Here is a 72,089-nt window from a genome sequence, read left to right as displayed (position 1 = left end):
ATGATACATGAAGGGTTGTTAGCAAGTTGTGCTGTAGGGAAAGACTATTCTGAGTCATGACAGTGCTGAACGTAGACTCATTAATTTGATTAAAAGTATGGCTTGTTATAGGCCAGATAGTTATGCAATTTTAAAGTAATACATAGTCTGAGATCTCATTAATTGAATTTTATTTATTTCCGTGACTTTTTGATGCAAACTTTCGCATTATTGCATCATTTGCATCATCACATGTGCCACTGGTAATGTATGTGTAATACCTGCATTTTGCAAAATAATCCTTCTAATGCCTATAAGGAATATAATATAGTTTTCAGCTCTTTGGCAGGGTTTGGAATAATGAATCATCCAATACACCTTTAGTGCTGGACCCTCTCTGCATCCAGTTTGAAAAATAATTATCTAACCCAAAAGTATTGCTAATAAAGAAGTTTATAACAGAATTTAAACAATAATTTGACACAAACTTCATTTCTCTTTGTCAGAAAGTAAATTCAAAGAGGATGCAGGCAAAAAAAAAGATCTACTGAAAAATTAGTGCCATAATTGCTTTCCTGAATGTCCCTGATGGACAAAGTTATTAAGGTCACAATGATAAGATTATTCTTTCTATGAATTACTCAGTATTTCAAACCACAAGGCAATCAGAAATAAATAAAATATAGTTCTGAATCACCTCAATAGATGCCAAGTCAGTAGGTAGCAAATAGGCCGTTACAGCTAAGAAATCCCAAAAACATTAGCACTGCAAAGCCAACTCAGTTAAAAGTTTCAATTTGTATTATTCTTATATGAACTATTAACACCATTTTTAGAAGAAATATGTAATGATTTGAGTCATATCCAATCTACTCTCTCTACTGACTGCAGAAAGTTAATCTGTGTCATAAAAGATGCAGAAAACACCCTGGAATGTGACTCTATGTGGAGAGACCTGTAATGAAAAATTTCCTTCAAGACCTAAGGTTTCTTATTTGTGGAGCCCTTGCTGACAGGCTTGTGTTTGACGTGTCTGGAAAGCTTGTAATTACCTGGCTCCGTACTCCAATTCTGCAGAGAACTGCTTGATAACCCAGATGGAGTTCCCTGGGAATATAATGCTTACTAATTAGGAGATGTGAATGACAGAAAAATTCTTAGCACTGGGGTGGGCTCTAGACCTTTTTATCTGAATTGCATGTAGCTCTCTCTCATAGACAAATGCACCTGTTTTAGACACAGCAAATACTCTTTCAAGGCTTGGCATTTTTTCCAGTCACTGCACAGTTGTATCCTGAAGGTAAAACAGAAAAAGAAATTTTCATTCACTGTATGTATCTTTTTAAAAAATCTGAACATTTAGGAATGTTTACAAACATTCCACTAGCGTTGAAAAGGAAAATATAAAGTTAAAAAAATCTCGTATTAACCAAGACCAAAGGAGCTTAAATAGAAAGCAACTATTGCTGGTAAGATTTTATTCTGAACATTGAGCTTAGTTCAGTGGACTCATCTAAAATATGCCACATGGGACTTATCCAAAGGGAAATCAGTTTTCTGGGAAATGGCTACTACACTAGCTAAGAAGTAATCAGAGCTGTAATCAGAACAATTTACTTGCAGGTTTTTTGTGAAATCTGATGAAGTCCTGTTTTAAAACCTGAGACATCCATCCCCCATCTAGGTAATCAGCTCCTTAGAAAGAACACCATGTGGAGGAGCCAGTGAATGCATCTTTCTGGAGCTGAGGCATTTTATGTTTTCTAGTACACACACCTATTCTATCTGAGCACTGCTCAACTTACATAAAGAACAAGAGAAAGATCTATCAAATAATGCATGAGAAATTTGGCGAATGCCACATTAAGGCAAAAATCTTAATGAGATGCATCTGTAAAAAGAAGTACAGTTATACAGCAACAGAAACATGTAAATCACAGAGCTGAAAATAATTTTGCACAAAAGATGACATAGAAATTAACTAGTGTAATTCAACAGAGTGATATTACTCCTCTGTCCTGTCTCAGAACAGGTTGTTGAACCTTCATCCAAATTAACCTGCCCCTTTCTCTGACACTGTGACAGACTTTTCATCTACAGTTTCTCCGCATTTCAACAAGATACAATCTTGTCTTTAAATGAGGATGAGTTAAGCAGAAAAGGTTTGAAAGATTCATCCTCATGTATTGTAGAGCTGAGAAGCATGCAAAGTCATGCACAAGACTGATCAAGCAATAAGTATTTGAAAATGTTAGTGGTTTAGAAGTATTTTATTAACTGTTTCAATATACAACTACAAAATATTGTAATTCACTGGATTTTTTTTTTTAAAAACCCGGGTTCATTAAGCACAGCATCTCCAGCTGGGCAAGGGAGAAGATTGTCCCCTTCTGTTCTGAGCAGGTGGGGCCTAACCGTGAGTCCTGGGTGCAGTTTTGGGCCCCTCAATATAAAAACTACATTAGGCTGTTAGAGAATATCCAAAGGAGGCCATGAGGAATGTGAAGGGCCTTAAGGGGAAGCAGTGTGAGGAGTGGCTGAGGACACTTTGTTTGTTCAGTCTGAAGAAAAGGGCACTGAGGCCAGACCTCATTGTGGTCTTCAAAATCCTCATGAGGGGAAGAGGAGGGGCAGGCACTGATCTCTGCTCTGTGGTGACAGTGACAGGACCCAAGGGAAAGGCCTGAAGCTGAGTCAGGGGAGGTTTAGATTGGATATTGGGAAAAGGCTCTTCACCCAGAGGGTGGCTGGGCACTGGAACAGGCTCCTCAGGGCAGTGGTGCCAACATCAGCCTGACAGAGCTCAAGGAGTGTTTGGAAAATGCTCTTGGCACATTATGGAATTCTTGGGATGTCCTGCACCAGACCAGGAGTTGGACCTGATGAGACTTTTCCAACTTAGCATATTCTGAAATTCTGTTAACACCAAAAATAAAAGACTGACTATGAAAGAATTTATTTTCCCTTGGTGTGCATGACAATATCTCTCTAATACACATGATTATTAAGTGGATAACCTTAACATTATATATTGCTTTTATATTAAACAGACTTTGTCCGTGGTATCATGAACTGTAAATGTATGGACTATGGCATGTAGTAGGAGGAGGACAGTGGGAGGCCCCTCACCTGTACAGCCATTGTGATATTGCACCTGTAAATCATCATGAGTTATGTAGCATACTTATTATTAACTGATGAGAGTTTACAAGTAGTTCTAGGTTACAAGTGGTTCTAAATTTGCTCTAGAGCTCAGCTGAGTTAGCTACCAAGCTATGTGACAGCAGCTGTATTTGTTTAAAGTCTGTCTTTCCATTAGCAGATTTTAATGATTCTTTTTTTCGCCTATTGCTGCTTATACTCTTAGGGAAGCATAGAGTTAACTTTTTAATCCAAAAAACCCCTAGAAATGTACCTGTTTACCACTACTTGCAACTGGACTACATGATTGTTAAAGGTCCCTTCCAACAGGAACTACTGAAGTCTATTCTATTCCATTCTTCCTTTAAACAACTTATGGAGTTGTAGGAAATAACTCACAGGTCCATATCTAAAAGATGACTGTTTTGGCCAGTTTCATTAATACTACAATTGTCATGTCTAAAAATGTTTTCCTTTCATAGAGTCTTACCTACCAGCAGTACATGAAGCTACCAGCTCCAAGTACATAATCTTTGCAATTGTCTCCACCACTAAGGACTTCCCATGCAGAAACATGTAAATTGCCTGGGTGATTACACTGGGTTTTCTTGAAGAACAATACCAAATGAATGAAAAGCCTGTTTAGTTTACGGGACACCTGATAGCATAACATTCCTGTGAAATCCAAGTTCTGTTACTGTAATTGTGAATTTTACCCATCACTCAAACTGACAAAGAATTTACCCCAGAAAAACAAATAAAAAACCCCCAAACAAATATAATTTCACAATAAATTCAAAATATTTCACAGGAAATAGCAGGAGGAGGGAGAGTTTATTGATTGATAAATGACTAGTCCTTTCAAAACCAATTTCTAGAAGGTAGCAATTTTGTCATCAAAAGCTGGTGTAGTGAGTAAATGAACCAAAGATAATCACTTTTCACTGTCTCTGGCTACTCTGTTTCTCAAAAGAAGTTTGGATGCCTTTTTTCTCCTGGAAAGCTGTGGAAATGTGAAGTAGAAATCAGAAAATAGAAGTTTCAATTTTTAATTATTTTTTTAAAAGTGAAACATCCAAGTACTTGTTTGGGGAAAGAAAAACTTTAATTGAACTTATTTTTTAACAAAATTAGCATGCCAAGGAAAAAAAAAAGTCATCCAAAAGTCATCCTCAGCTCCTTTTGCATCAAAACTGGATTGATGACTTAAGTTTTAGCTTCCATGTTTTTCAGATTCTGTGCTGCCTAGGAATGTAGTTCTAAACCTCATATTAAATGTCAGTGAGCTCTCTTCACAGAGTGGGAGACGAAACAAATCCTTTTCCTGCTCGAGACCAAGGACAATTGTTACAAGTTTTTGGGCCCAAAAACATAAACAGGGCCTGAAGAGAGAAAACAAGAAGGATGGGACTTCATAATCTGAAGCTGCAATTGGACAATGAAACCCCAATTTATTATATTTATTAAACCCCCAAATTTATTAAAGTGCGAGAGTTCGTGACCAGCTGACCATTTTGTGACCATTTTGGGTCCATCCTGGGTGTAGCCCTGATCACGCTCTTGTTCTGCCCGAGATCTGTATCCTAAAGGCCTTTTAATAAATAGCTATTTTGTTCTCTTAGCTCTGTCCAGTCTCTGTTTGAGGTCAGCCTTCCCAAGGCATCAGGCTCATCCAAGAAAAGATCCCCAAGATAAAAGTCTCACTAATAAAAAATACTGTAGGAAGAAATTTATCTACTTTTTAGACAAAATATTTTGTTAAGCTGGAGGTGGCTGGACTTACTTGGACTGAAAGACTTACAAGAGGAAAACTGTCTGGCATCAAAGAACCATGGCTCAGTATTTTAATCTACTTATATTTTATTACAATGAGCTTCTTTGGCAAGGTTTTGTTTAGCACAGGTACATCCTTCTGGGCAAATTGCTATACAAAACACATCTTGGAAGAGACAGAGAATTATTTTTTAAAGATACAGATGGCATGGACTCCCTGAATTCAAGAAGTGTTTGGACAGTGATCTCAGGCTCAGATTTTGTCTCATGGTGTCTAAGCATAATTCTACCAATAATGTTGACCTTTTAGAGAGGACATTAATCATTGAACATACAGAATTGTAAGACATAGTTATCTTTCCTGGAAAGAAATTATAAATTATTAATATTCACATATTATTTAATGAGGCATACAAACTTTTGGGAAGATTATATGCTTCAGATAGTTTACGTATATAAAACAGAAACTAAGATCACAAAATGATGTAAATCATAAAGATGTTTGTTATCACTATAACATTGTTCCTTCCAGAGTGTCTCTGATCTTCTCAATATTATATGACTTGACTTTTGGATGAAAGAAGAACCCTGTGCCCAAAGACACCAGAGAATTCTTGAATTCTTGAATTCATGTACTTTTTTGGTACATGCAGAGCCTCTATTTAAAGTCTCATACAAAAGGTTTCTATAGAAACCTGAAGGATTCAGCCACCGGGTGCTAAAAAGCTGGACCCTGAGGCCTATACAAAACCCACAATAACATTTATCTCTTCTAGTGGTTCCTGAAGTCACTGATCTCTATCATGCTTCAGCATACATCCTTTATGCACTCTACTATACCTTACACTAGCATACCCTATCTTTGAAAAGAAAACATTCTGGTCACTGTTAAAAACATGGCTTTAACTCCTTTCCTTAGCTGATCCCAAAGCTAGTGAATTGGAAGTTAACTCTGATCTTCTTTCTGGCATACCTATCTCCTAGGACAGGTAATATAAGTTTTACTTTTTTTAAGCAGCCTGTTGTCCCATATATAGTTATGCTTTAAATTGTTACTCACTAAAAGAGCAAGTATTTTTGGTTGCTTCTAAAGTCATATTTCCATAGTGATGCTGACAGAAATATGCAATACATCATGATAAGTGAAACTTAACTCACTATCACAGACACTGCTCCCAGCTACCCTTTTAAACCCAGTCTGGAATATTATATGTGAAAAACTCCTTTATTTCCTAACGCTATTTTAATATACGTTCATTATGAAGCATTCACTCTTCTTAATTCTCAGGTTGTTCCCCGTTTCTGTGTCGGTTTGTTTCAGTTAGCTACCTGAAGTTAAAGCAGTTAATTACTAATTTCATAGTTCAATCCTAAAGGGCAGCTTTGTGAGGCTGCTCTAGGATCATCTTCCTCTTTCCTGTGTGAGGAAATACTCTCCTAACACTGCCTCAGTCCTACAATTGTACTTTCAGAATGCTTCCAGTCCTGCCCTTGTCAGAATCTCTTTCCATCATGCTTGTTTTCATACTCCAGAACCACCAGGACCCTCATTCCTGAAAAGGTATTTCCCTGAGTTTCTCTCCCAGAATGCTTATAGATGTGTGTGATTTTTTTGGTTGTCAGGGCTATGTAGAAATCCAGAGATACACACCTATCAGGCTGCCAAACATGAAAACTTTCAGTGAACAGAAGATGTAGCAAAAGAAAGATGGAGGGCAACTCACCTCTGTCACTTGGGGCAGTGCTTTCAATGTGCTAGAAAGCACAAAACACACAAAACCCCGCACATTTCTTGTATCTATTTGGTGGGAGATAATTCTTGCACAGAATCTTTTTTCTTCCTGGCAATATTCTTAGAACTGCAGATTCCTTCATTTCCCTATTTCTAACATGTCATTGTGTCTCATTTTCTGTTAAAAAACATTTCAACAAGGTCTTCTTTCCACTACACCAAGAAAAACCTGCAAGAATGAGAGAACTTCAAAGCTCAAAAACAATGCCAATATTTAACAACGAAACATCTTTCCAAGAGACATGGACCATCCATTTCTCTCTGAGTTTGCAGAGCTACAATAATAGGACATACCAGAGATACCAACCCAAAAGATTATTCATACCATCGATGAACAACTCTCACAAATGTTATGGAGTTTGGGGCAACTTTAAAAAGAATTCATGACATCCCTCCTTTCAATCATCTCAGGTCCACCCACACTGACATTTCACAAACCAAACTTATCTGTAATACCTCTCAGTACAAGGCATTTTTTACACATTGTTCAGGTCAGCAGCAAATGTTATTTTCTAGCCTTAAAAAACGCCCCCCACAACCAACCCTCCAAAAAAGAAAAGAAAAGAATACACTCCCTCATCCTTATAATAAAGACTACTCAAGGTCAAGATCAAGAAAAAAGGGTTTTGTCCTCATCTTCTGGTCTCTGCTTAGCTTGTGCTAAGAGTATTGGAAATGTATTGTGGACTGTCTCACAGAGTGCACAATGCATTTCCAATTGGAACTTTGCAACTCTCGAAAGTTCTTTTTCCCACAGATAACCCAGATCATACAGAAATAAAATGATAGATCTTGAATATCTTTTTCTATTTCCCGTTGCAAAAATAAGGAGGTACCGTGACAGAATTTAACTCTAGATAATTAAGTTATAGACAACAAAACACAGTTTATTACTTAAATTCTCACTGTACCTTATTTACGCCAAGAACTACAACATGAGTTCTTCTGTGATTATTGCAGATAAGTATTGCATTGTACTTTCTTGCTATATATTAATCACCCACTATGTTGGCTAGACCAGATTATGGTTTTTTTCAACAATGTTAAAAACTGCCAAACAGTGCTTCCTCCTATTTCTGAGGCAACAGTTCTGCTTTTTGCATGGATGGACTTCAGTGACATACTTCACTTACCAAAAAATGACAGGAAAGGCAACTAGAGAGAGTTAGAGTTGCCAAGGAGATACATGTCTGAGCTGAAGACAAACTTCTATCTGTGATACTTACTATATTTGATGAGCTGCTGTAGGTGCTGGAAAACTACTCGTAGAAGTAGTGTGGTACTTATGCAAAATCATTAAACATACAAAAAGATTCATATCACTATTTCTCTCTCTCTCTCTCTCTCTCCCTCTCCTTAGCATGTTGAAATGCTAATTCACATTTACTGGTTCACCAAGAAAATGATCTTACAAGATTCTGTAAGTATTAAATGTTATCATTCTCCAATTTACAGATTTTTGGTTTGGAAGTAAAGTTGCTTGCAGCTTGCTCCTGTTTCATGACACCAACTATTAAAATTAATTTCTATTAAAATGAGCTATTACCTCCAAACAAAGTAAGAATACATTACTGCTGTTTCAGAGAAAATTTCTCATTAGCTTCTGAATTTTATTACTGTAGCACTTCTGTGCCGTGCAGATTTACTCATGAAAGTTGCTTTCAATAACCCATGTCAAAGAATGCTGAATAAGGATTTTAGAACCTTTTAATTAATTTTTAATCTTTGTTCCTGAGTGTGGAGCTGATGTCAATAAAATGTCCAGGAGGACTCTATTTTATTTTAAGAAAAAATAGTCAGGTTTATGCCAGTATTTGCTCCCAGGTATAGCTGAAATGTTTCATCTTAAATAGTCCAACAAAGTCAGCTTCAGGCAACTCATCTCAAGTTAAAAATATCAGCTTTAGGAATGAAGTACAAAACGCAAATGGAAAGGGTCTGGCATGGGAAGTGTCAGTAAAGCTTAACTACCTGTGCCACTGCCAGGTCCCACAATGCTTATGTGGGAAATGGGGCTTTGGTGGCCTGGATGCCCTTCCTTAAGATTTCCACCACTCCATAGATGTCAGACATGTGATGTGAATTTCTATTCATGTTTCTACTTCATTGTATAATTCTGAGTAATCACTATAATCTGGTTTAGCAGCTGTGGTCATGACATGGCATGTACATTGACCTCCTTAACTTTCTCATAAGAAATCCTTGCCAGCTCTAACAGTAAAGTTCAGGAGACAGGAAAACAAGACTGAAACAATAGAAAAACCTTTATTCAAGATTCTACCGTGCCAGTATGATTTGTACATATTCTTGCAAAGTCCTTGAACACATGTATAATTAAGAACTTAATTCCACTGAAGGTAGTAAAGCTTCTTTGTATTCATCTTTGTTTTGAAGGAGTATGACGTTGTCCCCAGAACAGTAAGATTTCATAGAATGCTGTTGAAGAGGGTCAATTATAATTTTCTGATACATGGAATAAGAGCCACCCCAACTCCCCCAAAAGTACCTTCTCACAAATTTAAACAAAGAGACTTAAAAAAAAAAGTAATTTTTTACAATTTAAAATATATTTAAGATGGAAATAAATTGAGCACATTTAGATCTCATTCAGATAAACTAGTTAAATTCACTTGGAGAATCTAGTCAGAGTTTGATGTATCAATTTATACTTTGAGGAAAAGCTCGTTTATGCATTGAGAGGAGGCATTGCTCATATTTCTTTGCTAAATATCAGCGCATGTACAACAGACTGCAGAATGACTGGTGCTGCTGAAAAAAGATCTCAAAAAGGGGTCATAAAGGGAACAGGCATCAGATTTGATTTAAGGATAAAATCACCTAAAAATAACATGCCTGTATACAATTTCACTGCAGCAAAGAAGAAATGGATAATTATAACAAATTAAAATTGAGGTCCCCAGAAAGGAATACTATAAGGACAAATTTGACATACTAGAAAAAATAAAGAAAAATAATGTCCAAACTAACACATACTAGCAATGTTTTAGACTTTTTTTTTAATATTCTGCTAGGAGTAGTAGTATTTTTTTACTTTGCCTTATGAAGGAATGAATGAGTGAATGGACTAATAATGTTTTTTAAAATAAATTTTAAATGTATTAAGTTTAGAAATTATTTGTTTGCTGAACAGAGGCTAAACAGAAATTAAAATCCTCTTAGTTTTTCAAGCCAGAAAATTTGAATTAAATTGAAAATGGATCAATTTATTTAATATAAATCTTATTCTGAGATCAAAATACTCTGTCATAAAACTAATATGATCTTCGAAGTTCAATAAAATTGGATACTCTGACAATGTTTTGATCTTTCTAATATTCAAAAGAAGGCTTCTACTGAAGACTGATCCAGACTAGAACTAGTATTTCCATCTTAACTGTCTTGGAGAAGGATCTTAGCAGAACAGGCTTCTCAAGAAGGAAGAACTCCAATAAAGCAGGATTTCCAGAATATCTTGCTGTATTAAAGTTATTATTCATGACAGAAGAGCAGCAGATTGAATGTTGTGATTAAGAACAAAAAAAATTGATTGTGAAAAATTAACCTTGTAATTTTCTAATAGTCCTCTAGCGAGAGATGAAATAAAATTTGAAAGCATTGCTAATAGGATGTTTTTAAGAAACACTTCAGAGAGATAGTATTGTAGAAGAGGTTTAATGAAGGTGTAAGATACAGAAAAAAAAAGGAAATGCAATATTCCACAGTGCATCTGGCTTTTGATACAAGAATGTAGGTGAAATTGAAAGATACTAATTTACATACAAATACATTACTTTAATGAAGAAAGAAAAAATAAACCATGAAAGAAAGAAGGAAGTGAAGCTTTCTTGTTCTAAGGTGACAAACATCGCACAAACTCCCAGAGTAAGGATGACTCTGGAGACTTTTAGTTTCTAGCCCTCAGCAGATTATAGATATCGAGAATCTTGTCTCATCTTAGGCAGTGCTCATGAAAAACCCTCACTTGTCGATAGGTACAGCTTCATCAGTAATAAAACTACTTTCTTCAGGTGGTTGGGTCCAGCCCAATAAGCTGCTCTATGTCTTGTTTCTATGAGCAGCAACCAATTCCTATTTTATGGGTAAGAGTCAGGATCATGAGCATACCCTGGACACCCTGACACAGCAACCTTGCCTAAGCTTTTTGATCAACATCCAATTTTATTGAAGTCAAACAAATTATTTACCCATTACACACCTTGCAAAGCATCTACATTTGCACAGAGCTAACTTCTGCAAAATGAACACTTTCCAAACAACGTAACATCTCATCCAGAATAACCATTTCCAAGCAATATTAACATTCTAGATGTGGGTTCCTGGATGTAAGAGAAAAGAGAAAGATTAGTCTTAAATAAATGAAATAAGCAAGATCTAGGTTATTTTTTTCTGTTCCCCAAGAAATCCATCTTATACTTTTCTGTCATAGAGCTTTTGTTTCGTTTTTTTTGAGGACCAAGGTGTCAGACTGTCTCCCAGGCAACCAACAACAGGACAAAACGACAGAGTCTCAAGATGTGCCAGTGGAGGCTGAGGTTGGACACACCAAGAATCTCTCACAGAAGGGGTGATTGGGCATTGGAATGGGCTGCCCAGGGAGGTGGTGGAGTCACTGTCCCTGCAGGTATTTAAGGAAAGACTGGATGTGGCACTCAGTGCCATGGTCTGGTTGACAAGGCGGTGTTTGGTCATAGATCTCAGAGGTCTGTTCCAGCCTAATTGGTTCTGTGATTCTGTGAATTGGGTAATAAGGCAGCCACAGGACACAAATCTCAGGTAGGTAGGACTCAAAGCTTTCGTGCTGAGTACAGGCCACAGGATGACTGCCTTTAGAGAGCTGTAATGGAAAAGCATTTGGCTTCAAACTCAGAAAGACAAAACTCACAGAGTTTCTTTCTCTTTCTTTTCTTTTCCTTTCTGGCCCACAGTTGTACAATCTCTGCTGCCAGCCAGCTGGTAGGTTTCAATCACACTGATATACCTGAACAATGAATCCTTTCATATCAAATATCCAAGGTAACTGACTAAATAAATTTACTACCTGTTTTGATGGAGTGAAGTGGCTGTATTACACCTTTTCTTTGGGTCCTGATAGAACTTTCAAAGGTCTAATTAATATATTTCTGTTCAGCAAAGGCTGACTAGGAGACCAAAATTACTTCAATATAGTTCTAAAAATATATAATGAACTGAAAGTCTTAATGGCAATCAGGAAAAGAGGAATACAGAACCAGAGCAAACAGACAGGAAATACAGTGCACCTACCCTGTGTTTTCATGTGACTTCAGCCTGTGACGCCTAACAGGGTAAAATTCATATTATAATTTTTTTTTAAAAATTGACTTTTGTGATGGGACATCTCATAGGAAGTCTGAAAGTGAAGTGGATGATACATTAGGCAACCAATATGAAATTTTGTGATGAAAATATATATGGTTTTGCACTTGGTTTCTAGGGAGAATCAGACCCATAACTTTGGACTAGAAATCATCAATATCCATTCATATACAGATATAATATATATTTATACAAAAGTTGCTGAAGATGGCCAAATACCAGGATCAAGACATTCTTCCCCAAACAAGGACTCTATATTTTGTTTTAGGGAGTAAAAATAATTTTGACTGACAACAGAAGATATAATTATGTATGCCACTTTAGGTGTCAGTGTTTGCAAAAGCAGACCTTTTATTTGCCAAATACCCACTGATGGTATCTTTACTCTCTCTGAAAACAAGAAGGAAATCATTATCAGACCAGCATAGGTTGAATTTTAAACAGGAGATTCTCAAAAGATAAAGTCTTACCTGGAATACTCCTGGCGTTTATCCATCATTATGAGAACAACTCTAACAGAGAAAGGAAACAGAAGAATTGATAGAATAATTAAAGGAAAAATTAGGCCAAAATGGGTTGGTTTTCCAAACAGAATAAAAACTTTGGGAAGAGGGAGAAGCCAAGGAAAGAAATAATTTTTTCCCTAGAAACATACCAGAAGAAGAAAGCAGTCAGGCAAAAGGTTATGTGAAAAGTCAGTGTGTCAACAGGACAAATATGCATGAGCTGTCCATAAATAAGTTTAAAAGAAGCCTTCTATGCATCAAAGGAGTAGGGATCTGGAAAAGATCCTCAATATCTAGGGAACAAAAATATTTATTTTAAGATGAGGTTTCATTAACTTAATGGAGGCAAAATATGCAAGAATTTACAGTAAGAAGGATTTTAATTTGGTCCAGCTCTTTCAATATGCTGTGCTCGAGTTCTGGCTGTGGCTCCATCTCATGCAGGTTACCTTTGTTTAGGTGAGAAGTTGGTGTCCACCACAAAATATTTCATTACACAGATATGCCATCAAAGCCTAGGTTTAAATAAACAAATGTCAAGCTATGACAGATGTGATTCAGGGAAGAATTAACTTCTCCAACTTCAAACTGACAAGAGGTCATAGACTTTCATCATTTCCATTCACTTAGGAGGTGAAGGTGGGAAGGATAAATAGACAGTGAAGTATCCTTTTATGTCTGATTCATTTTAGCTATATTTTCACCTTCCATCAGGAAAGAACAGAGTAGGGAAGATCCCCAGACATCAGTCATGGAACCCAACTTCAATTTCTTGTAGAATCCTCTATGTGCAAGGACAGGATGGAGATTACTTCTGTCTCTGGAAATGTCAAATGTGAAATAACAATATCAAAAATTTCTTATATAAGGCACACCATACTGCTGTCTGGACTGGATCATTTCAAGGAATTCATTATCTCCAGTTTCATCTAAATTTATTTTGAAAACATTAGGATGATTGGGAAATAAACAAACCAGGTGAAGCACATTCAAACCTCCCAAAATAAAATGTTTCTAAAAACAGCTAAAAAAAATCTTTTCGTATGTGATAGAAATAGAAGGCTAAGAAACAAATCCTTCTGATGCTCTATGCATAAATCAATGTTCTTTCCCAACACTTCCTCTTCAGTTCCATTCAGCTGTACCGTCTGATGAACAAATGATGAACAAATACAAATATGTCCAGAAGGAAATCTGTTAGGGCAAAAAACTGAAGCTGAGATAGGGCCAATGCACTTCATGCAGAAGATTGCTATCACAGAGCTACAGCCCTGCTTACCCAACACCAGAGATCATTTGTTTGTAAAGGCTCATGATTCAGATCCTGAAAAGAACACCAGCCTGTTTTCATACATCAAGATGAGAAACATTCTCAATGCAAGGAGCAGCCAGTGCAGTGAAGAGCACTGAATAAGAGGAAAATTAAGATGTGTGTTCTACAGCTCTGAGGATGCAAACTCGACTTCTTCAGTGGGTTTTGTTTTTGGTAATACAAGGACATTTTTAGGGGAAAACTGTGTCCTGTCTGTAAAGTCCGATTTACAGTGGAATTACTAAATTAGATAAAATTGGAGCAAACTTGAGTAAGATATCTTTAGTACTAGATGATAAATATAGTGGGACTTAAAAGACAGGAGTAACTGGGAGAAGGGAAAAACCCCAAACAACCAGAGACAAATAGTACATTTTTGAACTGACAAAATACTCCAAACACAAATAAAGAGTTCAAAATATTTGAATAGAATGTTTAACTTGCAGCTCTGCCCCAACGCACTGGGTCAGTATTTTGCTCTGTATCAAAGTTTGGGAAATTGCTATGAACTGAAAATGGAAAGAGACCTTGCTGCATTTTTTGTAGTCCTAACTTAAGATTCAGAGAATTTTAATAACTTGGCTAAATCTTATTTCTATTAATATAATTCTCCCATCTATCACCAAATGGAAAGGATATTTCCCAGAGGATATAGAGAGCCAAAAGATAAGAATCAAAACCACATTTCCATAACAAATACCTAGATAATAAAATTTTCTCTATTTTTAATGTTGTCTAGTGCAATACAAACACATACAGGTGTAGGTGGCTTACTTCAGTTTTGGGAAACAGAACTGAACTTTTCAATATGAAAAAAATTTAATGAGTTCAAATTCACCTTTAATTTGAGTGCTTTTATACTTGGACAGAAGAGATGGTTAACCATTTAATCATATTTTTTATACATTTATGTTCAAAATGCACTGGTTTATGCTTTTAAATTTTCTTTTATTACAATGAAAGTGACTTAATTTTAAGTGTGGGAGGCATAAAAAAATTCACCCTTCCCAATGTCAAGAAGAATATCAAATTATTGATCTGTAGACAGGAGGAAATTAAATATGGTATCCCCTTCTCATTTAAAAGAAAATAACTGCAACAACTCTGCAAAAGTTCACAGAAGAAATAGATTAAAAATGTTGGCATGAAATCAACTACTGTCTTGAATATGTCTGCAGGATTTTTATTTATAGAACACCACAAGTACAAGGATTTGTCAGAAGTGTATGGACTTAACTTTCTTTGCTCATCTTAACTTTTGTGCACAGTCACAGAGACATTTCATAGTTGTGACAGCCAAAATTGTTACTTTATCTGTGAAAACAGAATTGTTTTCAGTGATGTATCATCTTCATATATTTTGCTTCCGGAAGTTTCTTCTGGGATTTCTTGAAAACATCTCCAGATTTTATTAGGAGTCGGTTTAATAGGTGGACAAAATCAATCCATGCTTTTTCACAGAGTCTTAAAAAGATATTTTTTTCAACTCTGACACCTGAGCTCTATTAATCTGAAAAATTTTATCACCATTAAATATTCATGAAGGATCAATTCAAACTTGTCACTTCAGTGCAAATTATTTATATCTGTGAATACCTTCACATAGTGTCATTCCACAGAGAGCTTGATCTATAAGGAAAACAATGAATGGGATTAAAGAGGCAAGGGCCTTATAGGTGTTAGTAAGAAGAAATTCAGAGGTAGAGACTTGAGGCATAATCATAAAGACTAGTTTTAGCTTAGCACAGCTACCTTCAGTACTCTCCAGCCTCTGCCAGAAAGCAAGAGTATTTCTTCTCATTGACAACAGCAGGAACCAGAGATGAGCATCCTCCAGCTAAGCTTTTCCTTTATAGTATTTACTGTCCCTGCATGATTCAGGCAATGGTTCCATGCACATTGGCCACAACCAGGCTGCCAGAGTACAGCTTCAGAGATGCAGTCCTTTACTGAATCACATCAGAACCTGCACTCTAGGACCTATATTAAATGCTGGTTTTGCAGCCAGCAGTCATATCTACTCAATTTTCATTTCTTGGGTATACACACTCTAAGTTGTGTTGTGATAATTTGAGAGAAAAAAAATCTTTAAAGGATTGTGGATATTCAGACAATAAAAGCTTGAATGCACGATCTTTAAAACATGGAAAAACCCAGTTTGGAAGGGATTTTTGCAGCTCATCTAGGCCAAACTTCTGCCCAGAGCAGGGTCAGCCATATGATAAGACATGGCTGCTCCAGACTTGAAGCAGTCATGTCTTGAAAAATCTCTAAAGATGGAGAATATACAATTCTTTTGGGCAACCTGCTCTACTGTTCCAGTGCCCTAAGGTGAAAAGTGCTTTCCCAGAATCAAAGTTTTAATATCTCATGTTTTAATTTGTACCTGCTGTTTCTTGCCCTCCCAGGTCATAGATGTCTTATTTCATACTCAACTGTATAAATAGGTAAGTTGTATACTGTTCTCCAACACTGACACTACAGTTGTACTGAAGTTAAATACTTCCAGGGAAAGTAAAAAAAAAAAAAAAAAAAAAAAAAAAAAAAAAAAAAAAAAAAAAAAGCTCTTCAATGGCTTATTTTTGAAAATGGATATTTTTGCAAGTAGTTTCATCAGCAATGCGTTTAATAAAACCAGTAGAAAAATTAACTAACCCATTTTCCTCTGTTCACTGTTTCCATTTCCAGGTCTCCTAAAAGCTTTTCAGGCTTTACAACCCCATTACTGAAAGAGAAAAAAACAAATGGGGAGTGAAGAAAAATTTAAAATAAAAGTAAGTAAAAAATATCTCAAAAGTTTAGAATTTCCTTTTGAAATATTCGAACAACTTCAGAACATCTTTTATATCTTCATTGTTTTTCAATTCTGATATAGCTCAAACCCGTCATCACGATTAAACTTATAAAGGAGAAAATGTTTTAAGTTCTAGTCTACCATATTTAGCCTTCCTTAGTCAAGAAATTTATTGCATCTGCAGAATTGCTTGGAACTCTTAGGACTTTTACTTATTCTTTTGATGAAGTGTATTGAAAAAGAACTGTACCCACCTGGATTACTGGCAAAGAAAATCCAAATGCTAAGAAACTCACAAAATATTAGAAATAACTTGATTTTAAGACATAGCATCAATATTGGTTCTGTTAACTATGACAGATATTTGGACATAAAATTTCGTTAATTGAACAGATTTTTCATGGAATCATTTCTATGCAAAGGCCAATATTTTCAAATGTCAGTACCCAAAAATCCATCTCCAGACACACAATTAAACAAGATATAATTTTCAACTGTACATCTGTGTAATTTTAACTATTCTGTGAAAATCTCATGAGTTTCAAACAAGTTTATCTTCATACTGCATTTATATATAATGTCAAGATTTTGAGAGGCTTTAGGTTTTGAGGGGAAGGATTCCAAGAAAAGACTTCTTCAGATGAATTCTCTGCTTGACCATATGAGTAAATAAATCTCAGCTGTCTTCATACCAAATTACATCCTTCTGTTCTTCACAACAGAGGAGACAAATGGTTGAGAATTGCTGAGAAAAAAATGTATTAGACAGTCAGAAATATTGTTTTGTGGATGTTGATGAACATATAAAGGATAGCATGCTTAATATATACAAAAATGTTTGAAAACAGCTTTTCTTATACAATTGTACAGGGTTTTAAGAATTGTCTTCTTCCTTATTTCTATAGAACTTAGATATTCCCAATTTTCTATTTTGTTTCTGTCCATGTGGGTCCATGGATGAAATATCACCCAAACAACTGGAAGCAATGCTCTCAATTTTTATGTTAAACTCTTTTTCTTATATGCAGTGATGTTTTGGACAACGTTGGAGCACATTTTAGAAGACGTGTGCAAGTCTCCAGTTTTACAAAAGGGAAATTGAGATATTAAATGTACGTCACAAATTTAGAAGTAAGCAGCTGGCTGACAAATCTCTCCTCTGATGATTCCTGTCTTGTTAGCTTTTTTGTAAGTCTCCCAAGAGTTTCTTTAGCTGTATCATGTGATATTTCACTATTGCTGTTTTCTGCTCTTGCAGAAAAACCTACTATTTCATCATAAACAAATAGTGTTAACACTTGTGATGCTTAATGTTTTGTCAGTTTGCTCAGCAAGTGTGAAGAAAATGCAAACACTTTCAAGCCTTTTTTCATGCTGTCAGACTGCACTAAGTTGAGGAAATCTCCCAAATGGATGGTATTGCATGTTGCATTTAGATTGTTCTCTAAAAAATTAGGAGTTGATACTCATGAGATTCTTAAAACAGGCAGTACCTGGTTATTAACCCTTTTGTTTTTTTCTACCTCAGACAAACAAATACATTTCCTCACAAAAAGCTTGTTGGCTGTGGACATATTTTTTAGCTATGACAGTCTTGCTTCCCAGAATGGCTTGCCTTACTTTCATTTCTGTTAATGGCTTCCTAGCTATTTCATTTCTGTTAATGGCTTCCTAGCTATTCCTGTGCATAATTTCTACACACATGCTTTGTATCATATTTTGATGTGCAAATCTACCCAATTAGATATGCTTTTCAACATCTGATTTTTTATAAGTATTTATATCTTTCATCAATTCATGTAATTAGTCCTTTATCATAAGGGGAATCAAAAACTCTATGTGAATGACATGCTTTGCAAAATATGAGGTTTTATATTCTTCCATTGGTTTTACTCACACATCAATCTCAAAACAAGAAAAAATGGTTGTTATTAATTAACCATTAATAACAATTACAATATTTCAGTAACTTATACTACCTTTGACAAACGTGGGTAGCCTTGGGAAAAGTTGATATACACAATTCATACTATGCACAGTTACACAGTTTTAGGGTTCAAAGACGTAATCTTGAAGTTTACTGTCCCTTTGATTTCAAAAGATGTTTGAGGTGCATTAAAACATTGAAAACGTAAAGTCCAATTTATTTAACAGATATCTAGTGCTTTTTGACAAGGCCTATGATATTCAGGCTGGCCTCTAGCTGCTAATCTAGGTTACATTTTTCCATAGATCGTAATCTCCAAACCTCATGCAACTGTCTCAGATATATTCCATCGCATCTCAAATGACAAGAGATGCCTCTTTTTAAGCAACTGAATTAATTCAGTAATAATGACCTGGAGTAGCTATGATCTTCCAAGTAATTTAAAGCTGTAAATTAAATGCAAGGTACCATATTGCTCTATTTGGTATGAGAAAAAACAAATTCTCATTCTTGGGGCTGTCCACCTATGAATGGCTGATTATAGTATTTGGGCCTTGGGGGGATGTGTGTGGTGGTGTTTGTTCTTTTTTAAAAGTCTGTTTGCTTGGGTACTTTGCAGTTTAGAGGTTTTGAGACCCTTCCTCGTTTCCAATAGTTTTATACTGTTGGGCTAGTCTGTTAAGTGAAGGAGGTCACTAAAAAGGTTTTACAAGAGAAACAACCAAAAAAATGAATGCACTGGTAAACTTATTTTTTTGTCTCATACTGGACTTTTGGTTTGTTTGAGTTTTTTTCTGCTTTGAGATGATTTTTAAACAGACTTGAACAACCCTTTACATAACATTGTCAGTTTGAACCAGATTTATTTGTCCAATGAAGTGTGTTTTATCAGAACATTCATTACCCTTTTTGAACATAGTGGAGTCAAGGATCAGAAAGCAATTTTCCTTCTTTCCTGTTCTCAAAACCATGATTATTTTAGTGAGGTTAAGCAGTGCTTTTTCAAATTCCCTGTGCTTGATGTGTCATCTATCGATGAGTCAAGCCTGTTATGCTGGAACTCTGAATACAAGAATTGTCCCTCACTTTGAAAACTTTTAAAAGGAGTGCTTTATTTTTTCTATAGGTAAATTTGAAATAAATTTTCTTTTTATTCATGGATGTCATGGCCATATCCATTGATACAAGGTGTTTGTATACAGCCTCTTCAAATATTCATGTTTGCACCATGACTGCATTGCCTAACCATCTTTTTCTGAAATACTAAAGCTACTACATCAACATGAACAGACTGGAATTTCTTTACATTTTTAGAAACATCTGCTCTACATATCACTGTGTAATATATCTATGTATTTACTGTAAAAGAAATTAAGGTGTCACTTTGCTGCCAAAAATTTAAGCATGTGCAGGACAGCACTATTTTCGACACACTGCAGATGGAGTGCTTTAAAAAGGACAGTTTAGCCTTTACAGCCACATAAAATGGATGTATACCCATCCTCCAGATAAAAACAACTCTGTGGAGGGAATGTTTAGTCTACCTTTTTGCTTTACACTGAATTTTATTTATAACAGCTGCTTTCTAGTTCGCATGAAAGTACTGCTGATAAGTGAGGGAAGAGCTTTGCATCTAAAACATGAATCATGTTTTTCTTACTGACTAGTTTAGCCCCTTCTGTAAAATAAGGGAGTTTGAATTCCCAGGTCCAAATTCCCAGGCTAATTGTCTCATGAAACAATGATAGGCTGAATGAGGTATCCTTTAAGGCTCTTCTATGAGACTTTGCCAGTGTGTAGAGCAACATGTCATATTCACAGGGAGAGAAGCAACAAGCAGGAGTGAGACCCTACATAGTGGTTACAACACATAGCTACAGCATTTGTAATTTCAAAGAGCTCTTACATCCTCTACCTTGCTTGGAGCGTGAAAGTACAGTGAACATTGGAAAGCTTGTGGAAAATATTCAAGGATTGGCACGTACCAGTATGGAATAGAAGAGCAGGAGGGGAAGATTTGTCACTCTCCTAAGATACTCATTTCATCTCTACAGAAGAGACAGTGGTCAAAATGAGGTATTTTGGTTTTGCCTGATCCGTCTCTTAATTTCTCAAGCTCTCCCTCTTCTCAGTGAATATTCTTTGCTGGACACTTTTGGTTTTGGGATGGTCTAGTTGAGAAAAGAACTGAAGGTCCCATTTAAATTTATGTTTTTACTTTAAATTAGACTGTTAAATAAATTGTCACTTAAAAGAACACATCTAATTTGCATAATATGAAAAGTTTGATTTATTCAGAAGATGGTAAAAAATATCTAAATGAAAATAAAATCAAAGTTTCAGAATATGTACATAGCCATCACTGTAAAGTATATTACAGCAAGTAGCTAAATATCTCAATGACTGTTATTTGGAGAGGAATTTGTGAGAAGGAAAGGGTGATATCCCAGCATGGACATTCTTCTGTTCTCTTTCACTTTTAAAGCTGTATGTAAGAGCCAAGATCAATTTGGGTTTAAACATTCTTTTCCTAAAAGCTCTTTCTGGTCAGTCCAGGTCCACGTACTGTGTGCCATACAGGGAAAGTAAGAGTGAAGGTCTCTTAGTGTCTCAGGACAGGTTAGAAGAACCCTTCTGAGGCGAGTTTCTGCCCAATCCCTCCTTGTACTGTGCTTTGTTTCACACTGGGGGGATCTCACCCACCACCAGCTGGATTTTGTCTGGGGGAGACACTGCAGGAGCCCTCTGGGCACACTCTGCTGCAGAGGGGCAGACCAGAGCTGCTGTGACAAAAGCCATTCCGTGCCAATGCAATGGGGTGTCAGTCCTCAGCAGCAGGCTTTTTTCTCTTTTTTCTGCAGACACACCGGTGTTTCCACCCGCGGGCGGAGGCAGCGCCGTGCCTGCCAGCAGCGAGGCACCATGACAAGCCTTGCCTGCATATGCTCCCTCTCTGTGCCTCTCTCACAGTCAGGCACAGCGCTTGCTGCTAAACAGCACAAGACATTCTCTCTCTGGTGCTTGAGCAATCTGTCTCTGTGGTCTTCCCAGCCTTTATGAGCCCAGGGATTTGGAAAATAAAAATATCAGCTGAACCCGGCTAAATCATATTGTACAGGATAATGCAGAGACAGCTCTGGCTGGCTCTCACCATTCAGAGTACTGTGCTTAAACCACCGATAATGTAGAAAAATAAATGCTTCTCACAACTGACAATTTTTTACTTTCATTTTTCTTCCAATAAATAATATTGAGTTCGTGCAGATGCTTTTTAAGATGAAGAAGAATGAAACAAAATTAAGTGGTATTGAACATCAGAACATCACTTTAGCTAAGCAGCAGGATGTTTAGATCTTTGCTGAAAGCTTATCTGAACTACTGGAAGCTCCTTGACTCTGCAAAATCATGCAAAACATTCAAAAGCAGGTCAAATATCAGGCAATTCAGCTGCCAGGAATTTCCCATCAGCAAAAAGGGGAGGAAAGAAGCTCTTCCATCATTTCAGAAGGTAGGAAAGGCCAATGCTACAGTCAGGTGACAAGCTAGGGGTATTGGATATTGTTTTATTTAAATTACCCTTCTAAGAATTTAATTATATATCATTATTTTTAATATAAATAAATTTTGTTCTTTTTAAGCAAGACCTGTGCCTAGATTCGAAAGTATTTTGCAAATGTAGTACCATGCATGCTTCTGAAAATCCTTATGAACAATTGTGTGTATAGAATATTTAATTGCATATGCACATACGGATTATTTCTACCACTTGCATGGACACATCCCTAAGTGTTTGCACAAACAATCATAATATTTAGACATAATTTATTAGCCGGACAATTATACAAATTATATATTTGTATTTTAAATGAGTCCCATATTTTTATTACATTCTGTGTAATATTTGATCAACTCATTAAGAAACATGAGGATTAAAATTCAGGAGTGTCTGGATGCATGCCTGTTACACCTAATTAGTGATTGCTGGAAAAAGGATCTGAGAATTATCATACTGCATGATGACAAAGATCTACACAGCAATAAAAATATTCTGCACTGTATTTTAATAAGATTAACTGCCTTTGGTAAGCTTAAAAAGGTGAAATAAAATGCAGCATTTTGCATCATGTTAGGGTTTAATTTCAGAGTTGTATTTATAAAGGTTGCAAGTCATTTAAAGAAAGGAGTAATTGTCATAGGAAGGTGTAATGTAACAGATTTTTTACAGTCATTTTTTAATGGCTTCAGTGTATATTAAATATTTAAACACATACAACATATATTTAAAAATTGTCAGAGCAGCAGAAGATAAAGACACTGCACTTTTGGTATAAAGATTTCAGATATAATACAGAGCATGAAAGCAGAGTAACTGAGTAAGTGTGAATCATCCTGCTAAGATGCTGACCGTGTTCAAAGGGTTAAGGATGGCAAATCACATTTTGTTGCTATGTGCAGCAAGGATAAAGATCTACTGGAACCCCCTTTAATAGGTGAAAGGTGGTCTGAGCCAAAACGCACACACTGACGTCCAACCCTTCCCCAGAGAATCAATGATGTTTTTTTGTGTGTGATCAATGTAATATTCCACAGCTAAATTTAGGGACTCTGCATCCTATGAAAATTGCACCTCTCTATGTCTAATTAAGAATAAAAAATTGTGGTTATCTACAGGTTTAATTATTTAATCTACAAGGCTTTGATTAACTTAATCTTTTTAGCAAGAACAAAAGAGTAGATGGGGGGAAAAAACCCATTTCTAATGTTGTTTACTCAGAAAGAATTCTGTAATTTTCCCTAGTCAGCTTGTAAGGATACACCATCTTTGCTGTTAACTCCCCTAACCCAAGCAACATACAGTGTGAGACAGACTGCTGATAGTTTTCACTGTCTCCGTGTATTACTTGGTTAGATCATAAACTATGTCTACAAAGCTTCTCCTTTTTAGTCTGGAATTTTTACAGACTTTTAGCAATACATCATAAGATTCGGTGTTTGATTTTGATGTGTTAGAGAAAAGCTAAAAATTTAAAACCAGATGCCTTTGGCCACAGTAACTTGTTTGAGGCATATTTTACTAAGCAAATGAATCTTTACACCAATGTTAACTCTTTTTCAGCACTGGTACTGCATTCTGCATATTTACGAGTCATCAGGTGCTACACCTTGTTCCACCAAAGTCGGAGGGAGTTTTGTCTGATATCAGTGGGGCCAGATTTCACTTCTAATAATTAATTTGACACACATGCTGGAGTATCTGCAGTGATGCTGTGGGTGGGTATTGTGCAAAGGATGAAACAGGAAAGAGGCACTCTCATCATAGAAACTCTTTCAGGACCTCTCACCACTGCAAGCCCTCTCTCCTTGAAGCACTCTGAATGTTTGTTTATGTGCTATTGCCCTGCCTTAAAGTGTATAACAAAAACCATTTAAATGAAGATTTAAAAGAAGAAAGAGTCCTGAGCCTAAGGAAATAAGAGTTCAGTTCTGAGTTCTGATCTAGGGTGCTCTAAAATCATAAGCAAACCCATATGGCTTAATTTAGAAACATTAATAAAAGAAATTAGCACACAACGAGATTTGTGAGAATCTTGAAATTCATATCAAACTGAAAAAACCCCACAAAATTCTACTTTTGGAAATATACTCTGCACTCTTCCAGGTATTTTTCCCCTTAACCTTATTCCCTATGTTTGAAATGAAAAAATCAAGATATACTAGTATCTTAGTATCACAAATGTAATTGTGCAAATATTTTAAGGGTGTCTGTCAAAAGCATGGGGTCAGCCTTGGATGATCTCCACAAGCCCCTTCCAACCACAGCCATTCTGTGATTCTCTAATATTTAATCTATTGCTGTAGAAATTACCTTATCAAGCAGAAGTTCATTAGGGATCAATGTCATATAATGTAGGGATTATTTTGAAATAGTTTTTATGTTAAGCTTACATTCAAATGCAATTTTGTAGGAAGAAGCCTACGCTAGCAAATAGAACAAATTTTCAAGAACCAATTAAACCTATATGTAGGAAAAGAAAAATTAATTTGTCCAAAACCTGCAGAATGGTTCTGTTTGTATTATTCCAGGATGCCCTGGTGACTCAGGCAGAGAATTCAGGACTTCTCCTCCAAACAGAGAAGTTTGTAGCATTATCATTAAACCAACAAAAAAAATGTATTCATCAGTAAAAGTGATGGTTACATTTTTCACTTATTGGCAAGGAAGCAACACATGGGCAACTCAGATAAAAAGTAATTTCATCATTTAATTTACTTGTTCCAAATAAACACAGAATTTTGACCTATGATTAGAACAGCCTACACATAGATACACAGACACAGGAAGTATTGCAGCCCTTCATGGATACTTTTAGATTTCTAGTGTTAGAAATGCTTTCTGATTTATTTAAAATTATCAGCCATGTTGGGATACCATCATACATTGTACAATAGATACAATACAGACTTCTTCAGCTGTTCCATCTTCCCATGCTCTGCTTCACCTACTGTGTTTTGTATTAAAGACAGAGTTTTTGTAAATGTTTATATTACCACTATAATATGGTTCTTGTGATCTTATGAGGTAAGTGTAAAGAATAAAAAATTGAAAACATTTTCCCTGTTGCAGTGGACTCATAAACAAATCAAACATCTTCTTAAACCACTCATCTCTGCTTGTCTAAAGAAGACAAGAGGAGACAGAGGCTGATTGCAATCCTGTCTAATATCTGCTGATAAGTGTGAGGACTCATTGTCACTAGCATTCTCAACCATCTCCTCTCAAAGACAGGCTCCAGAACAAAAATTTCTTTATTTTCTATATTTATTATAAATAAATTTTCAGAGACATTTTAAAACCACATGGCCTTCTGATGATAAAAAAAAGAGAGTCATTCACATATCCCCTCTCATACAGTCAAATAAAAAAAGAAAATAATTCTGGTTTGTTCCATGGATAAAGAATATTCACAGAACACAGTTCATCCTTCCTGTCTGTAGAGTGTTTTCTATTAAATATTAAAACAAACTGGAGTGACTGAAAGGCAAGGGAGCCTCCCTGTTTAGAAGGAATAAACATTGTTAATGTCATTACTTCCAAGGGGTTACTGATCATTATGAAATCTTGATTAATCACACAGTGAAACAAAGAAGATATTCAATTGAACATGCTCGAGTTATTTAAGTCCTGTAACTCATCTGTGCACAAAATAGGATTTTAGCAGTGCTCAGGTATGTTTAACTGGGAATGCCAGTCACTGCAATTTAACTTATTTAAATGATGTGTCCTACCAATGATAGACAAAAACCTAAGAAAACTATCCAAACTCAACTCTCCAAAACTCCTAAACCATTAAAAATATACTAAAAATCTTAACTTACTCGTTATAATCCCAGGTCACAAGCTAGGGAATTTAGACCATTCTCTGTACTTAATAAAGTTCATGTGATGGAAAGAAAGAAGACCAGAAGGCCAAATGGAAAACTAATTTGAGAGAAATGCAAGCATTTGAGGAACTGATGGGCTCAGCTCCATTCCAAGAAAAGAAGAAGGGTGTGTGTGCTAGACTGACCAGAACACGTACTGTTGAAACTCTAGAAGACAGCACTTTCACTGGATCATTTGCTGGAAGTTTCTAGCTGGCAGTATTTGAACTGTATTTAGTCTCCTCTAAACTGTGGTTCTTGCTATTCACAGTGATAAAGGCTGACCTAATGAAAGCAAAATTAAGTAAAGCGCAGATCCTGTGGGCAATTTTTTTCAGGTGTTTACTCATTCGATGCCCCCGCAAGCCCAAATGTTAGCTCATTATTCCCAATAGTACTGCATTTCAAAGCAGTGACACAGACACACAGAAAGGTTACTTGAACTACCCAGAACCTGGTTTTGAAGCAAATTATTCTTCCATATGTTCAACTTCTCTAGAAGAAATAGCACAGGCAGGCCTATGTATTTATGTTTAAGATTTCTGAAACAATTCTGAATCCCACTGAAGTAACGGGTAACTGTATTTAAAAGAATAAAAAAACCCAAACACTTCAGCAGGATTGCAAGCTATTTTTCAGATGAGTCTGTCATGCATGTTCCTAACAAAGACTGAGCAGCTTTCAGGATATATAGTGAACAAGGCTGTTGTTCACTGAGATAATGCTTTATCTGAAGCAAATAGGAATATGTGGGATGAAAACTGAAATTGTTGAAAAGTGGAGAACTGAAGGACAGAGCAGGTAGGTAGCTTTCAAGGTTTCATGAAACAAGTTTCTGATGCAGGCAGAAGACTCTTTCAATCACTGAACCACAGGCAGTAAAGAAAATATCTGTCCATGTAGTATAAGGAAATATTTGGTTTGACCTTACAGGTCATTTTTTGGTCTGTGCAGTGCTGTGGGTTCACTGCTCTGTCATGGGCTTCCACACTCCTAAAGGGAAAAATCAGTTATGAAAGTAGGCCAGCTGTTGGAACAAGACCAATAACACTTCCACTATTTTCACAGATGATAGAATCCACTCTTCCTTTTGTTGGATTAGTTTTGCTAAATGTATTCCTTTTCTCTTTAATAGATTAAATAGAAAACTACATAAATCCTGCATAAACAATACTTTTAAACACTCAGAGACACATCACTTTTATTTTTCTCCTCAAGACAAATTCCTTCACTGGTATGCATAAACGTTCTAGAAGATGGACTTCAGACCTGCTTTTACATCAGTGAAGAGATAACTTTTGAAAGTCTGAGAAGCTGAGTCACCTGATCAACAGTATACAGGAAAATTTCATCATTTGAACTTTTTCCTGGCCAGGAGTTGAAATAAATGTGTCCATGGAAGAAACTTCAGTTACAGCAGCTGCAAAGCACCTGTGTGAACGTGTGATGCCTATTTGCTTCCATATTCCAAGAATTCCTTTTCTATCCTACCTCAACAACTCCTTCTCTGAAAGACTGAATGGCTGAAGGAATTCTGTGGAACATTTTTTGGCCATGGGGTCACAATGAGTTTGGCCCTGTACGTGCGTCATGCTGCTAACACAAAAAAAATCTCTGTTAGTGACCAAAATGTCATTTGTAGCTTGCAGTGCAGAAGTGCAATTCTGTGTTAACAATACACAATTGTTTGTTCCTGGCTTCATTATCTGTTGATGTTAACAAAACACGGATTTACCAGTGTATGACAGTTTTGTCCTTGATATCTAAGGCTTTCCTGTAAATAAATTAAATTAAATGCAAATAAAAAGCCCCCAAGCCTAACCCAGCTGGTTCTGTTTGTACTTTTGTCACTGCAGGCAACCAGAGTGTGAAGCAGGTAAGAAGTCAAGCAAGCTCTTGACGTCAGTTATTTCTCATTTGGAACAATTTTAAACAATCTTTGACTTATGTTCATATGCTGATCATTGATTAAGCCCCAGGGATATTTCCTCCTGTGTTTCTTCACCTTTATTACTATAAACAATGTAGTACTTTTCCAAACCACTAAGTCTCAGACTCTGTACAGCCTATTAATAAATGCACCCTTATATATTTTGTTTCTCATTAATACCAAAGTGACAGTTGATATTCTGACAATCTCTGGGTCTCGGAAACACTCATCATTTTCAGCAATAAATCATGTTTATTTCTTAGTTGCACTCAAACATTAGAATTTATGCACAAAAAATAAATCATTCCTCTAACAGAATGATTAGTTTTTGTGTTTCACAATCTAGTTACACATTACTCACTTGGCATTTTAATTTGAATGAATATGCTCACTTAAAATAAATACTAAGGAAAAAACAATAACAGAAATAAGAGATTTAATAGTCACGTAGCATGCATATAACCATCACTAAGGGGCTCCTGATGATATAAGAACACACTGATGCCTGCTTTCATGCACCCAGCACACACAGTGGTTTTAGTCAGAGTTAGTTTCTCTTAGTGTCTTTTATTAAAAACAAAGGAAGATTCCAATTCACAGGCTGATAAGCTGTGGCTTAGCATTTCAGCTGTTTTCAGTAAATATTTCATGTGTGTACCTGGATATCATGTTTCTTCATAGCAGGGAGCCCAGCAATACAGACTGCTCAAGCTTTGTTTTCAGCCTTTCTCCAAACCATTTGCAAAAGCCACTGCAGTGTCTTGGTACTGCCCCTTGAAAGTCTCAGCTTGCCTAATGACAATGGGTTTTCAGAGCAGAGTAATTGAAATAAACCCTGTGTCTCAACAGCTGAAGTCTGAAAGCTTTCTCAGAGGAGCTGTGAGCACTGCCATTACTGAGCAGACAGCCTGGGAGGTCAGCTGTGCACATGAGATGTGCTGCACCATGAGCTGGGGCTGAACTTGGAGGTATCACTTTGGCAAAGAGGGAAAACCAAAAAAAAAGACCTGACACACCAAGAGCTCTTAACAGGAAGATTATCCCTCTCCTTCCCATTTCTGGTTATGGTCAGGAAGGGTTTGTCTTTCAGGCTAGCACTACTCTAGAGAGTAGTGGAGCAGAGATGCTTGGCTTCTGAGGAAAGGTGGAAAAGACAGCATTCCCAAAGTCGCAGGTGGAAGGAAGGGAGAAGGAAATAACAGATTTGCAAAAGTACTGGTGAGAGGGTTTAACCCCTCTGTTTGCAAGCTGTGAGACTATCAACTCATTCTTCTGGTTTCCAGTCTATTATCATTCTTTATAGAAAACATGTAATGTTGGGTTGGGGTTTTTTTTCCTGACCGATTATAAATTTGGTGCATCTTAACTGAGAATTGCCCAGCAGAATAAACTAATAATGGAAATTGGTTTGACTGCATCAAATGTCTATTTCTGCATTTTCATCCACAGAAAAGAACCCATCTTAATGTTCTCTTCTATGATTATGTGAAAATAATTCCCATTTTTTATTCAGCTATTTATTAATGGGCTACCAAAAACACCAATAGAGAGCAGTACAACACAGAGCACTGCATAACTACAAGTTAGCAGGGGGGTTATGTTTTTCTGTAGTCAGGTCATACAGTTACATGATCCATCTACTACCAACTAGACCTAAACCTTTTAACAGGATCATGAAGCACAACAATGTTTATATTCAGCCATTTTCTGCTATTGTTTCACGCCTTTTTCAGACAGGTTCTAAAATGTGACAAGAAGGAAAGTCAAGTTTCTTCACACATCTTTTTCTGCCTAAAAGTGTTGTATTAAGCAACTACTTAAGCATTAAGTAACTACTGCTAAGAGATTTCAGGACAAGCGTTTTTGTGTACATGGTGATAACAATTGTTACTGTTTCTGAATATTGACTTTACAGTACAATGGGCTATTAATTTTTTTCCCTTTCTTTTGGGTATTTGGATATACTTGGAAAACAAAAATTATCACTATTGGGTTTGCATGGCAAGCTTGTGGTAGCAGAGGGTCTATAGGGGTGGCTTCTCTGAGAAGTTGTCAGAAACTTTCCCCATGTCCAAAGGAACTAATTCCAGCTGTCTCCCAGAAAGACCCACTGCTGGCCAATGCTGGGCCCATCAGTAACTGTGGTAGTGCCTCAGGGATAATGTTTAAAAGGGGGGAAGCCCTCAACCTGTTAACCAAGATGGATAACAGGTTGAGTTAAAAGACGAGTTGGGAATATGTGAGAGGAAGGTCAGTGCAGAAGGAGGGGCAGGAAGTGCTCCAGGTGCTGGAGCTGAGTCTCCTGCAGCCCCTGGTGCAGCCTAGGGTGAGGCAGCTGCACCCCTGAGCCCAAGGGTGTCCATGGGGCTGTAGAGATCCACCTGCAGCCCCTGGAGGAGACCCACACTGGAGCACGTGGGGGTTAAATGAACACGGGCCCCTGTGGAGAGCCCGTGCTGGAGCGGGCTCCTGAGGACAGGACAGTCCTGTGGAGAGGAGCCCACACTGGAGCAGGACTTTTGGCAGGACTTGTGATCCTGTGAGGGACCCACACCAGAACAGCCTGTTCCTGAGTGACCCACACTGGAGAGGTTCTTGAAGAACTGCAAATAGTGACAAGGACACACATTGGAAAAGTTCACTGAGAACTGTCTGCTGTGAGAGGGACCCCATCATGGAGCAGGAAAAGTGTGTAAGGAGGAAGAAACAGCAGGGAAAACATGTGACGGACTGACCACAACCCTGCTCTGCTTTGTGGGGAGCAGGTAGAGAAGTCTGGAGTGAAATTAAGCCTGAGAAAAAGGGAGAGGTGGGGGCAGTTTTTAAAGATTTGATCTTATTTCTCATTATCCTACCCTAATTTTATAGGTAACAAGTCAAATTAATTTTCTCCAATCAAGTCTATTTTACCTATGAAGGTAATTGCTGAGTGATTTCTCTGTCTTTGTCTTGACCCAAAAGCCTTTTGTCATATTTTCTGCTCCTTGTTTTGCTGAAAAGGGGAGTAACTGTGGCTTGGTGGGGCACCCAGCAGATAGCCAATGTAAACCCACCATGCCATTTACCTATCCAGGTACTGCAGTATCACAGCTTTGGAGTAAATTCAACTCCCTTTGAGACTAGTAACACCAGCCCAAACACTTTTCCTGAATATATGATGTGCATGCTACTGATATGCCAATGATAGCCACTATGAAGTTGAAAAGATGATCATATTTAGAGTATACTGAGTGGTACTATAAGCCCCAAAAGCTTTCATCGTGAATGTCATCCATCAACACCACCACATTTTGAAGGTGGAACAAACTTCATAGAAACCATAGAAAATGCCTAGAAGAACCAGGAGAATTAACACATAACCACGAAGTGTATACAGTGGAAAAACTAACACTTTTAATAATTTCTTTGAGAAAAGCTGCTTCTTTCAACTCTTATTGCAGTATACCTTGCAGTTCTTCCACTTGGCCTTGTTCAAATAATCATTCTTGCTGTAGGAAGGAGATCAGTTAGTGATGTAAAATAAAAGGCCATGGACAAGGACTGGAAACAGAATGTATCTCCTGCAGCTTCCTCACTGCAGATGAAGCTCACTCTACAGAGAGCAGTGAGATGCCTTCCTTCCTTGCTGGCTCCCTGTTTCTCACCTCCTGGTACTTTTTCAAAATATTCTTCTTGGAATGTTCTGGGTTTTCTTCTGTGACATTTTGTCAGGTGTGTAAATTTCAGCCTACCTAAGAAACACAGGATCAAAGTCTAATTTGACTTACTAGAGTTCAACACACCTGAGCAGGTTCTTCCAATGTATTTTTACTTTATTTTTTGATTCAGTGCACCTACAAAGCATGGAGGTCTGGCAGTTATCTTCTAACAAACACAAAAGAGTAGTAACAGATGATCCTGAACAAAACTGTGAGAGGTCTGCAGCCCTCTTCAGCACCATGTGGATTCAAATTTGTAACAGTTTTATGACAGGTCTTTAGGGACCTGAAGGCCCTTCTCTCTCCTACCCCACAGCCCAATAAAATTTCCAAAAATACTTCTGTGTGTACAGGTAAGTAAACATGCAGATTAAACCCACTGAAAGCAGCAACAGAGGTTAGAAGAGAAATACTATTAGTGTGCAGTGCTACTCCTACGCAGCTGATATGCCCTCAGAAAAACATAAATAAACTAATTAGAGACAGAAAAATCTTCAGTGCAATGATGTCTAATCACGCACTGCACCATCCTCTTTGATAAGCAAGGGAGAAAGGAAATCATCACATTTTTATTTTCAGGCATATGACCTAGTCTCCAGTAACCTTTATCTAAGTAGACAGATACCTTTACATATAGCTATGAGATGATGTACACAAGCATATTTGGAAAATTAATTACATCCAAATTCTATCAATTTGTCTGCACCATTTTGTTTTTGTTCATGAGAGCTGTAATGTCTAAAAATTCCCCAATGAATGTATGGGAACACTTGTCACTTGTGAAATAATACTGTAACAGTGAAGTTTTCAATACCTATAACAGAATACTGAAGACAAGTCATTATACAAAGCAACAGCATCTAGTAATATTTGATTACAGGATTTCTACTGTTGATTTCAAAAATTTGGAATGCTTACATTTCCTGTCTTGTATGCAAGACTACAAACCAACTTTTAGCTAAAAGGGTAAAAAATCTTATTTAATTTAATCCATCAGACAGGGGAGAAAAAGGTGAAAAGGGGAAAGAAGAACTCCATAAGAACTAAGACATGACCATTGCAAGGTTGACATTTTCATGCATGCATATGGATGTATGAACATATGTCTACCTCCTTCTGGTCATTAGATTTAATTCTCTTCAGATGGAGGTTAACTTTGCTCATCTCAATTTCTTCCTTTCCCATTTCAACAGTCCTATCACAACACAGGCATGGACCAAAGTCGGGTGATTCAACTCAAAGGTACATGAATTGCACAATCATATTAACAGAATACTTGATTTTCAGAATAAAATGCATTCAGTATTTTAGTAGTCAAGGCATTCAGTAGTCACAGTAAAAGCAGAATCAAAACATAAATGCTGCAGATCAGATCTTGTGCTGTTTTTATACAGAGATGCAGATTAGTTTTTAATCATCTTATTAGTTGTTGGTTTATTTTAGGTCAGGATGTGCTCTGACACAGATCTTAATGACATATTAGAGGTATAGATAGTAGCATCAAGAACAGTTTTGCAAATTTTTTAAAAGTGAAGAATATTAAAATCTAAAGCAGAAAAGTGATTTTATTGCAGAAAAAATACCCAGGATCTTCTCCCAGCTATAAGTACTCCTAAACTCAGAGATCTGCATAATCATAATTGTATTTCCTTCTTGTTCACCTAAGAAATATTGTATATATTCTTAGTGATGTGTAAAAACTGCTTGTTATCCACCTGCAACTTTTCCATTGACTATGGAATCACAATGCCAAAACCTATCCCAAGTGTTTTGGAAAGTCACTTAGTGCTCAGTGAAAATAAAACAAATGGAAGATTTTAAATTTCATTAAACTTCATGCACACAAGATTTCAAAACAAAGAGAACTGTGAAAACCTTGGAGGAACACAGAAAAGAATGCTCCAGGTAAGGGCTCTTTTCTGTATTCACCAATAATGATTACAGAAATTCAGATACAGATTCCCTGCAGCAGAGGAGGAGCACTGATTAACATCAGATACTGGACCAGTCTGTCTCATTTGTATTGGACACTTCATCTCCTCTCAGGATAGGAGGTTAGGGTATGTATTCTACCAGATACTGGCAGCAGTTGGAACATTCCCTTCATCTTAAAAAAGATCTCAGGCACCCACTACTGTAATCTTTACATTTATAGTAACCTGCCAGTTTCTACTTTTATTTAAAGTAAGTCCTAATTGTATATGGGATTTTAGGTCTCAGTTTAAATTTGAAATGTGAAACAGTATTCTCCTACAGATTTTTCAAGGAAAGCTGAGGAAACACTACTTTTTAAGAATACAAGTAAAAGAGATGGAAAACTGCAAATCTAGAAAATAATTTTTTTCCTCTACTTTGGGAGAAAAATAATTTAAAATAGACATGATCATGAGTAATGCTTGAAAAGAGATAATTTCATTCATAAACTTGCTATTATATTTTTATCAGCTGAAATTAAAAAAATGCCTCATGAATTGCATGATTTACTTTTTATCATGCCATCCTTTATTTTCATATAAAAGATTTCCACTAAGACATTGTTCGTGCTGGAATATTATACTATTCGCAAAAGAAGGTCTTTACTCCCCTTGGGTTTTCCATTCTAAGCAGATTAACATATGCTGCTAATATTTGGATGAGCTCCAGAAGAGTAGACAAATGTCTGGATGAGAAAGAAATATAGACAGTGGAATCAACATATGCACACACTTACCTCAAAAAAACACTTGCAATACATCCATTTTTACTGTCACTCCCTGCTGCCCACTCTAATGAACAAGTTATGCTCTTCACCTTTATAGATCTTATCTTATAAAGTAATTGTGCAGGGAAAATGTTAATTGCAGCAACATGCCTTACTAACAGAAGGATTTATCCATCCTACTTACTTGCACTGTTTCTCAGTGATTTAGCATCACAGTATACTTGTAGAATTAATGTACTCTGGATTTCATTTCTTGTCAAAGAGAACATCAGATGTTTGCTTCATTCCAACAGGCTCCACTTGTCCTGCTAGCTCCTGTGAGAACCTTGTTGGCAACATGTATTACCAGTAGTTTATAGCTATAGAGATCCCATACAAAAAAACCAAATAAAAAACCCCAAAAAAACCAAAACACACCAAAAAAACACCCAATCAAAACAAACAAAATAAAAGGATTGAAAAATAAATCCAGATTTTGGCATTGCTAAAATATCCTAATTTGAGGTAAATTTTTATCTCTCTTCTTTTCCATTTCCCCTTTTTAACAAAAATAATTAATCAGTTTGCATTGCATGGTATCTTCACTATTCCACTTGGCTACAGAGCAGGAGGTCTGCAAACTGGAGCCCATCTCATAGTCAGGACATCAGGGGAAGCATCTTATAGCCTAGGAATAAATAAAGTTAAAGTTAAATTTATTTAAAGTTGCCTTTAAATAAATAAAGTTAATTTAAAAAAAAATATAACAAAAGCAGCATGGGGAGAGGGAGATTGAGCTCCACAAGCTGGACAAAATGTCCCTACCCTGTACTCCGATGTTTTTTGTGGCTCATAGAAATACAAGTTCTGGACCCCTTCCTTTCAGAGAGAGAGAGCAAAGGTAGAAGTAGCACATTTCCTTATGCCATAAGGTTCTCAGTCATTATTGAAATTTTCCATGTGTACGTAATATATTTCTGATCATCTGGCCAAAATGTATATGAAGGTAAAAACAGAAAAAATTTGCAGTTGTTAAGTTTGGAGTTTATAGCCTCAGAACTCAACACCATAGTCTACAAAATGCACAAGCCCAATAATATATATGTTTTATTGCATGATGTGCCCAGGTTGTTTTTCCAGGAAATGAGGAAATAAACACTCCCATATACCTTACTGTGTGGCTTATATCTATGTCTGAGTCCAAATTTGCTGAAGACTATTAAATACCATATAGCATTTGTGGGTTTCTATACATTGTCCAGCAAGATGCATTATCATGTAAAATACTGCAAAGTCTCTATCCCCATATTACTAAACAATTTTTATACCCTTAGTTGCAGCATCATTTTTTCCAGCTATATTGGTGGAATTTGCTAAAAACCCCACAATGTAGTAGCCAAAACTGAAGAGGCTAAATCTCAATTTAAAGACCAAAAATGACATGAAAGAAAGATTGGGTAAAGTTTAAGCCAATGAAAGTATGAGTCATTATTATATAACAAGCAAGTTGGTTATATTTTAAGCTGAAAAAAAGATAGGTTGAGAGGGGAAGAGAGCACAGAAGTGGGAGTCAACAGGGGAACTGAGGTAAAATAAGTGGGTATGTAAAAGTTTATGAGCACTATTAGGAACTTATATGTTCTCTTAATTCTTGTTTACCTACATTCTGTTAAGTCTCAGGTAGAACTGTTATAAAATGTTAACTTTTCATCCCAAGGGATGAAGTATCCACTCAAACCATTTCAAAGTAATTAATTGCCACTAGGTAGCTATTAGGCAACTTCTAGGTAACTTTGACAAACTTATTCTGTTCATAGAAGACACAGCTGGGTAGAAATTAGTCTCTAAAAATACTTTCACACAACCTGCTTGTTTTCTAGTCACTGTCTTCTTATGTTATGCTCATTCCATCTGTCAATAGATATGAGTCACACATTCGACCTTTCAGTTTCACTTGCGCACATAAATTTCTTCCAATTTCCTGTGAAACAAACACTTTTAACTCTTTATGGGCTAGCAGTTCACACAGATAGCATGCTAGAATGGCTGAGGTAGAAGCAAACTCTCCAGCTGATATTCTTATCTTTCCAGCCTGCACTATCATTTGAGAGTAGATTGTCCCTCCATTTCACTGACCACCCGTGTGCCCACACTACCATAACTTGCACTGAAAAAGTAGCAAATAATATGGAACTCCAGTTCAAAGAACACAGTCTAACTGTATTTACAAAGAATGCTAAACACCAGAGAAGCAGATACAAGTCACTCCTGACAATACCAGCCACGATCACCAGATTCACTGAAGTAAAACTGTAATTTTACAAAAGTAAAGCTATAATTTTCCATTTTTAAACCTGAAGCAGTCAACATTTGGTTCAAACTTAACTTAAAAATAAAGACTCATGCTTGCTGAAATGCTACCCACTGACATAAAGCATGATGCCTTTACCAACTGATCCTACTTTGTTCCTTCCCAAACACTATAAACACCTCCAGTATGAGCAAAGAATGAAAACAGCCACAGAAAACACAGAAAAAATGTGAAAGTCAGAGCATTGTTTTGAGATTTGAGGGTATATTACCTTTCTTTCAGGCGTGGTGCACAATTTAATTTACTCTTTCTGGAAACTTTAAAGACAAAGGGGAAAAAATTAATTTTAGTAAGAATCACAAGGCTGGACTATTGAGAGACCAAATTCTGCACAATGACCTGGTAAAAATGATGGGGACTTGACGGGTACAATTTGTTAGCAGACCTCGTTTGCAAGCTCATTTAACTCATTACTGTTAAACAGCAGCTCTGCAGCGAGATGCTTTCATAGAACAGAAGACTCACAGTCTGTTTCAATTAAGCATCACAATAGCATACAAGGGTCTGTGGTTTGGCATTATGGTTCCCTTCCAAAATACACCAGACTTGGACCAACTCTAACATTGTCCCATCAAAACTACTTCAGCCATCCAAGTGCGGTTGCTTTTCTGCTGTGACTGAGATTTCCCAATCTTTAGTAACTGGAGGAGAGTTTTAATGAATCAGGCCTGAAGTACAGAGCCCATTGCTGCTGGCAGGCATGAGTGGATGAGCTGTGACTGAAGTGGCACTGGAATGGCTCAGGCCCCTCTGCCTGTACTCCAGTGTGACATCTAAAGGGGCCAGTGAGCTTTCAGCATGGTCACGTGGGAGGAGAAATTTAGGAAAAACTGCAAAATGTGGGAGCACCCAGAAAACTTGCTGCAGACTTATGGATGAGGACTGGATTTTTTGACCTTGGGACACTGGTACATTAACACTGAAATAATAAAACAGTGTGTGTTGCCATAACAGATATGCCCTCCCAGTCAATTATTTAAGTGCAGACTAACCTAGTTAATGAATCCCAGATGACATCATAGATGCACACATATCTGGCCTTTGTGTTAAAAATCTTCTGTTTCCTTACAGAAAAAAAAAACCACTTGAAGGATTGATTTTACTTCTGGTGACTTATTCTTACCGCACACTTCAAGAAATAACTAAAGAAAGAAGAATTTTCAAGTAGTACTGAGGTCACTAGCAAACAGGAACTTTGTACATTGGTTTCTGAACAGAAGAAAAGAAAAAAAAATGTATTTATGAACAACCAGAGCTGAAATTAGCAATAAACAATATTAGTCACCTTTTTTTTTTTTTTTTTTTTTTTTTGTTAGGTGGGGCTGGGATGAAGTTGCTATGTTTTCTTATTAATATTTTTTGTTTACTTTTTTAAAGTGTCAAGGACCATTCAGTCAGAATTAATATCCTAACATTTTGGTCATCATGTGCCTGTAGGCTAAATTGAAATTAGCATTCTTCAGGTTCTTTATATTTATTAGTTCAGATGAACAGTTGCCATTGGCACACAGTTAGCTGACAGTAACACCTACAGTGTTAAAAAACAAAAAAACCACAAGCAAAAAACAGGAAAAAATCTGTTAAGTGACTGCTCCATTTTAACAGGCAGTTTTTCTGTGTCAAACTTCATCTTTCAAAAATATTTATAATACACAGTCCATTTACAGATGTACAAGCAGTCTACTACTGCTTTCTTAAGGCTTCAAATCTCTTGGCATTTTTCTTCAACTTCCAAAAACATAAATATCCATTATTGTTAAAATTTCATCTCAGTGAAGTCAATTGAATTTAGAAGCTGACTGTCAGAACATGTTGATGACACACCAAACTAGTCAGGCTGTTCTGAAGTCCATGTCTATTTGTTTCTCTACAAGAACCTGATCTAGTTTTTAGCAAGACCAGTTTTTTATTTCACAAATCAGGCAGAGAAAAGAAATGTTAATATAAAAAATTCAAATAATTTTTTTCCCTAGGAAACCATTATTTATTTATAATGTCCAAATTTATTGTTAATTGTGAGACTATGACCTAGTACAGATTGTAATTTAAGTCTATTTCTAAATACAAATAAGTACCATTTATGTTTAAATTAGCTGAAGTCAGTGGGTTTTAGATTAAAATAAATTAAGAGTAAATAAGTATTTTAAATGCCTGATTTAATAAGTTTTTAAGTCACTAGTAAAATCCAAGACAATCAGTACAAGTAGAATGAAGGAAAGAATTAAAGATAGTCTGAACTTAGTTTTTCTTAAAGGGCTCTTCCCAAAACCCCAAACAAAATGGTCCATATATTGGTAAGAGTAACATTAAGAATGAGAAATATATATTTGTAGATTCTTTACCAGATATACATTTGCACCAGTTGACTCATTCCTTGCTACAAATTTTGCAGAGATCCAGTGACTGCAGTCATTTATTTGTGTAAGGAAACTCTTATCTAGAGAAAGTAAAATTTAAGAGTGGTCTTTTGGTTTGAAACTCTTATCTGAGGCAGTCAACAACACCAGCCTTTAATTCCATAACCAGGAATTAGAAAATTATTTCGATGTTAGAAGAAGCAGCATTCTACAGTATTGCTACTTCTCATGAAGTTTCTAAAACCATTAAATTTTAGAAACAAAATGAAAAAATGCATTACTCTGTGTGCTCCTTCTTTCCTGATAGTTACATAACAGGTAGAACTGGTCCAAAGCAGCCAATAATTGGCCAAGTGTTGTTTTCAGCAATATTTTCCATGCACAGCTATCAGAAAATTTAATAAGTCGTTGCAAATATAAAAGAAAAAACTTCATCAAAGTTTTTCAAAGGTCAACAAATCTCACACATCACTCAGTTTCTGCAGGTTGATCTGGAACCTGCAGAACAAGTGATGCAGAATGCAAATAGACTGCTTATGATTTAGCATACTGATATGCCCAGACTCCTTCATCTGTATGCTGCAGAGTTTTAGAGCCACAAGCTGCATTAAAATTGATGAAAGGCAATGCAACTTTTATTGGATGATTCTGTGCATCTTTGACAAAACAGTGCAGCATTTCTAATTTTTGTTCACAAGGAAACCTCCCAAATATTTTGCTTATTTTATTTAATTAAATACCTTTTCTCCAACTAACTTGATTTCCTGCTTTGATGCTGACTCACTATTTCCACTCTTAGCTCATTGCATACTCCAAATGACGACTACAGATAAAGCCACTGTTAATAGCAGGTTAATGACAAAAATTATTTGCTAAAATTAAAGGATATGGGAGACATAAAATCCTTCAAGCCAGATGCTGTAAATGTCCTGGAATGAAGAATGGTTTAGAAAAAACCCACATTAAAATAAATAAAATATATTTAGTGATTAATTATTACATATAGATGACAAAGTTAGGCCAATGTGTTTGACAGATGTGTACTGGTGCACTTTAGAGGAGGAGGGTAATACGCATGACTGCATGGGATGGCAAAAAGTTTCTGTTTTGGGATGGGAGGGCTGTAACTGCTCTGGGTGACTTCATTACATAGCAAAGGCAGTTGTTCTCTTAGTACTAATTAAACCTTGGGGAGCAATTTGTTGAGGTAGCTGGAAAAATTTGGATGGGAGCAAGAGAGGAATTTTAATGTTTTAATCTCAAGCAGAAACAGAAACATTCAAGTTCTAATATTCTGGGATTCCAGCAGAGGAGCTACCTGACTGATACTGCAGAGAGGTAGCACTGAAGTTTACCAGTGTGTGCAGCACTTTGCAGGATTGAGTCCTTTTTATGCAAGTACGTTACTACATGAAAAAAAATTAATAACTGCATCCTTTTATATAGTTGTACTGTCACAAAATGCTTTTCAGTTTGTCAGGGTAGTATTAGAGAGTTTATGGTTGAATACTAGAAGTACCCCAGGTAGTGGCTTTGAATCAATATTTTCCCATTCATTTTTCAAATTCTTGTAAACAAATGAAGGAACCACCACTCTTCAGCAAAAAAGTTCCTGTAACTTCTATTTGCTTTCACTGATGACAGCCCTCTCAGCAACATCACTGAAGGCTGTAGTCTCATGCAATCATGTGATGTGAGCTTACATCAAAGATGGAGTGCTAGCACAGGTAATTCTGATCTTTCACCTAAACTTGAATTTAAGTGATGACTGGTTTTTTCTGCTAGGTCATAGCTTAGAGAACAGAGAACAGATAAAAGTCAAACAAGATAAAAGAGACTGCTCATTTCCTGACTGACAGAAAATGTGGCAAACTGGGAGGATGTCTAGGGATCAAAAAAAAAAAAAAAAAATCTACTTGCAACAGTTCCCTGCCAAAGGAGGTGGAGAGGGATAAAAAGAGAGGAGAATGTGTTTTCTAGATTGGCTAGCTGAGTTAGAGAAAGCAGCTGTGAGATATTAACACTACAAGTTTGTTACAGATTTTTAAGGGGTAAAAACAAAGGAGAAGTAGAGTGAATCATCTGAGGCCAGGCAAGAGAGAAACAAGCATACACAGATTTGTGTATTGGGGGGCAACCTTTTGGTCAGATAAGGTTTTAGAACACTGGAGATAAAAGCATTCCCTTTTTTAGACTTGCAAGAACCTCAACACTGTATAATCCAGATAAAGATGTACTTTAGAAAAAATAATAAAGTTGAATTATTTGCTGGGAAATACCACAGAAGAATAACAATTTTAAAAAAAACCAAACCAAACAAAAATCTTCCTTTTTCAAACATAGATGTCCTTCCCCATTAGGACTTCTCAGATACTTCTAGCTGCAAAAGAACAACTGAAACACTGTAGTTTACCAAATCCCACTACTCTGTTAAAGTAACCTCCTCTGGAGTTCCATGAGTTTTCCACGTGTTATAATATTTCAAACTTCCTAGAAATCTTTGCTTGTCTTCACTACTTTCTTCCCTACATTCCCCATCTTCCTCCACCCCTATCTATCCAACTTCTCTTTAGCTGCTATTTCTCTCTACAAATCTATCATTCCATGATCTTGTTCACATTTCTTCTCAAATTGTATTTCTACACACATCTCCTGTGCCTTAACTTTCTCCCCTCAGCTTCCTCCTGCCATTTCAAACTGCAGCCATCCTTCATTGAACAAGATTATTTTTGTTCCTTAATGGAACAAGGCAAGAAAATGATCATGTAGTATAAGGACCACCTAAGCACCTGTTCTCACAGGATGAAGGGCCATACTAATAATTTTTAACAGTATGTAGGAAAAGGTAGTCTCTAAGGTGCTTTTTAAGTGGGACTTTTTTGTCCTAAACTACAATTGATATTAAGAATAATTTTTTAATAATTGGTATCCATTTCTAACCAATATATACAATGTATTTCATTTATTTTGAGGAGGGAAAATAAACCACCAACAATCTCCACCAAAAACCCAAATACACATATAAATAATCAAACCCAACCTTAAATAAGTAATGTTCAACACTGAAATCCTCAGGAGCTTAGTGGATACTTAACAGTTGAATCCACAAAATACTTTTTTCTGCATGTAGAAAGAAACCACCTAGCCCTAAATATTTTTCCTTTAAAGTACTCAATTACATGTGGGGATTCTGTCAGCTCCTAGAGGCTGAATTCTGCCTGGGCACCAGGCAGAACAAAACAGCTGGGTTTTTTTCAGGGACCATGTTTTCATGTCTGGCCAATAGCTATATATTTCTAGGGTTTTAGCAAAAACTACAACCACCATCCCTTCAAAGAACTCCTCTCCTCAGTCCCTCAAGATCATAAGAGGTTGTTCATTGAAATGCCTAGAGGGCCTACTATCAAATAATTTAAACTCATAAACAATAATCCAAGGACTTGTTATTAAATTTATTTTTAAACTAAGATTGTGCTCTAAGTTGGGAAACCATAATACCTGTTATGCAGAAAACAAGCTGAATCCTTTTTGTCAAAGGAAATGATGGATGCACTCTAGACCATAAAGTTGTCTTCTGGACTTCCAAGATATAAACTGCCTTTTAGTTGTCATCTTCCATAGGGCTCATGCTCAGAAAACCCAAAGGAAAAAAGAAAAAAAAAAAAAAACAGCTACCTCAGATAGCAAAGATGAGCCAATTTAGAACTTCAGCATTATGGGACCCATAATGTCACTCCTCTCAGCAGAAAAAGTGCAGCCAATAGAAAAAAAAATCTGGTTGGTCTGTTTCTTTACAAAATAATTTGTTACCAAGCCAAAATACTGCATATAACTTTTCTGACATATAAATCTTCCTTTGAAGGTTCAAATGATCCGTAATTATAACCTTTTAAGTGAAGAGGAAAAGTAAATCTCTGAGTGATAAAGTCTTTTAACCAATGTTTAAGACCTCCACTCATGGATATCATTTGTCTGTTTCAAGAGATCAAGGATTACAAAAGAATATGGAACAAACTAAAAACCCAAGAGATAACTAGAAAATATCAGTAAAGTTGGATAAGTTATGGAAATTTACCCACCAAAAATAGTTTGGCAGAAATGCCCATTTTGTTCCCAGAGTTAAAATTAAAAAATCTGAGCTCGTTTCAAATCCAGCACTTTCCTATTACGTATGTTTTCTTTGTGTAATTAAAGAGTTCAAGACAGCAGACATTTGAAGATGAACTGAAGATGTGCCGGGACTGGAAGGTCTGCAGTGAGGAACAGGTGAGCCAGAATGTACCTGCATTTCTAACACCAGTGGATTAACCTTGTCACGCTCGGGTTAAATTTAGAGGTCTCAGAGAGAAAGAGAAGTTAAAGCTGGAGGTAACAGCAGGGCTAGGATCAGGTGGAGGACTGTGTTTATAGCAAGGTTTTGAGTCACTGCAAAGGTCATGTGCAGTAGACAAGTGCTTTAATATATTGACAGAAAAGAACTCAGGCTAAGGTTTGCTGTTTAAGAGAGCCCAGGCTGGGAGGAGAGCTGAGCTGTTTGGGGGAGGCTCTGGGCAGCTTAGAGAGATATTGGAAATAGAACACAGTCCATGGTGGAGCCTAGCATTCAGAGGTGTTAAAACCAAATTCAAGCCCAATGAGACTTAGAGTATAAAGCATCTTTATTCTCAAAATGAAGTAATTACCTAATTTTACAGAGACCTTAAAGCAGATTGAACACTAGAACTGATGTGGATATTTAAGGTTAGGCCTAGGAATCTGTAAGCTTAAAATTAACAAAAATCAAAATGCATTAACAAGAGCAATGGTTATTTCTCAATCCACAGGTTAGGTCAGGGCATTAAGAATATATTTAAAGTGTGATATTAGTTCAAACACAGCTGAAAATAATTTTTGGAAGTGCCAATAGATTAGGATGAAGGCTGTGAATCACTTGGGAATTGGATTATGTCCTATGTGGGCAGAAGTTCTTAGGTTGCCTGGTTTGGGATGGGAATAGAGATAATGTTGTGAAATTCACTGATTTAGAGCTAGATTTATATCACTGTGCTGAAGTGGCTCAGGTCTAGGACAAGACTTAATGCTGACAGAGGCTGGGATTAAGGTTGAGATGGGCAGAAATCACCAAGCTTGGCTAAGAAAAACTGAGATTTCTTAAAAGATTTAAGGCACATACAAGGTTATAAATTGGTAAAATAATAGTTTAATAGAAATTTGAAAGTTCCAGAAGGACCAAATATTTTGGTGAAAGGCATAACAGTGTGATACATCTCATTAGCCAGGGAAAATGATCAGTAAAAAAATCAAGCAAATTATATGAACACTGAAAAGAACAGAAGAAAAATCAGTGTTACTTCTTCCCTTCAACAGCATTTATTCTGCAGGTGGCCCATTTCCCCAAGACAACATCTTTTAGGTGGCAAATAAATACAGAAGTCATAGCAGCACTGTACAAGTTATGATCCAGAGCTCAGTAGGACTATTGTAATAAAATCCCAAGTCTTGATTTCTGCATTCTCATGTCCCAGTCAGAGACTAAATGCACTAAGACATGTGAAGGACTCTTTCCAACTTTTCAAGAAATATTTATATTAAATTAAATATCACAAAATAAATATAAATGTAGCTTAAAGTAATGAGACTATATTCTCTCTCTGTCTAAATTAGGGGACTGGAGATAATTCAAGGAAAATTGATAAAAGGAAGCATTGCAGGCAAAATTATCGTTTTGTTTTGGTTTGACTTTATTCAGAGAAGTAAAAACAATATACATCATAGAAAATTGCTCTTGAAATAAATTTTAGGCTCTTCCCACCACCTTTATGCCATGTTTCTGTGTTTTATAAATCAGTTTCATATAAGGATGCTATTTCATTATGCAAATTCTGTTCAAAATAAGCACAAACTTGGCTTTTTATTTAAATTAACCTTAACTAAAAGGAAGCAGGCTTCTCAGTGATTCCCAGTTTTTAAAAACAGTTAATTTTATTCAAATACCTTAACATGCAGAAAAGATTTTATTAGTGTTCCAAATTCTTCTGTTCTCTGTATCATTTTGAAATTGTTTATTGAGAAATGTTACTGTTTAGAACTTTTAAAAGCGTAGTTCTTGATTTGACAAGCTTGAGAATAAACACCAAAGAAAAGACTCATGCCGTCTGAAGTTTACTAAGCCTGTATAATCAGCAAGATGAATTATTTTAAAGAAAGGAGGAATTAAAATAGCATGAAGTTTCCCACAAGCAGAGTAGGATATTTTTTCCATTTAAAGACCCAGTCCAAATGTAAAGTATTTCAAATTTGTCATAGACCAGTAGTCTAGTACTGGGTGTTTACTTCACCCATGTGACAGTATAAACAGCTACATGTTCTGCTTCTCCTGAGCAGGCAGCTGTGCCCTGTGAATCCATTTTTTTTCCCCACGCCTGAAGAATTCCTATTACATCAGCTGTGTACAGCAGTCACAGCAGGTCCCAGAACTAAGCCAGTCTGGTTTCTGATGGATTGTTTTTGTCCAAGAAATCTTAGTGCTTTGTACCCCACATCACTCTTTCTCCACCTACATAGAATTTAGTCAACTGGTGAATCACCAGGTCTCATCAGGATGGTTTGGCAGCATCTCCCAGGCACGGCACAGCTGTAGAAGGCTCCTCAGGCCACATGGTGTGTGTGAAAGAAAGTCCAGAAATTTACTCCCTACTAAAGCCTTCAGGGACAGGTTAGGAGCTGTAGGGACCAGCACATGCCTATCAAAAACTCTGCAAGTGAGTGTGAACCTATAAGCACTGCAGCAGCAGACAAGGAACATCTCAGACAGCACTTTTAGGATGAAACAGTCAAGTGATTTCTCTTTGTTCCAGGCATCTGCTTAGGAGATTGGTGCAAAACCCAACAGAGCTGAAGATATTGTTTCCCCTCAAATACTCCTACAGTGAAAGAGGCAGCTGGGGTGGAGGAAACAGTAAAGGAAAGAAATGCAGAGAAAGTGCCATTTTGTATATTTGGTGGGAAGAAAGAAACAACAAAAAAGAGATAAAAATATCAAGCTGACATTTCAGCCTTCTTAAAAATAAGTAGAAGCACCATGGTCCTTCTGCCAAGAAGTTTCCTGGGTAAGCCAGGCCCATAACAGAGCCAGGGCAGTTCAGGCATTAGTCCATTAAGGTCTGGCTAATGGATAGTCTGTGCAGTGCAAGGCAAGCTCACTACCGTGGCTCACTGATACTCATTGCCTGCAGCTGGTGTAAGACATCATTCCTGATCAAAAGTAAAGTCATGTAAGACATCTAATTTCCCCTCTTTTTCTCCTTTCTCAGTCAGCTGTAGCCTTCTGCAAGTAGCAGTTCAGAGGAGTGTTATTTGAGACGAGACATCGTAGTCTGCAGCTACTCAACAAACACTAGACACCCCAAAAACTTTTGAACAACCTGCCACTTTTAAGCCATGCTAGAAATAAACATTTGAGCTTTGGTGCTTTAAGAAAGGGACCTGCCTGTGGTGAAACATTGTTACTGCTAGAGCTGATTAAAACAGAACAAACAAGGTGTGAGAGGTCAATAACTAAGCAAGTTCTCCAAGAGTGACTCATTTACACAGAGGGGTATTTTTGCTGTGCTGCAGTCAGTACAGAAAGCTAAAGAGCAGTTATGACTGTACACTATGCACACAACTGCATGAAAAAATTATTCTTTATTTGCCATTTTTTACCTTCTTTACAAATGCAACAACAGGACAGTTTGGATAGAAAGCATAGGGTGTGGGTTTGTGACAATCAGGCTTAAGCTATCTTGACAACTACCTTGTTTCAGAGACAAATTTCTGGAGGCTTCAATTCAAGAGTAGACCAAGTGTACATCTTAAAATTTTGGCTTTTGACAGAGATAGATCCAACGGACATGATCCAGTCCTAAACCCTCGCTCACTAGCAAGTCCATGAATCACCCAAATTACCACTGGGTAGTCCTATTCCTAAGTACAGGCACCCATTTCTGCATTAGACTGAATTTCATTCCAGTTGACTATAAGAAATAACTGCTTAATACTCGACTATCATCTCTGGGAAGACACAGAGCATCTCCAGAGCATTCCTTCAAGTAACAAACTGTTTGGCTGTTTATATTCCATGGTTTCGTCCTAATTTCCTAAGTGGGAGCCCGAAATTTCTGGGTCCTACTACCCAAGTAAATTCTCATTTCCACAACTCCAGTGTTTATGATATGCAATTATCCTCTTATCTTGCAACAACAGCAAGGTCATTTATTGGCCTTGTAGCACACAAAACATACTAAATCTGAAAAGACAGCGTAAGCCATCTGACCTCTTCTTTAGCAGTGCCAAACATCTCTCCTGTTACTCTGCCTCTGAAGGAAGCTTTGCTGAGAAGCCACTTCACACCTGCAGAAATATCTTTCGTGAATGATGGGGTGGTTAAAAGCATAAAATATTTTTATTGCTCAAGTTTCCTCATAGAACCAGCGTCTGGCTGCAGGGCACTTCCACCTACAGATCGACATAAAAAAAGATCCTGCTGTATATAAGCTGTCCTCCCCCACTGGGCAGGGGTAATGGGAGAAGGGAATTCTTTAGTTACTACTCTGCCTAACTGGAAGACAGACATTCCCGTAAAACTGTGTGTGGGAGCGTTTCACACTGAAACCAAAACACTGTTAAAAGTAAATTCAGTGAACTACTTCTCATGCAGCGCAGCTGCTATATGGAGAGATGAGAATATTTTATTATACACACACAAACTGCCAGACACCAACTCCACTGCAGTGCCAGAGAGATAGCTCTCCTTTTTTTGTTCACAGGATGCTGCTATTAAGGCTGTTGACAAAGGCACATCTTCACATGTCAGTCCCAACCTGCCTCTTATCAACCTGAGGAGCCGAGAGCAATATGTTTCTGATTGAAATTGTTTTAATCCAATTAAATTCGTGTTTGGAGACTACACAGTCAGCAACGTAAACTGATGTGACCCTCTTGACTTTCTAATTATACCAGATTTATGCTGCTAAGAGAAAGAACATGGACCAGCCTTACAGCATGGCCATGAACTCACATGACAAATCTGTTTCAGGAGAAAAATTCATTGCGCCTCATTGCTTCATGCAGCATCACTCCAAGGACACACTGATGTCAAAAGATAGTCTTACTGCAGCCATGAGGCACCACATTTTAAACAGAAAGATCCTGTTGGGATGGTTAGGCACTTGAATGACACAGAGTAACATGGATTGTTTCATTCTGCAAGTTTTAACCTCAGTATGGGAGAATAAGAAAGGCTTATTCTCTGTCTTAGACCAAACTGACAACATTGAAATACTTTATGTTTAATATAATTGATTTTCCATCCACCACCAAGAGAATAGTTAAACACTAAAAATCAATCTCTAAAGTCCTACTTTTTGGATCGCATTTGACTGCTCTGTAACAAGTTATATTGAAAAGTGTCAAAGTAATGGGGAAAAGGTATCCAAGGGTATAATGCAGCCAGGACCATCGTGCCCTTCATAGACTGGTATCTGTCGTGGTTTGAAGGGAAGTGAGTTTTTTTGGAAGTAGTGGTCAAACCAATCAGTCTTTAGATCTGAGTATTGGCACCTTTGTTGGCCACTAAGAGGTTGGACACGCCTCTGAGGACACGAGGGGTTAAAAGCCGGATTTCCCAGCAGGACTCTCTCTTTCCCTGCTCTGCTTTCGGAGAGGGAGCGTCTTCTCCTCTCCCCTGCCCAGGCCTGGCTAGGCCGGGTGGGGGAGGGGAGCAAGGTGGGCCTGGCTGAGCAAGGTGGGCCTCGGGGTGGGGAACAGAGGGAGCTGGAGTGGAGCTGGTCCAGCTTCCATCTAGAATGGAGGGGTGGAGGGAGAACTTTGGAGGTGCCTTCCGTCCCCCTCCCTGTCCCATCCCGTTCCCCCCCCTTCCCCCCCCCGGTCCCGTCTCTCTCCTCCCCCCACAGAGAGAAGGTGCCGAGCTGGAGCTGCTTGTGAGAGCTGCAGTGTCTGCGATCGCCTGTGCCTGACCTTGGTGGTGAGAGATAAAGCTTTTAACTCTTTCTAAGGCAGAAGAGAGTTATCCCTGGACGCTGAATTCTCATAGTTGGTGGTTTTAGGAGAGAGAGGACAGCCTGGGACCGAGAGGGTAATGTGAGATGAAAAGAAGCCCCTTCGATTGCCGGAATGAAGAGGAGTGGCTTATGAGGCTGGACTTTTCTTGCATAATGATAGCCATAGACGGACCCTGGACCCTCCTGACTATAAATAAGACTGTGTTTGGGTGGATGTTTTTGGCTCAAACCCAGAGACGTTTTGGCCTGCTTCGTGGAGCCCCCGGCCCCAGGGGTAAATGGGGGGGACCTGAGTCCCAAAATGAGAAGATGGCTGGTTTTTGGTACTTGGCCAAAACATCCTTAAAAAGAGCCCTGTTGCAGTGCAGGTCCATGGACGGCAGTGAGAGTGCCGGACATGGAAAGGAGGGTGTCACCCTGGCAGACCCTTCCAGGCAGTGCCATGGGTGACGTGGGAACACGGGATGGTGGACCTGTGTTTCCTGTGGGGGGGGTGGTCTGTGGTGCGAGAGAGACTCCTCTCGTCCTGGATGGAATGTGGATTGTCTGAATTTTAAAGGATGATGATTTTGGATTAGGAACCCAGGGTTGTTGAGGGATTAAGCAAGTAGATGAAGGTAATGTGCTGGAGTCAACTGAGTGAGCATGTATGGAATGGAAATTGGGGGGAGGAGAAGCAGTGTTTTTGGGAGGTTTTCTCTTCTGCTTTTGGGTGGCTGGGTTTTTCTTTCCTTGTCTATTGTCCATTGTTCTGTAGTATAATAAATTGTCTGTCTGTTTTAAGTATTAGGCCTGCTCTGCTCTGTTCTTGACCACATCTCACAGGAGTTCATTAGGTAAAATATACCCTCATGGGTGCATTGGCATTTTGTCTAATGTCAACCCATGACAGTATCCTAGGATTGTCCTATATTCCTATTTCATATCAAAGGGAAAAAAAAACCCACAACACTGCAATTCTGTGAACATCCATGGAGTACAATTAAGGCTACATACTTGGCCTGAGCAAGTCCAGCTACTCTTCACCTGTAATTTCTGGAATTGCTAGCCCAGAAAAACATCCATTAACCAGGAAGGTAATTCCCTGTCTCAAACATCTGCAGCTTAGATTTCTCTGTACTGCAAGGAATAAAGAATATTATTTGCAAAAAGTATCTAAAGAAATGTTAACATTTTTAACTCTAGTGCCATTACCAAATTATATTCTTAGGGTAATCTAAGAGAATGACAACAATAGGTATTACTTACAAGGGATCCTGATTTTTAGAGGACCATTGCAAAAGTTATGTTTAAGATGCTGAAAAAAATTAGAAATCCTAAAGAAACAGCAAATACATGTTAACATCATGATCCTTTAGAAGTATTAGTTCACACACAATGTAATGAGCTTTGTATAAGAAAATGCTACCTACTCTGTGTCCATGTCACAGTTTCATTTAGACAAACAAAGAGAAGCTTCAGGTTCTACTATTTTACACTTCTGAATCATTATTTCTGTACTGAAATACTAACTGTTTTCATAAAGAATGCTAAAACTGTCATCACACCCTGGACATATTAATCAAGTGGTATGCCCAGAGCCAGCACAACCAGTAAGGAAAAGTCAGGCTTTCTCATTATTCTCATAATTGGATAAAGATACTTCTAATTTAGATCAAATATTTCAGAGTTCTTTATTAGTTAATAAATGGGCACGTTACTTGACCTACTGATTGTTCTTTGTTGACCTGTGTATTAACTAACCATAAGGAGCTTTTGTCTTGCAGAAACCAACCCAAATTCTGAATTGACATGGGGATAAAGAAAAACTTCAGGGCTGTAGACACCCTGCACTTCTACAAAATTTAAGGAGAGTTGGCTGATGCCATAATGAAACTTGTGCCACCAGCTCCAGCATTGAGCTCTTCTATCTGAAAGGTATAACCACTGAGACCAAGATGGCCAGAGCTATCACTCTCCATGCCAAGCCCACCAAAGCCAAATCTCTCCACTGTGCTAGTGGAAAATATAAACAAAGGCACTCTTTGAGCCTGAGAGCAGTACTCCCATTAATCTTTACAGGGAACTAGGTCAAAGAAGCCCCAAGGCCTCTCTGAACTACATAAGCAAGCAGAGGCCTATAAAGGGATATTTCTGCAGCTGATAATGCCTTGTGCAAAAGAACAGCCAATTAATAGTCTTTTCCAGACACACCCATGCACTGGATAACAGGAGAAAGGCAGTGTCCAAGCCACTCCTTAGTTCGAGAAACATCCTGTTGGCTTGCTGGGCTAGTTGGTGGTGGGGGCAGGGTGGGAAGTCTAAACAAAAGAAATCCCAGTGGAAGCCAGAGAGCCTCAGGCTACCCTTTGACACCAGCTGTAGCAATAGCCAAGGATTTTACCCACTAGGGACTGAAAGGATACCAAACTAATCTAAGAGCTGCTACAATCTAATTGCAGTTTGGTTGCAATGTACTACATGGAATTTTTAAAAGCGGCTTGCAGTTAAAAGGTTCTCTAACCACTGTCAAAGTCATGGGACAGCCAGTAATCTCTGTATTTTCTTACAGCAATTTATAACACACTAGGGATTTTTCCAGACAGTTTAACACAGGGATAAGAGGATAAAATTTATTTGAGCCATGACATAGAATGCACTTGCTCAAATACTATTAATGGTATGAGTACATATATACAGCAAACCAACAAAGAAGGAACACAAAATACAGCTTGACACAAAGGAAGAAACAATTTTCTTAGACTTCAGCATCTTGTATTGCTTCAGCCTAAACAAATGTAAGGAAACAAGACTGCTAGTTGTGTATTGGACTACCTGTATTGTATGATACAGATGCTCAAACACCTAACTATATTCTCTAGGAACCCTGCCTCCTACACACCAAGTAAGTTGTATTAATAGACAAATCTTTTTAAGCCTTGATTTTTTTTCTTAAATTAGCCCCACAAAGCACACCTTTCCCACACTCATGAATACAAAACTGCCATTAGAATCTGTCTCTCATTATTTTGGAAAACACAAAACTGCAAATCACAGATGAAGAAGTATCACTGACAAAGCTTGTGGCAGGTTTGTATCCAGATCTATCCGGCCCTTCTTTTACAACACATAACTGTGTGTGATACAATTCACATCCTTCTGCTGCTGTTTCTTCCCAGGAGTTTTAGGTAGCTCAAGTGCTTTATCTGCCAGGCCTGTCCCAATCTGCTTCCTCTGAGCAGCCCTGATGGCTCTCTCCAAGCACACCCCAGAGAAGTTTGATAAGTAATTTTCCCCCACTTCTCTGCTTGCCGGTGCTGAAAAAACAAGAGGGAAGCAATCCAAATTCAAACAGGTACACGGCCTTCCTATGCCTTCTCATATTGTTATTAATATTCAAATTCTGGATAATTTTGGAGCCTAGATATAGAAAGAAATCAGGCAGCAGGAATAATCATGACTAAAGAACCCTGGACATTCTGAAAACTTCATATGTTTTTTAAAATTAATTTCAGCTTTATTTTGAATTTGTAGGAAACAGACAGCCTGCCCTCCTCAGTCTCCCCACACTCCAGTCTAATATATCCCTTTTGCCATCATACTTACCTTTTGGAACACTTTTCCCTCATTGTCCTTGAAGTGGTATTATTCTACTTTGCAACAGTCTTTACTTTCTTACCTAGTTTTTAGTGGCAGCTCTATCTTAATTTTTTTTTTTTATGTTAATCACTTTAAAGAAGACAGTTTTTCCTGTTCTGCATATGAAAGGGGCCTAGCACAGGAGACTCTAGTCTTGGATTATCTCTGTGCCCTACTAAACAGCACATTTTAAATGAGTTGAATTGGATGAGGGGAGAGTAGTGGATATTGTCTACCTCAACCTGAGCAAAGCTTTCAACACTCTCTCACAATATCCTCATAGCCAAACTTGGGGACCATGGACTGGATGAGCAGACATTTCAGTGGACTGAGGAATGGCTGAACAGCAGATCCCAGAGGGCTGTGATCAGTGCCACAGGGTCTAGTTGGAGGCCTGTCACTGGTGGTGTCCCCAAGGTTCAGCACTGGTCCCAGTATTGTTCAACTTACTCATCAATGACTTGGACTAAGGGGCAGATGCTCCCTCAGCAAGTTTGCTGATGACACAAAGATGGGAGAAATGCCTGGTACCCCAGAGTGCTGTGCATCCCTTCAAAGGGACCTCGGCCCGTTGGAGAGATGGACAGAGAAGAACTGTCTCAAATTCAAAAACACAAAATGCAGAGTCCTGCACCTGGGGAAGAATAACCCCATGAACCAGGACAGGCTGATGACTGATCTGCTGGAAAGCAGCTTTGTGGAAAAGGAGCTGGGGGTCCTGGTGGATGACAAGTTGTCCATGAGCCAGCGGTGTGCCCTGTGGGCAAGAAGGCCAAAGGTACCCTGTGGTGCATTAGGGCAAACATTGCCAGCAGGTCGAGGTTGGTGATCCTGCCCCTCTACTCAGCCCTGGTGAGGCACATCTGGAGCGCTGTGCCCTGCTCTGGGCTCCTCAGGATAAGAGAGACAAGGAGCTCCTGGAGCAGATCCAGTGGAGGGTAGCAAAGATGATGAAGGAGCATCTCTTATGAGGATGGGCTGAGGGAGCCCGGCCTGCTCAGCCTCCAGGAGAGATGACTGAGAGGGGACCCTGTCCATGTCTGTCAGTATTTGAAGAGAGGTGTCAGAGGATGGAGCCAGGCTATGCTCGGTGATGTCAAGCAATAGGACATAAAGCAACAAGCAGAAACTGATGCACAGCAAGTTCCACCAGAATATGAGTAAGAACTTGGTTCCTATGCAGGTGGTCATGCACTGGAACAGATTGTCCAGAGAGGGTGAGAATTCTCCTCACTGGATACATTCAAGAACCATCTGGGCACAATCCTGTGCAATGTGCTCTGGAATGACCTTGCTTGAGCAGGGAGGTTAGACAAAACCTACTGTGATGCCTTCCAACCTGACCCATTCTGTGATTCTGTGGAATTAAAGGGAAAATTTCCTAATAGAATAATAGTTCGGTATAGTAAAATGTGTGACAGCAATGTCATTAAATACTCCTGGCCTGGCCATGTAGAACATATATGGTGAGAAATTGAGATTTTTTTTATACAGGTGGTGGGGTGAGGGAACAGATGACAAAGATACTTACAAAGTTTTGAGAGGCAATTCATAGAAGTATCATTTGTAGGCTACCTACTAAGAAGAAAGTAAGATCTTCCAAAAGAAGAATATTACAGAGGTAAGTAGGGGTAAAACAGAATGAACACTTGATCAATTTTTTAGGAATCATGTGGTCAGAAAGCTCCCTGGACACTGAAGACGTTAGGACTTCTCCCATTAGTAGTACCAGTCATATGTAGACATAGGAATGAGTTAGCACAGTATTTCTGGGGGTTTATTTTTAGATATCATTTGAGTCATAACTCCAAACATATGGGAATGTACCATGCCACAGTAAGTTTCTGTGTACCTATATAAAGTATAAATAATGAGAGCAAGGACTCACATCACGTTATAGACAGCAGCAAGGAAAATAGGTGCATTATAAGAAGATTCATTAGCCATGGAAGTCATACAAGAAGCCAGAAAGGACTAGCATTGTACAATATTCTACAACCTGAGAAACATAAACATCAGATATGCTCTAAACAAACAGAGCAAAGGATTACTCACTCTGATATTTTAGCTGCTTCAGTTCCCACTTTTTAAACTTCATATCTGCACGTGCATGCCATGCAACTCTCCAGACATCAAGAAGTCCAAGTTTTTCAAGAACCAAAGCTGCACAAGTAAAACAGTACTGCTGCAATTCCTCATTTATACAACATCAGGAAAAAGCCGAGGAAAATCACATCTGTTAAGACTGAACTCTGAGTTCAAAAAACCAGGGAAAATGAAAAAAATGTTTCTTCTGCTCACATGTTGTGTAATCTGATGAGGAGGTAAATTGGTTACAGGTGTCACTCGTCTGAGACCTTACCCAAAGGAACATGATGGGCTTCATAGATGCCTCCATTCTTGCATTTGGGCTGACCTGAGCATCTGTTTAATCTATTTGCAGTTGAAAGCACATAGTTCAGTTATTGACATTTTCTTATCTGAAGTTAATGTGAAAAAAAGGTTTAAATTTAAAATTAAGTGTACTAGACTTTTAAACTACAGTGCACAGAAAATTTAAAAAATAACATGTGCTTACAGATATGTCAAAACTCAGAAAAAGAAGTGTTTTCAGTTGGGTTGTAACTATGGGTTTGGGTTTTTTAGTTTTTCTTTTTTTTAACATTATAAGCTTTAATCTGTGACTCCTGACAAAATTATCTGATTCCAGGCAGCAAACACACTCAGAACCCCTCCACACACTCAAACCCTCAGTTCAACTTACAATTAGATGAAGCTTGACGAATTCAATAGATTTTGTTCCTGTTATAATCCTTCTGAAGGAATGCTTAACTTTTTCTGCAGCTGGTATCTCAATAGTCTGTCTGTTTAGACTTTCTGTGCTTTTACCAGAGATGAAACACTCAGCATCCAGCTGCCCATGCAGCCTCAAACCTCCAGTTCTGCACTTGCAAAACCGATGCCAGGGAGTGGCAATTATACTTCAATGACTTTATTGACTACAAATGATTAAGACAAGCATGACTGACAAAGCTTTACTGACCACTTTTATTTTTAACACAGGACCATTCCTCACCCATTCAAAATTAGCTACATGTGGTTCTTGCATGAAGCAATCCTTTACCACTTCTTAAATCTGTGAGGCTTTTACAATAAGAAGAGCTATCCTTTCATAACTGGTCATAATGGCTTTTGGAAACTTCTCATAGTTTTTTAGATTTTGGAGGAGCACAACAGAACTTTGTTGTTGTAAAGCTATATTTTTTTTATTATTTTCTTCATTTGGATTAACTTATACTGCCATCATGTGGGCAGAAATATGAAAAGTAATTATTCACTGAAATCTCTCAACTTGAAAGCTTTACTTTCCTTTTAAAACATTCTTATAACTTTCTATATGAGCACTTACTCAAGGTTATTGAAATGGAGGAAAGACAAAGCCCTGTTTGTTTGTTTGTTTGTTGTTGTGACCCAACAGAAAACGTGGCAGTGCTTGAGGACTCAGTGGGAGGACCACGAGGCTGTGCTGGAGCTGGGCAGTAACTGAGTAGCACAAGAGATGCTCTCTTCAGGACAGAGCTTTAGCTGCTCTTCCTCACACCCCGTGTCTGTACGTGACAAAAGCCACAAGAGGCCAGAAATCACAGGGGCTGGAAAAACACAGAGCAAGCCAAAGCCAGGCAGGGCCTGGTGCATCATTTAACCAGACTTTCAATCCATGCACAAAACTCAAGAAACCAATCAGACAAAGGGCTAGTTCCTTTCCACTTGTCATTCCCAAGATCTGTGTGTTCACCCTCTTCCCTGGGTGAAAGAATATATTTACCTCTTTGCACATTAGAACTTCAACTGCAGTACTGTTTTCTGACATCCAGAGAATAAAGCGGGAAAAGTCAGAAAATGATCCAAAAGTATAAATCTTCACTTTTTTTTTACATGAACATAATTTGAAAGAAAATTACCACAAAATTTAAATATATTATACATTCCTTACTATTTTGAAGAATTTAATCACTTCAGAAAAAAACCCTTCAGTTGTCAAAAATAATTATTTGTACAGACTAAAGTTACTTAAAAAATATTTTGCTAGACCTGTACAGTTTAAAAAAATAATGTAAAATAAAAAGTATTATAGTGCCAAGAACCTCAGAACGCAAACTGAAATAAGAATATGCTGGAATTACAGAAATTATTCTTGAAAGAGCAGCAGTTTTCAGGTTTAACTACATGATAGAAAACTAGGGCTGGGATTGCACCCATGTATATCTCTCAATAAATATCTCTCAAATTTAGCTTATCAAAACATAGTAACAGTCTTCAGTAAAGTACTAAAATGTCAAAGTAAAGGCTGAATTTGCCAGCTTCATGATCTCTTTCTGCACAGCCTTTATAAGCTGTTTTTCATGGCCTCTCACATAGAACCAGTAAGTGGTTCCAGCCCTCACAATGAGCAGCACTGTAATCCAGAGGGTCCCACTGAGTGATGTGCTGCTCACACTGGGCTCAGTTCAGCAGGATCTAACAGATAGTAGCACATAAATAACATATTGATTTCCCTGGTAGAGAAGCTTTATAAGAGGGATGCCTCAAAATCCATGGAATGTGATTCTTATTTGGGAATCTAACTTAGAGCAGAAAATAACTTTTAACGCAAGAAGACTTCATCCAAACTGTATAGGACCCAAGTCTGTATGCCATAATTGGTTTATAAACAAACTTATATTGTCTAATGTAAGAAATTTACACAAAAACATGCATGTATTGCCAGACAAGTGTTACTGGAGGAATTGATACTCATCAAGACTGAAAGAATATTTCCTCTACATTTAGGTACTGTAGTTACCATAGCTTTTTTTTTCTTTACAACAACTATTAATAACTGTTTTATTAGGAAATGTAGATTGTAAAATCTTGGTCAGTTTAATAGCTTCATGATTGACCTTTTTAACTATTTAATGTCCAGGAGTAACTTCATTCATTCATTTTCTGGGTGCCATTTCCCCCTTGTATTAAAATGAGATATACTCCCACAGCTGTTCTGGGGCCTTCAGACCTTGTCATGTCATATCTTGCTGTTATAAAAGTTACAGATAGAGATGATAGTTGATAATTGAATTTATACCAGTTGTAACTCTTAATGTAACAATGATTTATTCAATTTCATAGCATAAATTTATATTAAGATCAGGTTAGTTCTCTCATTCATTAAAAGTGACTGCACTCTTCTCCCATTTGCCTTTAGACACAAGCTTGACAAACTAGACTAACAGAAAAAAATAGGTTAGGATTAATAGATTAGATAGATTAGAATTTGAACAAAAATATGGTACTTAAATATGAACAAAAATATGGTAGCTGCAAAACCAGTGGAGTGAACAAAAGGGAGGTGCAAACTCTATAACAAGAATTCCACCAAATAAACTGACAAATTAGTTGTCTCCAGTACATAACAAAGTTTTATGCCATTTCTGTCACTAAGGCTGAGGTTCAAGCTTGATAGAAAACACAGGACTCCTCCTAACTCATGGATCAAGCCTATGTACAATAAAATAAACAGGGGAAAAAAAAAGGAAAAGAGGGCAGGCAGCACTTACTTATTCTATCCCCTTCAGGTTCACTCAGTCTTAATATTTTACATTAGCAACCTCATACTCTTCAAAGGAAATACCTTGATAAAAAAGCATTGTGAGCAGTGGTGCTGGAGGGCATCCAACATATGTTGCTCATTTACCAGTGAAATGTTCACCAGCCAGCTGTAGCTCCTTATCTGTCTCACCACTTCCCTTGTGAGCAGAAATAATTCTCAAGAAAAAGTGTATGGAGCTCAAGGAAAGCAAATACTAGGACAAATTTATCACATCTCTCTACTCACACAATTTCTGCGGTACAGAACGTTAAGAAACTGTTCTTGGTTTGAAGGGAGCCCTACAGATAAACACACTGCATTTTCACATTGAGTATATTTTATCCAGCTTAAGAAGAATTTCACTAAACACAGGACAGAAAGAATGTTTCTGAAATATTTTCGATTGCTTTCTGGAGTTCTGGGTTTGCAGTTGAAAGATTACAGAAATAATTCTGTAGTCTCAGTGAGACTCATTGTTTTCAACTACATCCAAAAAAAAAATTATCACAGCATATCTTGTTAGTTACTGACCAATTCCATCAGAAAAGCTTATATAATATCTGAACTCTGATACACAAGACCTACACTGAAATACAGGCCCCTCCAGCCAGGAGGGACCAGACAAAACACACTGTACCTTCAACAAGAAAGAACTTTGTTATCAAGATGCAGAGAAGCAGCAACTGTTCAATATTCCTAGGCAAAATTCTGCCTAGATAAAACATATAACAAACAAAATAACTCTTCAGACTTTTTTCTACATTTGATTATAAGGTGGCAACCTCTAAAGGTCTAAAGAGGCTTGGGTCAGTATCTTCTTACCTTGCCTTAACTCGTAACATGCTTTAAAGTCTTCCATTTCTTTCCTCAGTCAGACCACAACATGCAATAATGGTCAGAAAAACAAATGATTCTGGCTAATCATACCCAAAAAACCATACCATATTTTCCCTTCTTTCCATGAGAAAACAAACATATTTCCATTTTTCCTTCCTTAGTATCCAAGATGTGAGCCCATATTTCATACAGTGTTTCCTGGGGCTGTTTGGCCATTTCCATTTAATGATCAGAGTTGGTTGAAAAACAGGCAAAGGCTCCCCAAATCTGAGGGGATTCACTGTAGCTCTGGGAATTACAAAAACATTTGAGCTGAAGCACCAGCCAGAGGACTGCTCGAGTTGGGCTGTGGCCCCACACTTTACGGCCTACAGCTGAACTCCTCGGCAGGGAATTTCTCCAGAGCTATAGGAAAGAAAGGAGTTAATATTTTATAATCTTTCCAGTCCTTAGTTCTGACCCTCAGAGTCTGGCTGTTTGCCAACTGACCACTTAGACAAACTGAGAGAGCTCCAGGCACTGGTGCTCCCACTCCAGAGCTTTTGGTGCTGCACAGAGCCCACCCTGAGGAGGAGAGTTCAGACCAAACTGATAAAGTTTTACAAACTCAGGTGGGAATTATGATAAAGACAGGCAGGTTTGACAAACTAGCTGTTCAAAAGGCTCAGAATTAGACATTCTGTCTCACTGTACATTTCAGGGATGTGCCAAGCATAGGGAGCTATATCCAGGTCTGAAATTGTCTACAGAAAAACTAATCTGAAACCATAGTTAGACAAACAAATCCTGGCACAGATTTGGTGTGTTCATGCAAATTCATGAAAGCACCTGCAAAGGTACAGAAAACTTGTCTTTTAATAAAACCCCCTCAGTTCTCTTTCTTTCTTCTGAATGATGTATTCCTCACTCTCAAACAACTTAGGTCTAACTCATTAATCTGTTTCCTGGGGTGACGGAAAAGAATCCCAGGTGTTTATCTTATAACCAATTAGGAACTGAGTTGTATATACAAGGCTAAAACTGAAAAGATTGATGAAGAAAACTTTTTTCTAAGGTTTCTGAAATTCCTACCTGAGGGATAAGGAGATCCTGTCATAGGTTCCCTTTATCTAAATAGCATTTAACCAATTGTATCCCATAATTAACCTTAAAAATTTGTCATTTAGTTATTTTTTATCTTGTTATGAATTTCCTGGAGGTCCAGATCTAAGGACAATTACCAAAACATGAGCCAAATTTGATTGTCTATGTTTGAATACATAGAATATAAACACTACTCCACCAAAAAGCTGTTTAAAAACCAGAGAGCTGAACAAAGCCTTAAACCTGGTGTCGTGCCACAAGAGAGTGCCCAAGGCTATGCCAATCGTAATCACTATGTTCTTACACACAAATATTTATTCATTCAAGTGTCCAAGTAGATTTGTAAGCACCGTTATTCTAGTTTTAAAGGCTGTAAGCCTGGACTCCAGAGAAATTCCATTGTCCATATGAGTAAGAGGAGTGCTAGCTCAGAATAAGGCACAAAATTTGCCTTTCTGATCTGAATATACAAATCTTCCAATGTGTTGAGAGGTAAGTGTTGGCTGCAGCCACAGTTTTGGGGAAGTTCTGTCTTTACACTATTTCTCCACATCCATTGAGGAAGCCATCCTTAACAAAACTTTTTAATCTAAAGTAAAAGCTCTAAACTCAGCTCTGCTCTGCTCTTGTTAATTTGGCCCCTTTGGAGGAAACAACACAGTCACAAGCAATTTTCTGCAAATGGCTTAAAAAAAAATCATTTTCTCACTCTTTTAGGCCCCTGAGGCTGAAATGTAAGCTGGCTTGATCTGCAAGATTCTCCCAATGGCCCATGGTTTCTTCTAGGCTCTGCAAACTCTAGCCCAATGGAAGGCTTTATGAGGCAAATGTAGGGAAAAGGTTTCTGCATTATTATTTCTAGTGTAACTGTAATGATTTACAGAGGTCAGAAAAGTCCATCTGCACAAAACCCTTTGACGTGAGACTTTGCTTCTCATCCTTTCTTTGCTTTTCTCTTGGATTGCACTACATACTGCTGAGTTTATCCTGCTTTCATGCACAGTTTATGAAGAAACAAGACTCTGCCCCAGTGAAAGCAGGGATAAAATTGTGGCTCTATGAGTACCTTGCATGACTCTGGAAAAGTCCTATCTACTTTTCTGACCTAGATAGTCAGGCAAGTGGTGGCCCACTGAAAATCAAAAATCCATCAAAAATACAAGTGTCTAGGCCCAGAGTTGGGCTCAGAACCACATACTGCTGGCTTGCTGTCAGAATTAAGGCTAGATAAGTTAGGTGCCATCAGACTGCCATGGACCCCACAGAGAACAGGAGACAGGAGAACATGACAGAGTCAGCACTAGCAGCCAAACTGGGAAAGGGTTTGAAGGGTGTTGCATTCTCTGATTGGGGCTTACCATAAGAAAAGACGCACTATGGCACACGAAAAAATAAATTAGCAGTTTGCAAGTGAGCAAATAACAGTTTCTATTTCTTATTTTATAACACTATGAATTGCATTTACAAAAACTAACAACCCAAGATTTAAAAGCCATTAAATTGTCTAACTGACAACAAAGTTTTCTTAGGATAGACAAGAGAATAAAGATAACACAGAATAAAATAAACAGATCCTTACTGTTCCAGAAGATGGCATGGCAAGTTTTTGTTAAGGCAATTCCCAAATGAAGATTTCATTTGATCTACTGCATTTAGCAGTCCCTTGAAAGAGAACTCTTCTGCCCCTCTTTTTTGTCCTTTACACTTTCAGTCTGTCTACCTCCCTTCCTACTGTTGTTTTTAAACAGCATTTTATATAGCCTCTTCTTCAAGAACCCTTTCCAGAACTATCTTTCTTGTCTCTCTCTGTTATTTTTACTTGTACTAGGAGTGAGGAAGTTATTCGTCACCATGCTCAGGAAATGCTTTCACCAGGCTGCTTTTTGAGATTTCTTTTGCAATAAAACCTGGGAGAAAGTCACCCATCCTTTTGAGTGACTGAGATGTGACTTAGAAGTGCTGCTTTCATGGTACATCTGAGAAGGATGAGAGGCAATGCAACAAGTGCACATCAGCTCATGAAGCATGAGAATCTCACAGTAAAACATACAATACTTTCAGACTTTAAGAGGTAATATTTCCTATCTTTATCTGTGTACTCAATACTGTACACAGTTACCTCTTAGGCAGAGAGAAAAAGATAAATATTTATTGTGACAGAATGGCACAAGGAGCTCCAGAAAGGCACGCTCATGCCTAAATACTGTTCCCAGAGAAACAAGACCACAGTATTTTACACATGTTGAGGGACATTATCTGATACACTGCAAATACAAAAGAACAAACTGGTTGCCATTAGGCAAATTTTCACTCTTGATTTAAGCTGATGGGCAAATTTTTATGATCTACACCTGAAGTAACTCTACTGAAGGCTGTAATCCCATGCCAAAATGAAGTCTTCACAAAGTATGAGTCAATACAAAGTATGAGTGTTCACTTAGAAGAGAAGTTTAGCTCTTCATGTCTCAGTGTAAAAATCCCCCCAAACCAGGTAGAAGGTAAAATCCGATCTTTTGAAGATACACTGAACTAATGATTCATGTGTAACTAATTCAAACACTTAAAACACCATGATGAATTGAGGTCTCAAAAGACTTGTCAGGTAAATTAAGGCAATTATTTTGGTTTGGTTGAGAATGCAGAGCAGACAGTGACAGGTCAGCACAAACCCAATAATATAGGAGATTTTGTGACAAATCCTCAGAGAGACAGAAGCATTAAATTTAGATGGTGGACAAAAGAATTAGTTACATTAGAGTAATTGAGATCAATTGGAACATCATGTCCTTTCTTGAGTCACGATTTCCCTTGTAGTCTTTCAGAACAATTACTGTTTTATCAGTACAGGGATTAAGATAAAAGCTTCAGAGCTGCATGTGCTTAATTGAGGTGATATACAGATTGTACTGGAATGTTTCTTCATGGAAAAAACCCTGGGCTGGGGTTTGTGAGGCATCACCTTAACTGGTCATGAAAGAAAATACTTGTTTAAAAACTAAGTCTCTGTTCCTAATCATATAAAATAAGAGCAGGCAGGCTAAAGTTTAGTTAAGGATATAAATAATTCAAATTTTGGCCTTATCATGATACTTTCCCTGCCCACAATTCCTATAAAGTATTCTTAGCCTGCAGCCCAAATAAAATATTTTCAGATTTACTTAATTGCATTTTTATTTTTTTAATATCTGTGATCTCCCCCATGGAATTGGGAAGAGGAGAAATTCACAAAAACAAAGTTTCAAAGAAAAAGTTTTTGATCAATCGTTGTCAAAAAAAATGTAGCAAGAAGTAGGGGGACATTTTGAAGCTGTTGAGCAAAATCACTTTGTTGAATAGTAGGGAGTTTATTCCCCCTGAAATAAATGTTTTCTATAACACACCTTTAAAAACCAAACCAAACCAAACCAAACCAAACCAAACCAAACCAAACCAAACCAAACCAAACCAAACCAAACCAAACCAAACCAAACCAAACCATCTATGTCATTTGTTTGATCTAAACCACATTTTTATGGGTTATATTTAATTCAACAGTTTTATTTAAATGAGAAGACAGAAAGTTTTCTTCCTTCTATTTCTCAGCATGCACCTACTGGAAGCAACAATAATCTCATCCATAGCAAAATTTTTTTCAACTGTCTATTAGAATAATTCGTTTTAATGACTTTTGCTTTGTCTGATATTATCTGAACCATTAATGTAGCTTCTAGAATGTAGGAGACTTGTTTACATCTTCCACTGCTTTGCAGGTATCAGTGATTAGAATAACCATCAGCAAAAGAAAAGCTGAGATACATGAAAAACAGCTCCAGCAGATTCAGTCAGGGAGAGGCCGAGGTGAATGAGGAGGACAGGCAGAAGTGGGGTAGAAGAGTTCCTGATGGGGTGAACTGCAAAAACCCTTATGAGCAGCATAAGATATGCATGAAATCAGAGTTTTCTGCTTCTGTGTGACACAGAGTTGAAGAGCAGGAGAAGCTGGAGGTGGTGCAAGCAAAAGAAGAGTGTGCAGCCTTGTTCATACTTCTGCAGCTGCCAGTTCAGGGGAAAAGTTGAAACAAGGATTATGGCACAGATGAGATGTGAAAAGAGGCTTTCTCCTTGCCCGTCTCCTTTGAGTGACCTGCTGTACAAGTGAACACAACCTTCAGAAACTTGATGCTGCTTTGATATGAGACAACCAAAAAAACCCAGACACATTCATCTGTCCTTGCCTGTTGCTTGTCATTCACTGAAATTTGCAGTATCTGTGCTTGGACTGAAACAGACACAACAAACGTGCACAAGCAGAAATTGGTGAAGAAAGATATGGATCATACAAGAGAAACAAACATGTGAGAAGTGGGAAAAAAATCAACAAAAAAAGCTCAAGAGGGCATGCACTTCACAAAATCAGGTAAAAATAAGGAAATATCAGATATAAACTTTGATATGATCCTAATTTGACTTTGCCACATACAGAATGAAATTGCTCTTGAACCTAGTTTAAGTTCATGAGTGAAATTAGATTTTCAGCCCTTCTTTGCTATCATTTTATAATTAATTAAATACATATTAACAAGCCAGTAGTGAACAATGTTTAAAAATTTGCTATTTTGAAGTAACTGAAGCATGAATATGATTTTATTGCCTCTAGACTAGTCAATGATAAATAGCTGCTCCCAATCAATGAAGCTCATTTGAACGTGGAGTAAATATTTACATCTGAATGATGAATATGTGAAAAGCAAATTTATCATGGAAAGCATTATAGACTGTTAATTGTAGCACTATTCAAGTTGTGACAAGAAGTAAAACAAATTTCACATTTCAAAATGAAAAGACAAGCATTTTTTGGTGCTTCTTTTAGATTAATTTACTATAAACATTATAGATTCTTACAGCAAAGCAACATGAAAGAAGAAATATGATGGTTGTAATTAATTAGCATAAAATTATCAATGGACAGTGTCTCATCACAAGAAATAGATGTATGTTCTTGCTGATGAGATGAAGTCAAACATTAGTAAACAAATCCGTTTCCTCATTACTAGGATGGAGATGGGTAGGCTGAAAATGATGAAGGGTAACTGCAGATTGTTCGATGCCTCAAAACAGAAATATTGGAGTTCCCTTATTTTCCAAATAATTTTATTTAGCCAAATACAAATCTGATGAGGTCTTTATTTCTTCAAAACATTTATTGCCTTTTTCTAGAAAAACAGTAGTTTTGATACTATTAATGTGTTAATATTAATGTGGCTTTGGGGCATCTCATGCCATGGTCTCAATTTGGCCTACTAACTGTTTATATTTTTGCTGATTTTTTCCATCTGGTATTAGTGCTTAAAGGCCACTTTCACCAGTTTTCACTCATGTATGACAGATCATTTTAAACTCTAGAAATTTCATCTTGAATGCAAGTTTTTTTAAAAAAATATGGTGTCACTTAAAAAGTAACATAAACCAGAAAAAAATTTGAAAAGTTGGAACTTCTTTTTTTGGTGGGAGAAAGGAAGTATATTACAGCTGGAATTCAACTTAGTCACAAGTTCCTCCAGTGAAAAATCTGCACTTTTGAGATTAAAACTTCTGTTATGAATTCTGGAAAAAATAACAGAAACATTCAAATTTTTTTTTGCCCAATTTTCAGACAGATTATAAAAAGCTTGGGTCTAATGAATGTCATTTTAATGTTACACATCTACTTCTAATTTTAATATTTTCTGAGTTTAAATCAACAGAATCTGAGGAAGAACAAAATCTCAACTTTTCCAGAAACTTGTACAGAGCAGAAAATAGCAGTTCTGGAAAAATATCTCATCTGTTTGAAAGAAATGTTCTGGCAAAGGAAGGCATTGGAGCAGTATTACTGTTTCTAATGAAAAAATTAATCTTTAAGTGAGGTCACTCTCTGCCTCTTGGGAAGATATGAGGGAAACACATGAGAAACCACTAAAACAGTGGATTTGGTTCTGTTTTCCAGATATACTGACCCTGGTTAGCTTTTCCTGCACTTGTCATGTATTAAAATACATAGTGCAAGAGTTATTTCCCAATAGTGCTTGCTCTTCATGTGAATAAGTGAATAAAAATCATGTATGAATGAGTGAATAAAAATGCTTCATTTCCCTCATTGAATACTATTTCATACTGATAACCCACAAAGTCATGTACTTTTAACAGGTACTACAAGAGTGAGGGTGTGAAATGTGTTGAAATGCTCTCCTGGCCAGCAGATAAACTGCTGGCTTATCTTGAGTACTTGGGACCACAAGCTCCAGCTAACATCATTTCTCTTGAATTTCCATTAATATAAAATCATTTAAATCAGGCTGGTAACAAATGAAATAAGAGAGACAAAATCCTTTTCACTTTCAAGTCAGGCAAAGTACCTAGGCATTGTCTCAATAGTAACCACAGATTCCCTTTTTGTGTTTCTGATAGCAGCTGAAAAGCACAGCAAAAAGAACAAAGCTGCTTATGATCTGTGCAAGCCAGAATTATTAGGACACTGGCATTTTTTTAGTGGCTGCAGTGAAACAAAGCATGCAAAGGCAATGTGATAAATTGAAATACACTGCAGACCAGAATGCAGCTGAGGTGGTTCAGACCTGACTGCATTTATAAATGGTGTGGGTTGATCAAAGTGCACAGACATGATGGAGCAGTGTTGAGGGGACTCCCCAACACCTTCATCATATTCTAGTTGGAGAGAGGGAGGAGTTATTGCCAATCAGACTGATTCAGGTTCCCTGAACCTCTTAGTACACATATAACCAAAGCTTTCTGAGGAAAAACTAACCTGCAAACCTTTGGTTTCCGGGCTGCAGAGCCTCCAGGAAGCACAGTGCTCTCCCTTCACCTGTCTCTCACATATGACAGTAAAATATCAGTGACCTCAGCACCACAGGCCAAACAGGGCCTCATCCATGAAAATCCTATTTTTGTTCCTGTCAATCTATGATTGAGTCTGCTTCCTAACTCATGTCCCTATTCCAAATTTTGTTCAATGTTGAATACCAGCTTATACTTGAAGTTGGAATGGCACCAAACCAGCTTCCAGTTTACAGGATATCCTTTCAGATACAGGACTGACTTTTAGTTGAAAAAGGATTCTGTAGGGTTCATGAGCTGAGGCTGAAATGCAGCATGACTGTGATATTCCCCTATGACATTTTGGAGCCCATACTCAGGTCTGAGAGAGTGGTTAACACTACCTAGTGTCTGATGTCCAGCTAGGCAGTGGCTTTCCTCTCTGGTCTTAACAAGTCTTCTAGTAACAAAATTGTGATTTAGGTCTCTGAGGTCACTCTTCAGATACCTGACTTTCAAACAGTACAAACTAAAAACAGCTAAGAGTGTGAACTTTTCCCAGGCTGAGGTGCCACGTACGTATTTCATTACTCACAAGAAGGCAGATGTCACACTAGGCAGAGCAATAGTCCACTGAGCTCTGTATGCTGGATATGTAAAACCACGTCACAGTCTTCAGCCCCATCTTCCTAATTCTCACATTCGATCATGCAATTTTTCACATTTGAGAAGAACAGGCTGTTGGAGGAGAGCAATGAATGAGGCACAGGTACAGCACAGATGATTCCATCAGGGTCATCGAGTTGCCATTTAACTTATGGCACAAAAGTTACTGATGATGTTTAAAATTATTCCTTTTATTTGAGTAATCTGCCCAGTCTCTTCTCTTTTTTTCTTCTTTTAATTTCATATGTACATAAACATGACATTTTACATATATATGCATATATACATTACACAAAATGTAAATGAATGAAAAATAAGAAGTGGGTAAACATTAGTTAGGAATTATATCTAAAAAAGAAATTAGGACCACATTATTTTTTTGTCTAAATGTAAAAATGCTATACTTTTGGCTGTTGGGAGTATTTGCCAGAAAGTAAATAGTGTGAACTGTGGGTTAGGGGCACTCAGTAAGCAAGAAAAATGTACTATGATTTTGTCCCTTTCCTTTTGAAAGCAAAAGATGAAATTCAGTACTATAAAAGAAAATAAAAAAGTTCAAATCATGTTGGGAAAATGAAAAATGAGAGTGAAAATTATATGCCAGAATAGAAAGAATTAACAGTTCTAAGGTCTCACGTTGCAAATTTTTCTTTTGTACATTGTCTAGTGAATGACAATGGAAGCCTTCTAAGGAGAAAGAAATGTCAGATTGAATCTACTGTGTTTCCAGAACTATGTGTCACTTTCCACAGAAGGATCACCTTTTTCATTTTTTTCCAGGCTGAAAAGATATGCTTTAGATGCTTTTTCCTAAACACAACTATTTAATTCATGCCAAGAAGCAGCTGTTGGCTTACAAAAACACAGGCTTATGGCATGTACCACTGTACTGCTGTTTGAGTTCAAGTTCTGTTTTCACTGCTATGCCAAAGACTGCCAGAGGAAGGCAGAAGATGAACATATTTTCTACATCAAATTGTAGTAAAAGCATTCATGACTGCTCCACAAACAAGTTCTGAATAAACCAGAGATTGTATGGAGTTTCTTAAACCTAAAAACTATATACAAATTATACATTTCAGCCTTGAAAAGAAGATAATCTGCAAAATGATCAAGACTAAGAGAGAAAAATTAATTTTAACAGGAAAACAAAATTACTTCATCCATCTAAATGCATGTTAAACTTCAGATAGGTGTCTGCAAAAAGACATCACTTTGTCCTATGTACAATGGTATGTCACCTTACAAATGACAGGATTTTGGATGGGTTGAAGCCTTATTATGGGGAAAAGCAACTGGTCCCTTCGTTGACTGCACTTTAATTTTATATTATTCACTGGACATGAGAAGTAAAAAGACTTTTGCACTTGTGGAACTGATTTATGATTGACAATAACATACTTGTCTTCCGATACAGAATTTCTACAACAAATCACTTTACTTCTCTTTGAAGAGTTTACAGTGAGTTAACACAGTTCATAATTTTACAAAAATATTTAGGAGCCTGTTGCTATGGCAGTACAATCAAAGAACACAAATGAGGTATTAATTGCAAAGAAAAGAAAAAATCCAAAGCAACCCATCAAAAATAATTTTTAAAGTAATTTTTTAAAGGATATAAAAATTCCCACACTTGATTTGTGCACGCAATTGACACAGGATGGTTAAATGGGGTTTACTGGATCATGTTCATGTGGATGGTCTCAGAGGAATTACCTCTTCCAGACATCAGCTGATATTCAGTAGAGAACACTCCTCTCTCTCTTAGTCCTGCTTACAGAAACACACTGAGAGCTGTTACAGAAGCAAACTGTCTGATATAATTTCCAAAAGTATTCCTGGCCAGAAATTTGGAAGAGGAAAGAGCAGGAGAAGTATCAACAGTGTTTTTTATAACGAATCCATTCTTCTGGGCAACAGCTTTCAAATGTACCCTTGTCCCAGCTATTTGTGGCTGTTACAGGAAAACTCTTCCTCACTCTGCAGTATCCTGAATCACCACCTTCAAGCAGCATTTTTTTCCACTCCAAGTAACACATTTCCACTTTTCAGGATCAAAACCATAAAACATCAGCACATAAAAGATGCAGGGCATGTGAAGCCTTTTACCTGAATTTTTTTAAATGGAATCTGCTGTGGCATAAAAAGCTAAATACAGTGGACTGCAGTGATCCTCTTTTGCATTTCTGGATACACACATGCAAAATCCTTAGAAGAGAACAAGGTATTCTTTCAGTGCTGATAGCTGTGCTCACTATAAACACTCTCTCTGTATTATAGCACTATATTATATGAGGCATATGCTGGATGAGCAGTGAGGTGGATTGAAAATCGGATGAAAATTCAAGTCCAGAGTCAGTTAAAGACCAGTAACCACTGATGTTACTGTTACTGTTACTTAGGATCCAGTCCTATTTAAAATAGAATCACAGAATCATTTAAGTTGGGAAGGACCCTTGAGACCATTGGGTTCAACTGTTAACCCAGCACTCCAAGTCCATCACTAAACCATGTCCCCAAGTGTCACATCATAGTTTTAAATTATCTACGAGCATCATGACTACACCAGATCACTGGGCAGCCTGTTTCAACCCATGACAATCCTTTCAATGAATTATTATTTCCTAATATTCTATCTAAATTCCTCTGGGTCAACACCAAGCTGAACAATGAGCCATCAATGTTCCTTTGCAGCACAGCAGGTTGATCGTGTCCTGGGCTGCATCAGGACATGATCCTGCTGCTAACAGGAGCAACCACGGCAACAAAAATGAGGGGATCCTTCTGCTCTCCTCAGCCCTCATGAGGGCAGTGGGCTGCTGTGGCCAGGTCTGGTGTCCCCAGTTATAAGAGAGATGTGGAGATACAGAGAAAACCCAACCATGGCCCACAGTGCTGATGAGGGGCCTGGAGCCCTCTTCTGAAGAAAGACTGAGAGCTGGAAGTGCTTAGCTATATTAAAATTACAGAAAACTGTATTTTACAATGACAGGTTAAATGTCCCTTTCTTTAGGCAGCATGCTTTTGTCTCTCTCTTTGCAAGTTCTAGAACATCATGTGCACCTAAACCCAATGGACAAATCTCACAGGACTGTATTTCTGGCTAGGAGCTAGCAGCATTGCTGATAAAGCCCTTCTCATTGTGGTTGTGCTTTTCTGTTTTTTTCTTAGCTGAAAAATGATATGATCAGAGATAATATTTTTTATTATCACTAATAATTTTGAAACCTTAAATACTACAGTTTCTGTTACAACATAATTTAACAAATCCTGGGGACAGATTCCTGGATCCAACTTGCAGTTATAAAAGCTCAGATTACCTGGTGCTTCTACCAAGGACCTTAGAGTGGGTGCTTCTACCACTGACCATTACAAAGTCCTTAAATGGCTCTACAGGTGAGTACAGCCTCATGGTACTGACATACTTAAATTCTACTTGACGTACCTCAAAGTCCTGTACACATTTTCAAGGTATGGGTCTAAATATATCGTAGGTAAGATAAAACTAGAAAAGACCCTCTAGGCTAAAATATTACACCAAAGGCTCATGGTCTGTCACAAATCTATCTGGTTCTGTTGTCCTGGGAAGTTGTCCTTGGGAACCACTGTATCATCTGTAAGGATTTTAAAATTATATGTCATTCACCTTAATTTCCACCTCCATGTTGTCATTTTCATGATTAATACATTTCTTTTCTCTTTGAAGATGCCTCATTATTTTCTAGTTAGATTAGTCATTCCTGTTGGAGTGACTAAAACCAATGACTAAGAGCAGAGATTATTCTAAAAATAAGAAAATACAGCACTAATTACCAGGCAAGAGATTAATGTTTACAGATTTTTCACTCTTCCTTTTTACAGGCTTAACACTTTCCCAGCTTCAACAAATCTAAATGTACTCAGCCAGTTCTAGAATATCTACTTCCAAGAAAAAAATAGATGGACAAGTGTGGGAATAATCATTGTAAAAACTATCAATGTTGTCTTAGAGGAAAATGGAACTACAGTAATCAGAAGATGTAGAAAGCCGTAATTTTGTGGTAAGCACTTTTTATTTACTTTGAGTTTTGCTTTATGTAATGTACGATAATGTTCAACAGAATGGGCCACACTTTTTCTTGAAAAAAATCAATTTTTTGTATTTATATTCAAAAGGTTAAGAGCCTCGAGTTCTTTAAGGCCTACAGATATATCCCACAGATTTGATGCCCTGCCTAATATAAAGGTTTACCACAGTAATGCAAAAGATTGCAAAAATAGTGCAGTTTAGCCTGCTATTTTTGAACTAGTGCAATGGTGTTGTGAATTAGTGGTTTAGGCAGTTTAAAGAACCACTGTCAAAGGTATTGGAAAATGGAGGTTGGAT

At 37.4% G+C, this 72,089-nt stretch overlaps 1 long non-coding RNA gene across 1 annotated transcript; it reads left to right on the top strand.

Moving 5' to 3' along the window:
- The first annotated feature begins 48,563 nt into the window (after positions 1 to 48,563).
- Positions 48,564 to 49,881, top strand: LOC134550569 (uncharacterized). The gene is made up of 2 exons (XR_010080358.1): positions 48,564 to 48,821; positions 48,991 to 49,881. It is a non-coding gene; the product is annotated as an uncharacterized LOC134550569 (long non-coding RNA).
- The last annotated feature ends 22,208 nt before the right edge of the window (positions 49,882 to 72,089 follow it).

The sequence above is a fragment of the Prinia subflava genome, chromosome 5 (genome assembly GCF_021018805.1).
Source record: "Prinia subflava isolate CZ2003 ecotype Zambia chromosome 5, Cam_Psub_1.2, whole genome shotgun sequence".
Lineage (NCBI taxonomy): Eukaryota > Metazoa > Chordata > Aves > Passeriformes > Cisticolidae > Prinia > Prinia subflava.
Note: the sequence above shows the minus strand (reverse complement) of the source record. Positions and strands in the feature narration are given on the sequence as shown.